The following is a 72,089-nucleotide window of genomic DNA, read 5'->3' as shown; positions in this document are numbered from 1 at the left end:
GAATCTTTCCTTGTATTGTTGCAGTTAGCTCCCCCAGCCTCCCCAAAACCCTTGGCAGCTTTCCCCCAGCTCCTGTACCTTTTTTAAAACCCTTGCTCAGGCTCCATTGGGCCCAATGCCTGCCCTCATCACCCCCATTATAATTGGCCACTCAGCATGAAATCGTGTTTACGACACAATCTCAACCAGCTGCAGATTCTACATCCACTTCTAAAGCCCGCCAACCTCGCCTACCAAGTGGGGCAAAATTCAAGCCATGGCATTTATCAAGCTGAGAGTTCCACACTTAGAGAATTCTAAGGGTGGTGCGGTGGCACAGTGGTTAGCACCGCTGCCTCAAAGTGCTAGGGTCTTGGGTTCAATTCCAGCCTTGAATAACTGTCTGTGTGGAGTTTGCACATTGGCCCCATGTCTGTGTGGGTTTCCTCCGAGCGCTCCTGTTTCCTCCCACAGTCCAAAGATGTGCAGGTTAGATTGATTGGCTATGCTGAATTCTCCCTTAGTGTCCCACAATGTCGATTAGTAAATATGTGAGGTTATGGGGTAAGCTTGGTTCTGAGACAGTGCAAACTGAATGGGCCAAATGGCCTCCTTCTGCCCTGAAAGGATTCTGTAATTCTCAGAATTCGATTAAATGATAGCTACCAGACTAAGAGCTTGGTTTCACCTTTCCAGAATGGATTATACTTGTACAGTGATTATTATAACTGCAAATGGAAGCATTTGTTTTCTGTGAGTTAATGGCTGTTGCATCCTGCTGCAGCACCTACTTACGGCGAGAAACCCATCGACATCACTCAGGTTTTAAGTAAGTCTTTTATTGACTTGCAAACGTAAACAGGATAAGTGATACTTCAGTTAAAACCCATCAGATTGTAAATTGATTTTACAGCAAAATGCAACTGAACAGCGCTTACATTTACACAACCACAATCTTGTCTCCTTCTTCATTAGTGAAGGGACCTTCTGTTATAATAGCCATGACGTGGTTAGAGCACTTCTACTTGATTTACATCAGCTGAATGCAAACCTCAACCAGTCAGCAACCAGGTTCAAATCCATTCATCTGGGTCTGATTGGGTTCTGAGTATTATCAAACTTTCATTTATCTACAGTCCCCTGCTTTACAACCAGTTTGTAACGCATCTGCAATGCCAGCAGATCAAAGACTTTGGAGTTTTTGACATTTTAAAGTTTTTATTTATTAGTGTCACAAGTAGCTTACATTAACACTAATGTAATCACTGTGAAAATCCCCCAGTTGCCACACTCCAATGTCTGTTTGAGTACACTGAGGAAGAATTTAGCATGGCCAATGCACCTAACCAGCACATCTTTTGGACTGTTGGAGGAAACCAGAGCACCCAGAGGAAGCACATGCAGACATGGGGAGAATGTGCAGACACCGCACAGGAAGTGACCCAAGCTGGGAATTGAACCCAGGGGTCCCTGGCGCTGTGAGGTAGCAATGCTAACCATGGTGCCATCATGCCATAACTACCTTCAGGCGACTAAAACCTAATTGTTTACAAATTGCCCTCATCTCCAGAGTAGCATTTGTAAGCCAAGCAGATGAATGATGAACCCAGGCCTCTCAGCTGAGTTCCTCGAAAAATTATACAATGATATTAGTATTTCTGTCAGAAATGTATTCCAGCTTAAAATTGACCAGCAGTGCCTAATCCGATGAAATAACTATTTTTGCTAAGTGTCTAATGTGCCCTTGCAGAATGTCCTATTGTAAATATTGCAAATTGGAATAATCCAATGAGCTATAAAATTACTAAATAGGATTTAACACAACTGGTAAAGGAACAATCCTCAGATTGTTAAAATATGGACACTGTGGTCTGAATGTTTAGTTGGCAGAGGCCTGATTGGGAAATACCTCCCCCACCACCCCGACCTCTGGCCTCTCTTATTTCCATAGTGTGGGGGTGGACGGAATGGTGGAAGGTTCCAAATTGTATATCCTTGTGGTTCGTGAAGGCAGCTGCCAGTATAAATCAGCATATGCCTTCACTCCTGTGCAGTTTTGGTGAGTTAAAAGTCTGAAATGAGATGTGCGCAGATTAGACCTGATAGGAATATGTCTGAACCTTGTATATTAGTTTGGATAACCAGGGTTCCCTTTGAATAGGTAAGGTACTCCTTTAGATGTGGTCCCAGGCCAACTTTGGGAGAAGCCAGATGCTGTCTGGGAGAGTTTGGGTGCTCTTTGCAATTTTTATCTTGGAAATGCGTAAAAAAGTCATTGGTGCTGTCAAAGACTTGTCAAGCTATCAAAGAACTGTGAAAGCTGCCAAAGAACGATGAAAATTCATTGGAACTGTCAAATCTGTCAAAATATTTAACTCGGCTGGACAATTTAAAGAATTCAAATTGTATAGAAATGTTCTCTGGAACTCACTGCTGGGGAGGTAGAGGAAGAGTATATAATAGTGAGTTTTAAAGAGGCATCTGGACCAATATATGATTAGGATGAGAATAGAGGGATATGGTCCCGGAAGGGTAGGGGGTTTTAGTTCAGTCAGGCAGCATGATCGGTGCAGGTTTGGAGGGGTTAAGGCCTGTTCCGGTGCTGTAATTTTCTTTGTAGAATTAAAAAAGATCAGAGTTGGCTGTGTTATACTTTACTGTTTTTTTTCCCCCCAGTCTTTCACAGTGCCAGTGCACAGGGGCAGCCTTCCAGCCAGTTCATCGTTGGCAGCTTCCACACTTGTTCGGAGAGAGGGGGGCAGTGGACCCAACATCCAATCTAGCCAGCACCCCTGCCCCTCCCCAGAACAGAAATTTCACCTTGCAGACCTCTCTGTCCTGGGGCTGGTTCATGGAAGCCAGGAAATATCCTGACTTTAACACTGCAATGGCTGGAAAATCCACACCTATATATTTGCCACAGGTCTAAAGTATCATTTTTTTAAAGGCTTTAAAAATCAGGTACATCCTATCAGACACAATTTTGTTCTCAATAGGTTGGAGTCAAGTTCAATTCAGCTTTCATATTTTAATTCTGTAATCTTTATCTGGACTTTGCAGATGTCCGAGATGGGATCAAGTCTTTCTTCTTGCTGAAATGGAGCCAGGATCATATGTAGGCCATAACGATGGAGGTACACATAATCAGAGACATGGTTGTTTTCAGTAGCATTTTAAACTGTAGCATCATCAAGTGTTTACAGTGCTGAAGGAGGTCATTCGGCCCATTGAGTTTGCACCAACAACAATCCCACCCAGGCCCTACTTGGTATTCACCCTGCTAATCCCCCGACACTAAGGGGCAATTTATTAGCTCATTTATTGGTCACAAGTAGACTTACATGAACACTGCAACGAAGTTACTGTGAAAATCCCCTAGTCGCCACACACTGGCGTCTGTTCAGGTACACTGAGGGACAATTTAGCATGGCCAGTGCATCTAACCAGCACATTTTGTGGACCATGGGAGGAAACTAGAGCAAGCCCACGCAGACACAGGGAGAACATGCAAACTCCACACAGACAGTGATCAAGCTGAGAATCGAACCTGGGTCCCCAGCACCGTGAGGCAGCAGTACTAACCCCTGTGCCACCGTATCATGGTCAATCCAACTGTGGATTGTGAGAGGAAGCCAGAACACCTGGAGAAAACCCACGAAGACACGGGGAAAATGTGCAGACTCCACACAGACTGTGACCTGAGACAGGAATTGAACCTGGGTCCCTGGAGCTATGAGGCAGCAATGCTAACCACTGTGCCACCCTTCCCTCTATATGGACATGCCAGTTTAAAGTTAGTACTAAACCAGCAACTCTGAACATACGTAGACTTCAAGGTGAAGTGCGTCACAATTATGTCTAACAAACCATATTAAATTAACTCCCTTCTCCTAATTTGAAAGGTATAAATGTAGTTGAGCTGCCAGCTCTTCCAGGCAAGATGGGAGAAATCAGCTTGTGCTGTCACTTTTCAATTAATTTTCTCACACTTTACTTTCCCTGAATTAAAGGGATGCTAATGTGGCTTCAGTTCCACCGAGTGAAATTAAATATTATGACATGGCTCAGTGGCCATGATTCACCATATGATGATTTGTCTTTTCTCTCAATTGTGCTGCCAGGGAGACATTCCAAGTGAAGAACAGATGCTGCTCCCCCCCATAAAAGCAGCCAAAATTGAAAGGAGACACCTTCACCTTGGTAGACTGAAGAGTTGTATTACCAGATAGAGGAGGAGCTAACTCACTTTTCCCCTCCATCAGTCAGCAAAAGAATGAAGGGTAAAAAGAAAAAGTTCTTAAAGATAGAATAAAATGAAATAGAAAAGCAATGTAATTAACTAGGATTCCTTGTTACAGTGTTAATATTACTTAAGTTTCAGCTTATTTATTACTGTCACAAGTAGACTTACATTTACCTGCAATGAAGGATCCTCTAGTCACCACATTCTGGCACCTGTTTGGGTACACTGAGGGAGAATTTAGCATGAAGAATGCACCTAATCAGCATGTCTTTCGGACTGTGGGAGGAAACTCATGGAGACATGGAGAGAATGTGCAGGCTGTACACAGACCCAGGGCCGAAATTGATACCAGGTCCCTGGCACTGTGAGGCAGCAGTGCTAACAACCGTGCTGCTCCTATTTAATGGTGATTTTAAAAAAACACAAACAGTTCAATGATGTTAGATCGCGTCAGATTTCTTTTAGTCTATAATAAAAACAAAAAATGTTGGATAATATCAGCATGTGTGAAGGGAGAAACAGAGTTAATGTTTTGAGTCTGACTGACTCTTTAGTGCTGAAAAGGGGCAGAAATGTGATTGATTCCATAGTTGGAAAGAGGGTGAAGGAAATGCGGCAAAATAGAACATTAGGGATAGGTCTGAGCTATGGAGAGATTGCAACAGATGTCATGGACACAAGACAAAGTGAGTGTTAATAGTAGCATTAAGAACTATAGAAGTGCTGATAGTAGCATAAAGGTAACATAGCTGAATATGTTAATAGGAGAACAAAGGTCATTGCTTAGTGGAAGCAAAACAGAAGAACAGATGACAGATAGCTCTATGGAGGAGGGAAGCTGTTTGCATTGGGACACAAAAACAGAAAAAAGGTGGTCAGGATAGAAGGGAAAGCTCACAGTCTAAGGTTGTTGAACTCAATGTGGAGTCCAGAAGGCTGTAATATGTCCAATCAGAAGACAAGTGTTCCTCCAGTTTACATTCAGCTTCACTGGAGCATTGCAGCAGGCCTTTAAATCGATCGTTTTAAAATTTATTTGGTCACGGGATGTGAGTGTTGTTAGTTAGGCTGGCATTTATTGCCTATCCCTAATGGCCCTTGAGAAGGTGGTGGTGAACTGCATTTTTGATCTGCTGCAGTCTGTCTGGTGTCGGTACACCCTCAGTGCTGTTAGGGAGCGAGTTTCAGGATTGTGGCCCAGTGATGGTGAAGCCATTTTTTTTTTAAACTGAATGACTCTTTGCTAACAACTGTGACCTTTGTCCATCTGACTCTCCCCCCTCCCTGCTGTGGTTCCCAGCTTCTGGTCCAGTCCTAGATCTTACAAAAATCTGAGATGAACTTAGTCCCATTTCAAGCTGGCATGGTGACCTCCAACAATGATTAAATGATAAGGGTGGCATGGTGGCACAATGGTTAGCGCTGCTGCCTCAAAGTGCCAGGGACCAGGGTTCAATTCCTGCCTTGGGGTGACTTTGTGGAATTTGCATGTTCTCCCCATGTCTGCACATGGATTTCCTCCAGGGTGCTCCAGTTTCCTCCCATACTCCAAAGATGTGCAGGTTAGGTTGATTAGCCATGCTAAATTGCCCCTTGGTTTCATGAGGGCTAGCAGGGTAAATATGTGGGGTGAAGGGAAAAGAGGCTGGGTGGGATGGTTTTGGTGCAGGTTTGATGGGCTGAATGGCCTTCTTCTGCCCTGCAGGGATTCTAATGATTCTGTTGCGTTCAAATAGCGAGGTTGAACGTGGATGACCAAGTGTTTCATGTTTCAAGCTCTCACTTTAACCCTAACAAAGCACATCTAGGATATGGTGGAAATAAAAGCAGGGGTTACAGTTTCACAGCTCGATAACTTTATTAATATTCCTTCATTTTAGAACCACAGATACAATTTGAAACATACTGCTCCCTTTAGGGACTATGAGCAGCCAGATAACTGTGATAACTATAATATACTATAACTTTTAAATGAAAAATGGTCAGGATTATATCATAAAAATCCAAATGGAGGCAATTAAATGACTTTGCAGGTTTCAAATGCAGCCAAGATAAAGGAAGCAGAGTTTAAAAATGCAAATTTTTGAAAAATGTACACTTTAAATTCAACTTTATAGGTCTATTTTCATAAATTGACTGTATTAATATGAATCTTAAACCACATTTTGCTCTTTTATTTATATTACATTTAAAATGTTATGCATTTTTAAAGGGCCTAATGCTTACTGAAAAGCAATTTACAATGAGTTTTGCATGGTAAAATTAAGTTATTTCTAAGCCCTTAGTTTTATGGGGTGAGAATCATATGCCCTTCTTTTAATAGCAAGATGCAGATCTGCAAATGTCTGAAAGACAGTTCAAGTATTTATATGTGTACAATGTAACATAAATTTTGCAGGGAGTGTAAGCAGAAGTAGTAGCTTAAAACTTAGTGGAAGTTTTCAGTGGAAAGAATTTAGATCTGCAAAAGTGTTATATTTTATCTTCTTGACAGTCCAGTAGAAGTTTAAGAACAAACTATCTTTTTCCACTTATGATCATGTTAAATACTTCTAAAAAAAGCTCATTGGTTATGGCAAACTGTAGTTTTCCAGAATAATTAGTCTTTTCCCCATTCAGTCTCCAATCTAAAATTAGCTACCACAGCAAATTTAAAGTGTATTTATTAGTGTCACAAGTATGTTTATTTTAACACTGCAATGAAGTTACTGTGTCAATTCCCTAGTCACCACACTCCAGCACCTGTTCAGGTACATTGAGGGAGCATTTAGCAAGGCCAATCCACCTTACCAGCACGTCTTTCAGACTGTGGGAGAAAACCTGCCCTTTGTTTGCAGTCATGAACTTCATCAAATTAAATCCTTTTAAGTCGCCATCCAGCTGAAATGATTCCTGAAAGAAGCCATGGCAAAGTCTAACCACTGGCAGCAGGGTGGCACAGTGGTTAGCACTGCTGCCTCAGTGCCAGGGACCCGGGTTTGATTCACTGTCTGTGCGGAGTTTGCATGTTCTCCCCAAGTCTGAGTGGGTTTCCGCCGGGTGCTCCGGTTTCCTCCCACAGTCGGAATGACGTGTTGGTTAGATGCATTGGCCAGGCTAACTTCTTTCTCAGTCTACCCGAACAGGTGGCGACTAGGGGATTTGCACAGTAACTTCATTGCAGTGTTAATGTAAGGCTACTTGTGACACTAATAAATAAACTTTAAAAGAACACAGTCACTTGTGGTTCACAAGACAGTTCTGCCCAGTTGAACACATCAAAACAGCACTGAAGACTGCATTGCTGTTCTTAAATACTCACTTTAGAAGAATGTTGCCACTTCAATCAATCTGATGAAAATAACTGAGTTTGTGGCCCAATGCAATGAATGAACAGTTGAAACGGTTTATCCCTCATGGTCATTGCCAGTGATGGTGATCAGAATCAAAGCTAGAGAACTTAAACTGACTTTCCAAAATTAAAAACATGCAGTTTAACCAAAATAACTTTTTAAAAAAATGACGCAGTTAAATGCGAGCCAGAACCTAAATGTGTGCACCACTTTCCCCTCAATCCCTAACTCAGTTCAATGCAATAAGCTTATTCGATTCTGCTGTCAGGTCACTGTGTGGAGTTTGCACCTTCTCCCTGTGTCTGTCTGGGTTTCCTCCGGGTGCTCCGGTTTCCTTCCATGCTCCAAAGATGTGTGGGTTAGATTGATTGGCTATCTAAATTGTCCCACAGTGGCAGGGGGATAGGCAGGGTAAACGTGGGGATGGGACCAGGGTGGGATTGTTGTTGGTATAGGCTCAATGGCCTCCTTCTGTGCAGTGGGGATTCTATGATATACGCAGCCTGTCATTCAGGGTTTTTTTTTATAATTGTGAAGTGAAAATAAAGTTTTCCTGATTGTTTTAACATTCCCCTCTATCACAGAAGTTATTTTTCAGTCTTTGATCGATTGCTTCATTGGTTTCTCTTGCACAGGAGAGGACAGGTGTGCATCTGAGGATGGGTAGGAGTGGCCATCTTGCATTGGCAAGAAACACAGTGGATGCAAACAGTGTGATAGGTTGTTTCAAAACACATATAGACAACAAGTACCTGTGCTCCAGGTTTTTGGGAAAATGCTGGTATGGATTTTGTTATCACTGTTTATAGCTCCTCTAGATCAAGTTTTTCTTTGTCCCATTTATCATGCACCATTCAACCCTTTTGTCATCTAAATCGCTAATTTAAAAACTGTTGGAAAGCTGAATAAAAAAGGCATTTGCTCTGAAAATTTAGGTGGGAATTTTCCAGCACTTCCCACTGGCAGAATTTTCCAGTCCCACATCACCCCCTCAGGCAAGCCACGCAAAACACCATAGACATCGGCAGGACTGGAAGGTACTGCTGTTAGCTAATAGTGAGCCGCCCCCGCTGCTGGAAAACATACCATGTGTTTATCCGGCAGTAAGGATACCTCAGTTGCAAGCAAAAAAAAACTAACTGCACAAAGTAAATCAAAGAAAAAAGGCTTAATAAAGAAACTTCATTACATCAACACTCAGATCAAGCCCTGGGCCACACAATCCCATCTGCTTTCTATTAGGTTAGCTATTCAACTGATCCTCACATTGAAATCTGTTACAATGTAACCAATGTTGTCACTGGTTACATTCTGGGGGTGCTAGAAAATCTCCACAGCTATTTCCTGGCCTGCTGACTATGGTAGCCATGATGTGGAGATGCCAGCGTTTGGACTGGGGTAAACACAATAAGAAGTCTCACAGCGCTAGATTAAAGTCCAGCAGATTTATTTGGTAGCACAAGCCAAACTACCCAGCCTTCAGGAGAACAGTGACCACGACACCACACATCCCTGCGACAGCAACTTCTGCAAGATGTGCCTGATCATCCACACAGATGTCATCATCTCACGAGAGAACACCATCCACCAGGTACATGGTACATACCCTTGCAACTTGGCCAATGTTGTCTATCTGACACGCTGCAGGAAAGGATGTCCCAAGGCATGGTACACTGGGGAGATCATACAGATGCTATGACAATGGATGAAAGAACATCGCTCGACAATCACCAAGCAGGAGGAGTGTTTTCTCCCTGTTGGGGAACACTTCAGCAGTCACGGGCATTCAGCCTCTGATTTTTGGTAAGCGTTCTCCAAGACAGCCTTCACGACAATGCAGAGTCACTGAGCACAGACTGATTGCCAAGTTCCGCACACACGAGGACAGTCTCAACCAGGAGCTTGAGTTCATGTCACACTATCTGTAACCCCCACAACTTGCCTGGATTTGCAAAATCTCACTAACTGTCCTGGCTGGAGACAATACACATCTCTTTAACCTGCGCTTAACCCTCTCCCCACTCACATTGTCTGTGCCTTTAAAGACTTGATTACCTGTAAAGACTTGTGTTCCAACAATCATCTTGTAAATTGAGTTTGTGTCTTTATATGCCCTGTTTGTGAACACAAGTCCTCACTCACCTGATGAAGAAGCTTGAGACTCCAAAAGCTAGTGCTGCCAAATAAACCTGTTGGAATTTAACCTGGTATTGAGAGACTTCTTATTGTGCTTACCCCAGTCCAACGCCAGCATGTCCACATCGTGTGCTTGATAGGCAGCGATAGGACTTATCCACCTATCTGTGCATAGCAATGATCAGTCCTTGCTTCAGGCAGAGGTCAGCACTACTGCCTTACAGTGCCAGGGTGCCAGGTTCAGTTCCTGGCTTGGGTCACTGCCTGTGTGGAGTCTGCACATTCTTCATGTCTGTATGGATTTCCTCTGGGTGCTCTGGTTTCCTCCCACAGTCCAAAAGATGTACTGGTTAGGTGCATTGGCCATGTTAAATTCTCCCTCCGTGTACTCGAACTGGCGTCTGTGTGTGGTGACTAAGGGATTTTCCTAGGGGACAGAAGTCTACAAGATTGAGGGGCATGGACAGAGTGGATAATCAGAAGCTTTTCCCCAGGGTGGTAGAATCAATTCTTCAGGGGGCATAGGTGTAAGGTGCGAGGGGCAATTTTTAAAGGAGATGTACGAGGCAAGGTGTTTTTTTTTACACAAAGGGTGGTGGGTGCCTGGAACTCGCTGCAGGGGGTGAGTATTAAGGGGCACCTGGATAAATACATAAATAGGATGGGAATAGAGGGATTCAGTCCACGGAAGGGTAGGGGGTTTTAGTTCAGTCAGGCAGCATGGTCACTGCAGGCTCGGAGAGTTGAAGGGCCTGTTCCTGTGCTGTAATTTTCTTTGTTCTTCACAGTAACTTCATTGTAGTGATAATGTAAGATAAGTTGTGACAATAATAAATAAATAAGTTACTGCTTTAAGTGACTTTATTGTGTAGTACATTAATCAATTTATAACACTGAATGTAGGGATCAGGTATGAATTGACTGTATGGCATTTTACTGAATTGCAATGTTTGAATAACAAAAGCAATCTAAAACAGTACTTTTAACATCCAACACTTTTGCTTATTGTCAATTCTCTTTCTTTTGCATCTTTCAACTCACTAAAAGAAGTCACTTACGGCAGGCATTTTTGTATTTGCGGGGTGAAGATTATTCTGCATACAGATCCTTCCGGAGTTTGCTTTCCGTGCTCGTGACATTTGATGGATATTTTAATTTTTCCTACTCCGAGCCAACCAGCTGAAAGTCAGGTGCTTCATTTCCAGGTAACAGCTGTGGAGTTTTGACTGAAGCAGCTCGTAGAGGGCTGACGCAGTCTCGCTACAGTACAGCAATATGAGCACTAGACTCAGCAAAATGACCATCAACAAGTTGCGAAGCATTGCTGGCAAATGGGCATCACATCCGTTAGCTGGTTAAAGACAAAAAAAAGATGGGTCACAAAATTATAATTCATGTATTATTACACCTTTGCAAATTGTACTAAAGTTCCGAATATACCTTATTTGATTAGACCATAAGATATAGGAGCCAAATTATGCCATTCAGCCCATCGAGTCTGCTCCACCATTCAATCATGGCTGATTCTCTCACTTTTTCCCCCATAACCTTTGATTCTCTTACCAATCAAGAGATATATGTCTTAAATATACTCAGTGAACTGGCCTCCAGCGTCTATCTCCAGTACTCATAATTTCTTGCAATATTCCAAATATGGTCTGACCAGAGCCTTATTAAGCCTCAGCAGCACATCCCTGCTTTTGTATTCTAGTCCTCCCAAAAGTCAATGCTAACATTGTATTTGTCTTCCTAACTACCAGGTCAAGTTAACCTCAACAGAATCCTGAAGTAGGATTCCCTTTGTGCTTCCGATTTCTGAATTCTCTCCCCATTTAGAAAATAGCCTACGCCTGTATTCTTCCTACCAAAGTGCATAACCTCACACTTTCCCATGTTGCATTCTATCATTAGTTGGATGAAGGATAAGCCAACAGTTTGATAGTGGGTAGTACAGACCAAAAGACTGATTACTGAACCAGACAGAATTCAGCCGCTGATTGCAAACCAGGACTCATGAGTTCAGAACAGTCAATTTAATGATACTATTTGTTTTTTCATCGTCTGGTTTTAAAGTTAACTGGAAACTTGACAGGCGTGCTTATTTCACTGTAGGTGCCTTCCTCCATTCTCCCTCAGGAGGTGTCAGGGCAAAATTATTGTCATTGTAAAAAGTTACATTGATAACATTTGTCAATTGTACTCAATTTCAACATTGTTATTTAATATGTTCACACGTCTCCATTAAAAACAACACTGCTTTGCTGAGCCATGAAGATGCAGGAGGGATATACAATGAATCACCTCTGAAGGAGTATGACTCTTTCATTACAGCTGGACAATGTAACAGTCTGAATTAGTTACTTAATGTATCTATTTTTATATGTGTTGCAACATCTTTATTCAGCAATTAAACAGCAGTTTATTCAGTGTCAGCTATGACCTAACCAGCACTACATTGCCAATCTCGTTATTTAAAGTCTATCATCAACTATCTCTGTAATTTTGGAATGTGTTTTTGCTGTCTTCTTGAAAAACTAAACAAAAAGTGTTGCATTTATACCTTTCATAAACTTAGGGTGTCCCAAAGCCAATTAAGCATTTCTGAAGTGTAGTCACTGTTGTAATGTAGGGAAAGTAGCAGTCAACTTGCATACAGCAAACTCCCACAAACAGCAATCCGATAATGACCAGATCATCTGTTCTTGTGATCTTGATTGTGAGATTAGTATTGGGCAGGATACCCGAAATAACTCCCAGACTCTTCTTTGGAATAGTATTAAACGCATTGAAAATCTCCAACCTCATCTGCGGCTGGAATTCTCCAGCACTGCCAGAGCTCTGGCTGAGCGCCAAAGTCTCCATTCTCGGTGGTAGTGGGGACGGTCACAGATGAGATCGGGGAATCCCACCCATGATCTTATGTCAACCCGAGAAGCCAGACAGGGCTTTGGTTTAATGTCATCCAAAACAGGACAACCATGATTGTGTCGCACTCCCTCAGTACAGCACTGAAGTGTCCGCTGGAGTGGGAGTTGAACCTATAACCTCTGACTCTAAGATACTAGGGTCGTACCGTATTGAGTAGTATTGAGACATGGCTGAAACTTATATATGTCATGATAATGCTTTTTGGGATCTTTTGCACCACTCAAACAGAAACTGGAGGGCATTTTCCCATCCTGCCTACCATGGGAATTGTAGCGAGTGGGACAGGAACATGTTAAGATCTATTGAGCTCAGGTGGGATTTTATGGTTTTGGTGTGAATACAACTGGAGAACCCCACCCTGGATTTTGTTTTGTCACATCTGAAAGACAAGAGGTAAAGCCAAGCTGAGAATAAAAGTACCTGAACCAAGAAGCTAATGATCTGTGCTGCATTACCCACTCTGAATTAGTTGCTACAGTTGACTGCTCTGAAGACTCACACACACTCAACACATTAACTCCGTTTCTCACTCAGCTGCCAAACCTGCTGAGTTTATCCAGCATTCTCTGCTCCTTATTGCAAAATTCAGGATCAAGAGTTGCTTGGGGGTAGAGCGAGCACTGGTGAACGACTGCTGCTGGGAAGTGTGCGTGCTAGGGCACAATTATGTACTGCTGTCACGCTTCTGAAATCCAGCCCACAATTTTCTTAGCCATTATAAAGATAGGAGGAAATCACATGAGCACCGCTGCATCACAGCACCAGGAATCCGTGTTCATTCCGGCCTGGGGTCTGCCGTGTGGAATTTGCACGCTCTCCCAGTATCTGTGTGCGTTTTCTCCACGTGCTCAGGTTTCCTCCCACAGTTCAAAGACATGCAGGTTAGGTGGATTGACTATGCTAAATTGCCTCTTAGTTTGTCCGTGTGGGTGTGAATATGGCTATGCCTGCTATTGTGGAATGCCCCTTGAGCTACAAGACCCTGGCAACAGACTTGTGACCCGTTCCAGAATAATTCGCTGCAGAAACAGTCTGACCGATGCACCATCAGGGTCAGGTTATATATCCGAGTACATACTGTTGATATATATCCCGATATATACAGGAATGGCTGCCTGGGCAAGGTAGCAGATGATGGTCAGAGCTAGTCCAACTGTTCCCCCGTAATGGGCTTGAAATCCCAGTCTAGGAGAAAAGAGGGCATAAGTAGACCAGGTACTCCAACAGGGGACCAAAAAAAGAAAGTCAACGGTCAAAAGTGATGGTGGTGGTGGGGTGTGGGCAGGCAGGAAAGCAAAACAAGGCCAAATCTCATTGAATGGCAGCATGCTGAGGGGCCAAATGGCCGATTCTTGGCCCTAATTCTTGTGTTCCAAAAAAATGGGGCAATCTTTGGTTCCCCTGGGATTTTGCCATTTTGCACGTTTAAAAGAAAACCCAATATAAAGGAACATAGATAAATCTTTCTCTCCCACCCCAAAATCTCACAGATTCTGTTTGGGGGAACTGAATGGCTGCCTCAGCAATTCCACCCATGAGGACCTCTATCAACTTCAAATGGAACAGTCATCAGGCCATCGCCCCCTGGAGGCCTCTCATATTCCCTACAAATATCCAATACCAGTAACTGATTCCTCTGAAAGCTGATATTCCACACTGGCAAATGTTGTTCAAGTATGAAGACTGAAATGAGTGTGTAAAGAAAATGCAGTGGTTAGCACTGGTGCGTCACAGCACCAGGGGCCTGGGTTCAATTCCTGGCTTGGGTCACTGTCTGTGCAGAGTTTGCGCACTCTCGTGTGTGTGTGTGTGTGTGTGTGTGTGTGTGTGTGTGTGTGTGTGTGTGTGTGTGTGTGTGTGTGTGTGTGTGTGTGTGTCCATCCGTCCTCCGGGTGCTTTGGTTTCCTCCCATGGTCAATTCTCCTTCAGTGTAGCTGAACAGGTGCTGGAGCGTGGCGACTAGGGGATTTTCACAGTAACTTCATTGCAGTGTTGATGTAAGACTACTTGTGACACTAATAAATAAACTAACTAGAGCATAAAACCAATTCCGGTTCTAAAATGTGTATAAACCAACGGGAACCAAGGAAGGAGATACTTTGCCCAGAAGTCAGACTATCGCAGACATGATAGCTGACTTACAGGAGAAATACGACAGTTTTGCACAGCAAGAGAAAATAAATTTTTTGCTCAGCAGTTTATTTTGCACATATAATGACACCAAATTTAATGCAGGTGCTGTGTGCTTATGTCTTGGATATTAGCTCCAGGCCATCTGGACTGGCTCCCATAATGAAAGCAAGTTGCCCGTTAAAATGGTATTGAGACATGAGCACAGTTACAGACAAAAATTCATAGTGGAAAGGTACTGCATTGACTGGGCACTAGAAAGGCAGATTCATGCATCTGGAGTGCCAGCATCAGAGCTCCTTTAAAAATGAAAAAAAAGCAAAAGGATATAAAACGACAAAGAGTAACGTTACCCTCGAGAGGACCAAATAGATTAGTTTGGAGAAATATGCCCCTGTGGTGTAGTGAATGCCAAATAAAAATCAATAGCAAGCAGAATGTTATATCTCTTTAAAAGTTATTTAAATTGCATGGTGGAAGATTACCTCATATTTAAACATAATTCTTACAAGCTCCTCTTTATGCCACTCTGTTTAGAAATGCTCCCATCGCTTGCTATACTATGCACTGTCAATTTTTTACAAAATCAATATTTTATCCCCATTATTCTCTGCATATTGCTGTCCAAGGGGAAGGAATTTTCTCATCCTTCCTGCCACGGGACTTGTAGTGGACAGGACAGGACCATGTAAAGGTCCATTGACTTTGGGTGGGATTTTCCAGTTTTCGGGAGAGCGCGGCCAGAAAATCCTGCCCCAGAAGTTAGAATTCCATCGGCACAGTGGCACAATGGTTAGTACTACTGCCCCACAGTAGCAAGGACCCAGGTTCGATTCCCGGCTTTGTGGAGTCTGCACATTCTCCCCATGTCCGCATGGGTTTCCCCTGGGTGCTCCAGTTTCCTCCCACAGTCTGAAAGATGTGCAGGTTTGGTGCATTGACCCGAACAGGTATCAGAGTGTGGCGATTAGAGGAATTTCACAGTAACGTCATTGAAGTGTTAGTATAAGGCTTACTTGTGACTAATAAACAAACATTTTTTTCTCCCCCAATTACACAGGAGAAAGGGCGAAGACTGATCAGATCCATCACCAAGGACTCTGTGAAGCATAAGATTCAACCAGTGTGGGTAATTGGTTACAATACGGTTAGTGTCTGTAATGTCTGATTGAGGAAGGGTGTGTAACTGAATCGGCATAACTGGGATGCTGAAAATGTGCACGAACATCTCAGTCGCACAAACAATTACTTCAAGTGAAAACTGCAAAACTCAAAGCTGAACTTGACCTTAGAGTTACGAGAACAGGTTTAAAAAAAAGTGTTTTTATCACCACTAAGAATTTACTGAAAATCTTTACATTTCTCGAATGCCCTAATAGGGTTGCCAATCCTCCAGGATTACTCTGGACTCTCCAGGAATTAAAGATTAATCCCCAGAACACAGCTCTGAGCAATCCTTGGAGGAAAATGGTGGCACGGTGATACAGTGGTTAGCACTGCTGCCTCAGTGTCAGGGACCGGGGTTCGATTCCAGCCTTGGGTGACTGTCTGTGTGGAGTTTGCTTACTCCAACCCCTGCTTCTGTTACTGGATTTAGTCTCTGTGGCAGAAAGGTCTGAGGTGGCACAGTGGTTAACATTGCTGCCTCACAGTGCCAGGGACCAGAGTTCAATTCTGGCCACAGTTGACCATCTGACTGGAGTTTGCACATTCTCCCCATGTCTGTGTGGGTTTCCTCCAGGTGCTCCGGTTTCCTCTCACTCCAAAGATGTGCAAGTTAGGTTGATTGGCCATGTTAAATTGTCCTTTCATGTCAAGGGAATTAGGTGGGTAAATATGTGGGATTATGGGGATAGGACAGGATCTGAGTGTGATTACAGTTGGTGTAGGATCGACGGGCCAAATGGCCTCCTTCTGCACTGTTGATTCTATGATTCTGTCAGGACATCAAAAACAATTAAGTGTGCGATCTACCTGCGGTTCACGCCACACTCCCAATGCATTGAAGGCGGAGAATTTGGCATCCAGCTAAACTTTCGTTCACTGCGGCGGGATGGGAAAATTCCAGTGATAAAGATTCTGGCCTGGGTTGGTTGTTCCTCTGGCAGTTGGTGCGAACAATATTTAATTCATTTGTATCTCAGGAATGTTCACCAAAACAGTTGCCTGCCGCTATCCTGTGAGGCCTTCCAATCTTGTAACACTTCCGTGGGAAATTACATCAACATCAAACCCAATTGCTAAAGAACTGTGCGCACAGATGGTCCTCAGTTGGAAGTGACTTCAGGATGAGTGCAACAAAGCTTTCTGCCATATTGCTGTGCTCCTCTTGATGTGCTGTTCACCACTCTGCCAAGTCAGACTGGTTCCTGCCCGCTATCTCCATGCCAAGCTGGTCTTCATGGAGAGCACCGTGCTGCTGGACCAATGAACCCTGTGTCAGTTCAGTACTGCGCCCGGACTTGAGGAGTACAGGGGTCTCCTTCCCCATCACCATACTTCAACCAGAATTCTCTGGCCATTCGTGTTGGCCAGATTCTCTAATCATGCAAGTGGGTCAGCCCGTGCTGGGGGATTCCTGGCACCATGGAGTGGCTTCAATGGGAATTCCCATTGATAGTGGCAAGACCAGAGGATCCTGCCAGCAGTAAACCAAACCCAAACTCTTCTTGCAATCCTTGTTCTGTGAGAAACGTAACCAATCTCCTTCCTTCCATGTTGGATCGCTTCCTCAGTCTCCAGCCACTGAGAAAAATGCTGAGGGGAAGCCAGAGGATCTTGCTCTTTGTCTCAAAATGGGAGAATTGCACCCAAAATTTTGGGAACCAGAGACCCAGTTGAGTACAACGGAATCCAGGCTGGTAATGGAGGAGGGAAAGCCTGAGTGATCATGTGGGGGAGGGGGGGGGATATGTGGTGAGGGGTGCCAACAGGCTATTGGGGGAAAAGGCTGTGAGGGAAGAAGATCCTGAGGTCACTGGGCCTTTAGGGAGGGTGAACCCAGACAGTAGAGGATTTCTGATGTAAGTGCCCATGACCACACCCCTCCACTTCCCACCTAAGATCTAACTCTTTATTTCTGGATTATCCCACGGAGGAACTTCAGTCCGCCAGCCAGCATAAAAATTGAGGCTGGGGAGGAAATGGCCCTTAAAGGGACTTCCATTTTTTACGAACTTCAGTTCGAACAAGGGCAGGCTTCCTACTTGAGGCCTGGCCAGACTCAGCAGAAAATCGTTGAGATCAAAAGATGGACAACCCAAAGGATCTCCCGCCATACCTGCTAATTTCATGGCAGTTCACGCTCCATCTCCCACCCCTGCCCAGCCTAAAATCCTGTCAGTGGGTGGGAAGAAAAAATTTCTCTGCATCTAATCGAGAGAGAGTGTGCACACACCATGTAAAATGACATTGACGATAACCACAAAACAATTTCTAATGGAGTTACCAAGACATTATCTTTACCACAATGACAGCACTGCACTGAGAGGAGGGAAAGAACTATCCAATGGTCACCTGGTGCTGTCTATGTGGAGGAAGTTAACCACTAGCATGGGATCTGAAAAGAATATAATGATTCTGCTGACAGAAATAGCAGAGCTAAAATCATTTAGAAAAAACTAATCAGAAGGATAATGAGATTAATGCAGCGCACCATACAGTTGACTGCTGGCTAGTGCCAGCCTAGAATCTTATCTTTTTTTGCTAGACCCTTAATAAATTCATTCTCTCTTGCACCAATAATGTGTGCTAATACCCATGCTTTTCCAATGCAGTAAATTAATCTAAAATATGGTTATAGAGTTTATGTATAAACAAATTAATACCAGTAAAGCTGTCAATATAACAAAACTGAGAATGCAGAATGTTTCAAATTCTGGAAAAGCGCAGATGGACAAATATTTGAAGTAAAAAGATAGCTTAATGCTTTGAGTGTCAGACCTGCTGTAAATATTCCCAGCAGTCGGTTGCTATTTTAGTCGATGGAATTTGCAATGTGTACATATGAACATGACAAGAAGGTAGAAAGGAACACACAGCAGCCAAATAAAAAAAAACATAATTAATGAGCTTCTAAGAGCAGAAACAGGGACAGAATCCTGCCATTCTTGTTGGATGGGCAGGCGCTGCTGGAGTCACCCAACACCACACTGCGGCCAGGATTCTCTGGCTGTTCACACAGGCCACATTGTCTGGTCAAATAAACGGATCAGCCCTTGCCGTGGCTTTCCTGGCAACATGGGGTGGTCTCAATGGGAAATCCCATTGATTGCGGTGAGATCAGAGGAGCCTGCCAGCAGTGAACTGCATGCCTCCTTTAGCTAGTGAGAAAAACACTGAGGGGAGACCAGAGAATCTTGCCCTTAGTCTCAAAATGGGAGAATTGCACCCAAAGTCTTGGGAACCAGAGACCCAGTTAAGTGCAAGGGAATCCAGATCGATAAACTTGTGGAAGAAAAGTTAAAATTTAGAAAACTGCTATAATACAATTTGCACTGTGAAAAATATTCCCAGTGGGTAATCCATTCTGTGAGTTAAGCTAATGGGTCAAACTCTTACGAAATAGTGAGAGTTATTAAGCCAGAATTAGCACAAGAAAATGGCAGGGATGAAAAAAGAAAAGACATTTAGTTCATCGAGGCTCATCCCTTTCCCCCCCGACTCAATATTGTGCACCTTATCCATTTGCTTCACTTTTCATACAATGCAAAATGGTCAAAATGAAATCAAAACATACTGTGAAAAACGATCTCATCCAATTCTCGAAACCGAACTCTCCTTGCAGTCCTCATTCTGTGAGAAACGTAACCGTCGGCCTTCCTTGTTGTCATGTTGGATCTCTTCCGCAGTATGGACGTTGGACATTTTCGTACAGTCACCTGCTGATTTAAAAAAAATTATTTATCAAGCTCCCTCTGTATCCACTGTCACAATTAAAACCTATACTTCTCTATTTGTGGTTGACGTGATTTAATCCAAAAAAAAGTACAGCGTTTAAGCAAACAGCTTTAGAATATTAACTCCAATACAAATATCGTTTTGTTTTAAGTCACAAGTTTACTTATTAGTCACAAGTAAGGCTTACATTAACACTGCAATGAAGTTACTGTGAAATTCCCCTAGTCGGCACATTCTGGCACCTGTTTGGGTCAATGCACATAACCAGCATGTCTTTCAGAACGTGGGAGGAAACTGGAGACCCGGAGAAACCCACGCAGATACGAGGAGAACATGCAATCTCCACCCAGACGGTGACCTAAGCCAGAGATTAAACCCGGGTCCCTGGTGCTGAGAGGCAGCAGTGCTAACTACTGTGCCACCATGCTGCCCATCGTTTCACTGAATCCCCAGTTTGTCGTCTTGAAATCCATGTAAACCTGAATCATGTCATTAAATTTTCGTGAAAGCGATAACCTGCCAGGGGAAACATGGGTCAATATTGACCCTTAACTGAACTCTTGAGTTGAAAGTACCTGATCCAGAAGCTAAACACTACTTGGCCTGATCTGATTTTTATTTAATGATGGGTATAAATATAAATGACAACTAATCCAGTCTGTAGCCCTAGTTCATTCTCTTTAATGGCAAGACCAGGAACAGATACAAATGACCCACAGAAGCCCACGCTGACATGTTAAATTACCTTGGGTGCACAACACATTTTTGAAAATAACACATTTGCTTTCAGTCTTCTAGCATCTGGTGTGTTTTCAAATCTCTGCGGCAAAAGCTTATTTGAGAGATCTCAGATCTTGAGAGAAGGTGCAGCAAGATGCCACAATGGTTAGCACTGCTGCCTCACAATGCCGAGGACCCGGATTGGGTCACTGTCTGTGTGGAGTTTGCACATTCTCCCCGTGACTGCTTGGGTTTCCTCCAGGTGCTCTGCTTTCCTCCCACTGTCCAAAGATGGGTGGGTTAGGTGGGTTGGCCATGCTAAATTATCTCTCAGTGTCCGGGGGATGAACCTGTGTGGGATTGTAGTTGGTGCAGACTCGATGGGCTGAATGGCCTCCTTCTGGGATCCTATAATCTAGCAGGAGATCAGCGGTGGAATCCTGGGAGATGACTAAATTGTAAGGTTTTAAAGAATCTAGAGAAGGTTGGTGGATATAATGCATAAAATTAGCAGTGATATTTCAAATAGACTACACTTGGTCAACAAAAATATTGGCTGCAAAAATTTGGCCCTGTGTGGCAATTATTACTGGTGTTGCAGAGGCTGCTTTCCAACTAAAATGGCAGCCAGGGCACTTCTGTTCATCTCCAACAGCTGGCAGCTGATGCCATCTTAGTGAAGGCATTAGTGTGTGCGCCTGCGCTGGTGTACTCAACATGGGTAAATGATGATGTCAGTCAGCTACTAACACCGATTTGACACCACTGCTAACATTCTGGAATTCAGTGCTCCAGTTAACACCTTCTCAAACATGCACAGTCGAACATGCATTTAATGGCAGGAAAAATCTCCCTTCACCGACGTTATTTAAAGTGATCATAGAATCCCTACAAAGCAGAAGGGGGCCATTCAGCCCATCAAGCCTGCACTGACAACAATCTCACACAGGCTCTACCCCCATAATCCCACATATTTATCCTGCTAACCTCCCTGACACTAAGGGACAATTTAGCATGGCCAATCTACCTAACCTGTATATCTTTGTAGTGTGGGAGGAAACTGGATCACCAGGAGGAAACCCATGTAGATACGGGGAGAATGCGCAAATCCCACACAGACAGCGACCCAAGCTGGGAATTGAACCTGAGACCTTGGCACTCTGAGGCAGCAGTGCTAACCACTGTGCCACTGTGTTGCCTGATCACCAGCAACTTGCAGGTTAGAGTTACTGATTGCTTTCTGCCTGCTCTGTGCAGTGCGTTTGGAGGTGAAATCTGCAGGGCATGGTGCAGCAAATACGGAAAAAATTGCTCCCCGTTATGGATGCTATAGTAGGATGAGATGGAGATGGTGAAGAGGTAGCAAACAAGCAGGTCAGTTGTCCACAGAGGGAAGAGGAAGAAGAAGAATGGGAGAAGGGCTTTCAACAGGAGAGCTTATCCACTGGGGGCCTTTGTGAGGAATTGATTTTCCCTCAACTAAGCCAGGAATTTTGTATGTGGCATCTTTGCTTCACAAAGGTGGTGTTCACAGAACTCTGCCATCTCTTACAGCTAGACATGCAGCTTTGGAGAGGGTGAGGTCAGAGCTGCCAGTGGCTGTGAAAGTAACTATGATCCTGAACTTCTTCACTTCAGGGTCAGGATCCTTCCAGGGGGAGAAGGTGACGTTTATTTTGCTCTATTAAAAATGGCAGGAGAGATTTTGTTGCGTACTGTCTAAACAGTGAGAGGCAAACAGGGCACACAGCTGGCTTTGCAAGGAAGGCAGTCTTTGCCATGGTACATTGACTGCATGTACATATTTAGCAGGTACTGCATCTCAGTGGTGAGATAAAATTCACTTGTTTTGTGTTGGCATGTGCCATACTCAGCACATCATTCTGGTGAATCATGCTACCCTGACAGCAGGCATGATGCATTCATTCTGTGCCAATCTGTTGTGCCATCAATCTTTTAACTTCTCAAAGCAGAGGGTGGCTGCTGGGTAACAAATCTGCCCAACACGTGTTTCATTATTTCTTCTCCACAACTGTATTTGATCGGAATGCACACAACACGAGCTGCCAGGAGAATCATCATCAAAGGTGTGATTGGGCTGCAGAAGAATATCACTGCATCAACTACTCAGCACAGTTTGTATCTCAAATTTATGGTGTTGTATTGCAGTCTCCACAATCTTGCAATCATGGTTGGACTACCCACTTGCCCACTGAGTCACCCTACCCATCTAACTCTACCACCCATCTACCCAGTTACCCACTCACCTGCCAACCCACTCTCCACCTACCCATTTTCGCATCTCACTCACTTATTCATTCACGCAAGTACGCACTTTCATTAAAATATTGACTTTCAAATACTCAGCAGAATACAGCTGCTAGTGCCTCATAAAAAGATATGTCCTCTCTTTCTCCCTCTCCCCAGTGTCACCGCAGTCCAATAAAGCTCCCTCGGAGACACTGCACTGCACATTGCTTGGAGGGCTGGGATCAGATGATCCTGGGTGAAGATGTGCAGCAACGTTGGGTCAAGGTAATTTTCCATTCAACATTGTTGCTGCTAGGAAGACTCAGGCCATAATAATTTAGCGATGCATAGTAAATAAATTTACAGCATACTGTGTTTTCATTCCTTTTCCTGATGGGAAAGGTCCTACAGTACCTAAACACTCGGGGCAGCATAGTGAGGCATCAGTGCTAACCACGGCACTAGGGTTGGGTCACTGTCTGTGTGGAATTTGCACATTTGCTGTGTCTGCATGGCTTCCTCTGAGTGCTCTGGGTTTCCTCCCACAGTCTGAAAGGTGTGCTGGTTAGGTGCATTAGCTATGCTAAATTCTCCTTCAGTGTACCTTAACAGGTGTCTGAGAGTGGCTACTAGGAGATTTTCACAGTAACTTCATTACAATGTTCACGTAAGCCTATTAATGACACTAATAAATAAATTTTAAACTAATGAGGAAAGCTGATTCACTTAATATTGCACTTTTCAGAAACACAATTACATTTTCTTTATTCACGTGATGTGGGCATTGCTGGCTCGGCCAGCATTTATTGGCCATCCCTAACTGCCCCGAGAAGGTGGCGGTGAGCTGAGAAACTATGGCATCGAAAATCATGAAGGATTTGGGGCAGAGAAGATCAGGAGAAACTGTTTCCATGGGGGAAGGATGAAGCACCAGCAGGAACTGATTTAAGATAATTGGCAAAAGAAGCCAATGGCGACAGGAGGTAAAACCTTCTCATGCAGCAGCTGGTTAAGGGTCTGGAAGACATTGTCTGTGAGAGTGATGGAGGTAAAGTCAATTGAAGCATTGAAGAGAGAATTAGATCATCATCTGCAAAAGAAGAATGTGCAAGGCTACAGAGAGAAGGTAGGAGTGTGGCACTAAGTGAATTGTTCCTTCAGAGAGCCAACACAGCTATGATTGGTTACAGCCATTCAACCTGTGATTATAAGGGTTATATTTCAGAATTCCAAAAATGTGAAAGATACAGCCTGGGTGGTTGGTGCAGACTTGATGAGCCAAATGGCCTCCTTGTGTAGTCTAGGGATTCTAAGATGAGAAGTTAGTAATGGGAAATAATGAACTCTGGCTGGGGTTTGTCAAAGCTCATCAACAAGAGTGACTCGGTAGCATTGCCAATCCAGATGGCAAAATCTGATGGAGATATCAGCCAGATCGGGCCTGCAGAAAGTGGTGACAAAAACATCTTGAGCCAAAAACCTACTTGATCGGACCCTCACCAAACTACTTGCCATAGATATACCTATCATTGTTAGATATGACCACTGCAATCCTTGTCAAGGCACTCATCTTCACACTGAGGCTACCTGTCATCATGTTGTGAGGCATGTTCCACACTACAGGTATAATGGCAATATCATTGGACAGGTAAACTAGAGGACTAGGCTCATGTTCTGGGGACTGGGGTTCAAATCCCACCATGGCAGCTGGTGAAATTTTCATTCAATAAAAATCTGGAACTGAAAAGCTAATCTTAGAAATGACGATCAGGAAACCATTGCTGATTATCATAAAAACCCACCACATTCACCAATGTCCTTTAAGGAAGGAAATCTGCCATCCTTGCTTGGTTTGGCCTACACATGACTCCAGAGCCATAGTAATGTGGTTGACTCTTAACTGCCCTCTGAAATGGTGGGGCAAGCCACTCAGTTTAAGGGCAACTAATTATGGTAAACAAATGCTGGCCTTGCCAATGATGCCAACAGCATCACCAAGAGTAAATAAATAAACAGCAACATGCTAAGTGGTCTTGCAGCTCAGAATTGAGCATCCATTCACTGCTCTAAGTCAGCAGCAGCAGTGTTCTATTCCACTACAAATCTGTCATCTTACAGCCCAACATATACTTCTCTCACCAACAAACCAGTTTGGCACTAACTTGGCCTCCACAGCCCTTATATGTTAGAGAATTTCACCAACCCCAGTGAAGGAGTTTCTCCTCATCTCAGTCCTAAACGGCCTGCCTCAAACCCTGAGACTGTGACGGGCGGCACAGTGGATAGCACTGCTGCCTCACAGCACCAGAGACCCAGGTTTAATTCCAGACTCGGGTCACTGTGTGGAGTCTGCACATTCTCCCCTGTCTGCATGGGTTTCCTCTGGGCGCTCCCATTTCCTCTCAGTCCAAAGTTGTGCGGGTTAGGTTGATTGGCCATGTTAAATTAATCCTAGTGTCAGGGGGATTTGCAGGGTAAATACGAGGGGTTACAGGGATAAGACCCGGGTGGGATTGTGGTTGGTGCAGACTTGATGGGTTGAATAGCCTCCTTCTGTACTGTAGGGACTCTATGATTCTATGAGCCCTTGTTTAAAGGATCCCCTCGCCAGAGGGAACATCATCCCTCAATCCAGTCAACATAGCCCTGTCAGAATGTTATATTTTTCAATGCGATCCCCTCTCAGGTAGCAGTATGACAAGCCAAGGGTAGTGGCAGAGAGATAAAGCTAGATAATACTGGCTTTCATGTGGGAGACAGACCCGTGCTAATGGACGCTGCCGATAAAGAATGAGATGCAAATGAGGGAGGACTGAATATTGAGTATAAATTATTGTACACAGCCAGAAAAATTAAGCAAATATTACCCAAGTGGGGAATAATTCCACTTTACTGATTACGAAAGCACTTAGAAATCATATAACCAAGTGCAGAAAATGTTAACTTCATATATTTCATCAACTAGAATTAAGCAAATTGCATTGCGTCTTTCATTATGATCCACAAATACATCACAAGAGAATGGCCTCCTGCTCAATCACATTGCCAAGCTATGGGCGTAATCTCACTAATAAAGAAACTAAGTTACCTGCTTTGTCAACCACTTTACATTCAAAAGTCAAGAATCCAAAGCTTTTGGTGGTAACTGGATTTTCACTGACAAACAAAAAACAAAGAAAAGTACAGCACAGGAAATGGCCCTTCAGCCCTCCAAGCCTATGCCGATTACGATGTCTGCCTGAACTAAAACTGTATGCACTTACGGAATCAATATCCTTCCATTCCCATCCTATTCATGTATTTGTTTAAATGCCGTTTTCACACCTGCTCCCACCACCTCCTTGGGCACTGTGCTCGAGACATTCATTGTATAAAAAAAAATTTGCCTTACACATCTCCTCCAAACTTTTTCCCATGCACCTTAAACATACATCCCTTAGTACTTGACTTTTCTATCCTAGGACAGAGCATCTGATTATCCACTCTGTCCCTACCACAATCTTGTGAAATCTGTCAGGTCACTCCTCAACCTCCAGCATTCCAGTGTTCATAAACTGAGTTTATCCAACCACTCAATACCCTCCAGACCAGGCAATATCCTGGTAAACCTCTTCTGTACCCTTTCCAAAGCATCCACATTCTTCTGGTAGTGTGGTGACTAGAATTGTACACAATATTCTAAATGAGGCCTAACCAAGGTTCTGTACAGCTGCAGCATGACCTGCCAATTTTTACACTCAATGCCCTGACCGATGAAGGCAAGCATGCTGTATGCCTCCTTGACAACCTTAACTACCTGCATTGCCACTTTCCGTAATATGTGGACATGTACATCCAGATCTCTGTCTGTCAATATTCCAAAGGGTTCCACCATTTACTCTTCTGTAAAACGTCCTGATACAGAGGAAAAAAATTGAGAATTGAGAACTGAATTTTATCCCGAGTCATTCACCTGCTACGGATCCCCAAAATGCCACTTTCTGGATGGTGCCAATCTAGTTAACTTCTGAGGCAAGGTTTCACAAAGTTGTTCCTTCTCCTTCTCTCCATAAAAGGAGAAGAAAAGCAAAGCCACGGTAAATCCATCTCCATGTTACATTATATGTTATTCACCTTTGACGAATTTTTCTTCCTTGATAAAGCAAATTACTGGAAACTTATATTTGCGTGTAATTTTTAAACACAATAAAACATCACATGATGATTAAACAGCAAAATTACTGGAAATGCTGGAATCTGAAGCCAAAAGAGAAAATGCTGGGAAATCTCAAGTGGTCTGGTAACATCTAAAAAGGAGAGAAAAGAGCTGACGTTTCAAATCCAGATGACCATTTGTCAAATCTTTTGATTGCAATAATGATTCCTGGTGGCAAAAATCAAACCAGTGCTATGGCAGTAGAAGTTATCAGTGAAATGGGTAGCTTTTAAAGGACATCTTTTGACAGAGGATAGTGAGTTAACGAGGTAGATAGCTTGCAGGGCAGTATTACAGATTAATATGAGGGTGGCATAGTGATAAGCACTGTTGCCTCTCATCTCAAGAGACTTGGGTTCAACTGTGGCTTTGGGTGGCTGTGTGTGCGGAGTTTGCACGTTCTCCCAGATTTGCGTAGGTTTCCTCTGGGAGCTCTGGTTTCCTCTGTCAGTCCAAAGATGTGCAGGTTAGGTGGATTGGCCATGCTAAGCTGTTGCTTAGTGTCCAAAGATACGTAGATTAAAGGGGATTAGTGGTGTAAATATGTGGGGTTACAGGGATAGGGCCCAGGTAACATATTCTCTCAAAGAATCGATGTAAACTCGATGGGCCAAATGACCTTCTCCTGCACTGCAAGGATTCTATTCTACACTTTCACTGAAAGTGGCAGTGAGAGGGGTAGTTGCAAAATGGCCAGAGCACAAAAATCAACTGGTGCAGAGACTTAGCCCAAGCTGAATTTCAAACCATGCAACTTTGGTGGAGACATTTGTAAATGGAGGTCACTAAATACAGATTGACGGCAGGTTTTACCATGGTTAAATGTGGTAATAGGGAGGATGGCACAGAAATGAGTGTTGTGGAAAACAGAAACCTCACCCTTGTAAAATTGTGAAGTTACGGCCATGGGGGAAGGAATTGTGACCCAAGATGAGGCTGTGTTCTCAGAATAAACAGGAAGACAAAAAAAGAGAAAAGATGAGAAATAATTAGTGAAATTTAGGTGAATGTTAAAAATCACCTTGGTAAAGATTTTCTGGCTGAATGCCAAGGCTACCAAAGAGAACCACATAGGTACTGCATGGTAGGTTGTTGCATAAAGGTTAACTGTCATGGGATCCAGGGTGGAGGTATCTAAATTGGCTTGATGACAGAAGCCAGAGGGTGGTTGCAGAGGGTTGTTTTTCAAACTGGGGGCCTGTGACTAGCGGTCAGTGCTGGATCCACTGTTATTTGTCATTTATATTAATAATTTGGATGAGAATATAGGAGACATTGTTAGTAAGTTTGCAGATGATACCGAGATTGGTGACATAGTGGACAGTGAACAAAGTTATCTCCGACTGCAACAGGATCTTGATCAATTGGGCCAGTGGGCTGACGAATGGCAGATAGAGTTTAGTTTAGGTAAATGTGTGGTGATGCATTTTGGTAGATTGAACCATTGCAGGACTTACCCAGTTAATGGTAGGGCACTGGGGAGAGTTACAGAACAAAGAGATTTAGGGGTACATGTTCATAGCTCCTTGAAAGTGGAGTCACAGGTGGGCAGAATGGTGAAGAAGGCATTCAGCATGCTTGGTTTCATCAGTCAGAAAATTGAATACAGGAGTTGGGATGTCTTGCACATCTCCTCCAAACATTGGTACAAGACATTGGTAAGGCCACACTTGGAATACTGTGTACAGTTCTGGTCACCCTATTATAGAAAGGATATTATTAAACTAGAAAGATTGCAGAAAAAATTTACTAGGATGCTACTGGGACTAGATGGTTTGAGTTTTGAGGAGAGGCTGGATAGACTGGGACCTTTTTCCTCAGGAGCTTCAGGAGGCTGAGGGGTGACTTTATATAGAGGTCTATAAAATAATGAGGGGGATAGATAAGGTAGATAGTCAATAAGGTTTCCCGAAGGTAGGGAAATCTAAAACTAGAGGGCATTGTTTTAAAGGTGAGAGGGGAGAGATATAAAAATGTCCAAAGGGGCAATTTTTTCACAGAGGGTGGTGTGTGTTTGGAACAAGCTGCCAGAGATAGTAGTAGGACAGGTACAATTTTATTTTTTAAAAAGCATTTAGATAGTTACATGGATAAGATGGGTGTAGAGGGATAGGGGCCAAATACAGGCAACTAGGATTAGCTTAGGTTTTAAAAAAAGGGCAGCATGGACAAGTTGGGCCAAAGGGCCTGTTTCCATGCTGTAAACATCTATTACTCTGAGAAGGGAGGAAACTTCAGAAAGAATTACTTGCATTTATATCATATCTTTCTTGACTCGCAAACGTCTGAAAGTGTATGACAGCTAATAAAGGACTTTAACATGTAGTCACTGTTTTACTGTTGAAAACCCTGAGCCAATTTGCACATAGCAAATGGCAATGTGATAATGGCCAGATAATCTGTAACTATTGAGGGATAAATATTGGCCTATATAGACAGACCATCTCTCTTAAAGCAAGGAAGTTGCTGAGGGGCTTTACATTTCAGCAGGTAAAGAATTTAAAGCGGATGTTGATGGGATGATAGAGAATGGACTGTATAAAGATGCCAGGTTTTTTGTAAAGGCAATATCTTTCCTATAATGGTAAGAAGTCATATTTGAAATCATGAGGTTTCAGAGTGCTGCTCCTTCTTCAGGTGATAAAGGAGCAGTGCTCCGAAAGGTCATGATTCAAAAAAAAAACCTGTTGGACTTTAACCTGGTGTTGAGTGACTTGTTACTGTACCCACCCCAGTCCAATGCCAGCATCTCTACATCTTTCCTGTAATGTGTAGGATCAGAGAATATGACAGAATATGTGGTTTGAGTGAGTTGTATTCCCCGAGTGGGTAGTTGTTAAATGGTAATAAACTAAATTTTAGTCAGGTCCAGCATGTCTTAGATTCATCCAAGATGAATTTCTGAATCTTGAGGGGTTTCTAGATGTTGAGACTCTTATTCAGAGGAGAACAGACATTGTGATATGTAACATGGAACAGACAGGTGGTTAGGAAACCTACAGATTCTATCATAGATATTTTTATTCTTAAATCTTGCTTTCCATTCTTCATAGGGCAATTACTTAGCCCTTTTTTTAAGAAAAAGGAAGAGTGTATTGTGACTGCATTCACTTTGACGTGAACACACATTTATATGACAAATTTGACACTGGAGAAGCAAAAGTTACTGCTTAACTCTTTGCTCATTTTATTAATTTTATACTCACGCCCTTGCAGTGCACATAATGGTCCAAACATAACTTGCCTCTTTAACAAACTTCTCTTCCCCAACCAAAAAAAGTTAATCTCAGAGCCTTTCTTCATAGCTTTGAATCACAATCTTGTTAACAGTCTCATCATCCCCTGAACATGTTCCAATCTCCTCGTTCTGTTGAGGGCAAGGTGTTCAGAAAATGAACAAAAATTCCAAATGAGGTATCAATAATGCCCTGAAGTAATGTTAAATATTGCGAGGCTGTACTTCAAAATGTATCCTTACAGTGAAACACTGTTAGGAATTATCCCCTGTACTTTGTGACCTTGTAGGTGCAGTTCACATCGACTTGTTACTTTCATGAATATTCACAAACTCCCAACTCTAAATTTGCTGCAGGCAGAACAAGCATAATTCTTTTGTTTAGTTTACTTGGCAGATCTGTCAGATGTTTTAAAATGATGGAAAACATACCTCCCCATTGCATTCCAAAGCAAGATGTGACCTGGAAAACAAACAGAATTTAAAAATAGGAAGTAAGACCATTAGCTGTATCACAAATATTCATTGAATTATAGAATTCCTTCAGTACAGAAGGCCATTCAGCCCATCGAGTCTCCAATAGAGCATCTCAACCAGGTCAATCCCTCACCCTATCGCCATAACAGCCCCCCCCCCCCGCCCCCGCCAAATCTACACATCTTTGGGCACTGAAGGGCAATTTAGCATAGCCAATCCACCTAACCCATATATCTTCGGGCTGTAGAAGGAAACTGGAGCACCTGGAGGAAACCCACACAGACACAGTGAGAACGTCTGTGCAGAGTTTGCACAGTCACCCAAGCCTGGAATCAAACCCAGGTCCCTAGTGCTGTAAGGCAGCAGCGCTAAACCACTGCGCTAGTGTGCTGCCCACTTTATTCAAAAATAAAACACTGATGGATAAAAGCAGATAACATGCTTGATAGTTAGAATTAATCCACTGGGGTGCGTATTTGTCCAAGGATACTCTTTCATCTTTAAATTAGTTGGAAATAATGCCTGTTTAATTACAAAAACCAAATTTGTTCATACTTCTAATTCATATGTTCATAGGTGTGTGATATTTAACACCACTGAATGTTAATACCTCAGCGTGTGATAACCTGCTGATTCCTCATAATATTTCAGCTCGTACATCGAGTTGCTGAAACTCCTCTCTTTTTAGAACCATAATAATATTGCCCAGATGTCAAAATAGCTTTATTACTATCAGCATATGCTGTTTTAAATACTTCATTGCAATATTTGAGGTAAATTTTGTTTCAGAGAAGACTGAAGTTCAGCTGTGATAATTGGCTTAACTGCAGCTAAAGCAGCTTGAAGACTATTACACTAAAAATAGAACCAAGTAGACCGAGATGATTAACAGCTAGGAAGACAGAGAGCAGGTTGGCTTACCAACCTGGACAACTGGAGAAACTGGCTGGGATTTTACTACCTCGTTCGGGTGAGGCTTGTAAAATCACGCCCGAGGCCAAACAGAGAATTCCGTTCTGTGAGCCTCGGCCACACCGATTCTGGGATGGGCGAGGTGGTAAAACTCCAGTCACTGTTTGAAAAATGCAGCCAGAGAGTAGTTTGGCTTTGAGACTTACTGAATGCTTTTAAATTAATTGTAACAGCAAATCCTGGAAGACTACATTGTCATGGAGATAGGTGGAGCTCATGCAAGTTGTATGATGATGATTAGTCAGTGTGTTTGTTGGGGGAGTGGATGCTCTACGGCAGGGCAAAAGGCCATACAGAAAAGGTGCTGTTATTAGCAGGTTCCAGCAACTATTGTTGTTAGCTAACCTGTGTAATTGACACACCTAAAGTACTTCCACTGTCCTGCTGGGAATCTCCTGCTGCAATTGAGTTCCGAGGACAGCAGTTGCTTCAGGAATCTAATGTCAGGCGTAAGAAAGACAGCAGAGCTAGTATTGTGCGATTCGTACCTCAATGCTGGGCATATCGGCTGGGGAGTGGATACTGCTGTTGGATGCCTTTCCTGCTGCAAGGTTTGGAGGATCCTGCAAATATGCCACCATAATGTGCCAGACCCACACTAGGCAGACTGAGGAGGCTCCTCAATATTGGTCTTGGCACCTGAATTTCACCTCCATGAAACTAAACAGCCTGCTCATTCTTTAAAAAAAAATCCATTTGTGGGACATGGACATCTCTGGCAGGCCAGCATTTATTGCCCATCTCTAGCTGCCTTGAGGACAGTTGAGAGTCAACCACGCTGTGATTCTGGAATCACATGTAGGCCAGATCAGGTAAAGAAGGCACATTTCCTTCTCTAAAAGGACATTAGTGAACCAAATGGGTTTTTATGATAATCAACAATGGTTTCATGATCAGTAGATTCTTAAATCCAGATGTTTGTTATTAAATTCAAATTCCACCATCTGCTGTAGTGGGATTCAAACTTGGGTCCTCAGAACATTAGCTGAGTTCCTGGATTAACAGTCTAGCAATGATACCACTGGGCCATCACGTCCCCTCTATTTCTTGCTTGGCTGGAGCCATGGCAGGAATTGCACTTCTGCTCCGCTGCAGTACAAGGATTTCTCACAGCTGAGAAGAGCAACGGGTACCCAAAAACCCATCCCTGAAGGTGCACGGAGGTAGAAACAGCTAGCACTGTGTTAGTATGTCAGCAATGTTGCTATTTTCCAAGAACCATGTGTACACTTGCAGAATCCACTTTTGGTGGTTGCCAGCTAGTTGCACATTGAGAGAATGGAAGTCCTTCCTGCTGTTGAAGGCCACTGGCTGGTCTGTAGGATCCATGACATCGCGATGCATGCAACTGAGGATGCCCTGCACCAGGGCATTTCACCTATGGTCCTTGAGACAAAAGGATTCTTCTCCTGCTTGACTGGGTCAGTTGGGTAGCACACAGTCACCAGCCCTCAACTCTTTAATGCAATGATTGGCCATAGCCTTGGAGATACCAAACGTATTCTGAATGGATCACCGAGAAGATTGGAGGTATGGAAGTTGGGAGCCACCATCACAGACTATAATTTTCAGTCAATTTGATTCACTCTGCATGATATCAAGTAGTAACTGTAAGCACCAGGTACACCAATGACGGTGGGTCTTGGACAACAACCAGCCAGAGTGTTGAACACTCATTCTTCACAGTTAACATACCTCTTGCACATCTACAACACTGGTATTCAGCTGATAATGTCAAAAATTGACCATGGATGTTGAATATACAAAAGCAGGATCAAATCCAAAGCAATTACTACCCCATCATTCTACTCTCAATGATCAGCAAAGTGATGGAAGGGATCTTTGCAGTATGGTCAAGGAGTATTTACTCAGTAATAACCTGTTCATTGACACTCTCTAGGGGTTTCTAGATCACCCCACTCCAGAACACACAGTCAAGGTCCAAACATGGACAAAAGAGCTGAATTGCCCAGATGATTTGAGAATGACAGCTCTCGAGATTAGGGCAGCATTTGAATGAATGTAGTAGTAAGGAGCCCCAGTGAAATTGTAATCTATGGGAGCCAGGGGAAACCTTCCCACTAGCTGGAGCACAAAGCAAGGCGGTTATGGTTATTGATGGCAAATCATCTCAGTCCCAGGACATTGCTGCAGGAAATCCACAAGGAGGTACCCTAGGCCCAACCATCTTTAGCTGTTCCACCATTGACTTCCTGTCACTGGCCATTAGGTCAGAAGTAAGGATACCCACTGATGATTGCAACTCCTCAGATAATGAAACATAGAAAATAGGTGTAGTAGGCCATTTGGCCCTGCGAGCCTACACCACCATTCAATATGATCGTGGTTAATCTTGCACTCTCAGTATCCCAGTCCTGCTTAATCTCCATATCCCTTGATCTTTTTAAGCCACGAGGACCACATCCAGCTCCCTTGTGAACATAGTTAATGAACTGGCCTCAACAGCTTTCTGTGATAGAGAATTCCACAGGTTCACAACTGAGTGAAGAAGTTTTTCCTCATCTCAGTCCTGAATAGCTTACACTTTATTCTTAGGCCAAGACTGCTAATTCTGGACTTCCCTAGTATGGGGGCATTTTTCCTGCATCCAACCTGTCTAGTCCCATCAGGATTTTATACATGTTTCTATTAGTTCTTCTCTCAATCTTCTAAATTCCAGTGAGTACAAGCCCAGTTGATTCAGTTGCTCTTCATATATCAGTCCTGCCATTCCAGGACTCAGTTTGGTGAACCTTCGCTGGACTCACTTAATAAGAAGAATGTCCTTCTTTAGACTAGAAGACCAAAACTACACACAATACTCAAGATGTGTCCTCATCAGGGCCCTGTATAACTGCAGCAAGACATCTTTACTCCTATACTTAAATCCTCTTGCTTTGAAGGCTAGCATGCCATTAGCTTTCCTCAGCCTGCTGTATCTGCATACCAACCTTCAGCAACTGTTCCACCATGACACCCAGATCATGTTGCACTTTCCTCTAATGGCCTTCATTCAAATAATAATTTTCCTTCCTGTTTTTGCCACCAAACTGCATAACCTCACATTTAATCCACATTATATTGCATTTACCAAATATTTGCCCACTTAGCAAGCCTGTCCAAGTCATCCTGCAACCTCTTAGCATCCTCCTCACAGCACATACCACCAGCAGCTTAGCATTGTCTGCAAATTTGGAGATACTGCACTCAAATCATTCATCCACATCATTAATGGAGTCTCAGCACTGAACTCTGTGGTACCCCACTAGTCACTGCCTGCCACTCTGAAAGGACTCATTTATTCCCACTCTCTGCTTCCTGTCTGCCAAACATCTGTGTCAATACATTACCCCCAGTGCCATGAGTTTTAATTTTGCTCACTAATCTCTTGTATGGGACCTTGTCAAAAGCCTTTAAGGCCCAGATATACAATGTCCACAGGTTCACCCTTGTCCACTCTACTGGTCACATCCTCAAAGATTCCAGGTTTGTCAAGCATGATTTCCCTTTAGTGAATCCATGCTGACTTGGACTGTTTCTGCCACCACTTTCCAAATGCTCGGTTATTGCAATTAATAATTGACTCCAGCATTTTCCCCACCACCAATGTCAGGCTAACCAGTCTATAATTCCTGGTTTTCTCTCCCACTCCTTTTTTAAAAAGGTTGGGGGGGGGGTGGTGTCACATTAGCTCCCCTCCAATCCACTGGAACTCATCCAAACATAGAACAGTACAGCACAGTACAGGCCCTTTGGTCCTCAATGTTGTGCCAAACTATGTCCAAACTCAAGATCAGGCTATACCACTCCCTATCATTCTGGCGTGCTCCATGTGCCTATCCAATAATCACTTGAAAGTTCCTAAAGTGTCCGACTCCACTATCACAGCAGGGACTGTATTCCACACTCCAACCACTCAGAGTAAAGAATCTACCTTGGACATCTTTCCTATATCTCCCACCATGAACCTTATAGTTTTGCCCCCTAGTAACATCCACCTGAGGATATAGTCTCTGCATGTCCATTCTTATCTATCCCCATCATCATCTTATAAACCTCTATCAAATCGCCTCTCATCCTCCTCTGCTCTAAAGAGAAAAAAGCCCCAGCTCCCTCAACCTTTCCTCATAAGACCTACCATCCGTGTGAAAAAATTACCCCCAATACCATGAGTTTTAATGAGTTTCCCAGAGTCTATAGAATTTTGGAAAATGATCACCAATACATCCATTATTTCTAGGGCCACTTCCTTGAGTACACTGGGATGCAGAACATCAGGCCCTGGGAACTTAACAGATTTTAATCCCAGTAATTTCCCCAGGTACAATTTCTTGACTAAAGGTTTCTACTAGTTCCTCCTTTATGCTAGACACTTTGCCCTTAGTATTTCTGGGAGGTTTTTTGTGTCTTCCTTGGTGACAACAGATCCAAAAGTATTTGTTCAGCTGGGCTCATTGTTGCCCATTACAAATTCACCTGATTCTAACTATAAGGGACCTACATTTGTCTTCACCAATCTTTTTCTCTTTATGTATCTAATAGAAGCTTTTGCAGTCAGTTTTTATGTTTTCTGCAAGCCTACTCTTATACTCTATTTTCCCCTTCTGAATTAAATCCTTTGTCCTCCCTTGCTGGATTTTTAATTTCTCCCAATCCTCAGGCTTGCTGCTTTTTCTGGCCATTTTCTATGCCTCCTCTTTGACTTTAACACTATCCTTGATTTCCCTTGTTGGCCATTTCCTCGTCTGTTGCGCACTTAGTTTATTTTGGAATAATCCTGGCCCACATATTTTGTGAAACCGTTGCATAATTTGTTACTGGGCACATTAGGGGGAATGTAAAGATAATTTGTGTTCCCACAGGCTAGGGAGTGGCCATGACAATAGAAAGGTCAGGCAGAGAATTGTGGCTGCGATGCTGTCACCCATTCCCTAATTCAGGATGGCTTCCTTGCTGGGAATGCAGGATTATTCCTTACACTGGCAAGTTTAAGAATGTCAGTAATGGTTATGTACATGCTGGTAACTTCATGCTGCTTGGCGTTGAGAATTATTTTGATGAAGGAATGTGTAAGTGGCACAAAGGCCTTACAATGATCCCTGTTTTGCTGGAATTATTCTCATCAAATAAACAAATTAAATTTTCCCCACATGTGAATGAGATGGTGCTGATATTACCATCACTGAAAATTGGCTATATTTCATTTGAAAAAAAGTTTCACATCCAATTGGTACAGGCTAACCAACAAAAACATTATCAATAAATAAATACTAAGCCTAATGTTTCCTGTTCAACAGAGGAAGAATATCTGATCTCTCCATGATAACGGTTGGTTTATCTTTACAGAACATGTGTTAAATTATTTAAATCACAAGAACAGCATGTTCAGCCCTAATAACTTTCTATCTGTGGAATAAGTTTATTCCTGAGAAGCAGTTTCAAAATGGTCAGCAAAAGCAAACACATTTCATAACTAAAACTGATCTGTAATTGTGTGGCATGGTGGCATTGTGGTTAGCACTGTTGCCTCACAGCACCAGGGACCTGGGCTCGATTCCCTGTTTGGGTCACTGTCTATGTGGAATTTGCAGGTTCTCCCCGTGTCTGCGTGGGTTTCCTCCTCATGCTCAAGTTTCCTCCCACCGTCCAATGATGTGTGAATTAAGTTGATTGGCCACTGTTGATTGCCCCATAGTGTCAGGGGAAAAGCAGAGTAAATATGTGGGGTTACGAGAATAAGGCCTGGGTGGGATTATGGTCAGTGCAGACTCGATGGGCTGAATGGCCTCCTTCTGCACTGTAGAGATTCTATGATTGTATATAGGTTATTCTCTTTCACAAAATTTAAAGAATGACTTTGACCCATAAGACCATTAGACATGGGAGCAGAATTAGGCCACTCGGCCCATTGAGTCTGCTCTGCCATTCAATCATGGCTGATATTTGTATCATCCCCATTCTCCTGCTTTTTCCCCATAACCCCTGACCCTCTTAGTAATCAAGAGCCTATCTATCTCTGTCTTAGACACTCAATGACCTGACCTCCACAGCCCTCTGCGGCAAAGGGTTCCACAGATTCACCACTCTCTGGCTGAAGAACTTCCTCCTCATTTCTCTTTTAAAGGATCATGCCTTTAGTCTGAGGTTGTGCCCTCTTGTTCTAGTTTTCCCTACTAGTGGAAACATCCTCCCCATGTCCACTCTATTCAGGCCTCGCATGTCCTCTAAGTTTCAATAAGATCCCCCTCATCCGTCTAAACTCCAACGAGTACAGACCCAGAGTCCTCAACTGTTGCTCGTCTGATAAGCTCTTCATTCCAAGGATCATTCTTGTGAACCTCCTCTGGATCCTTTCCAAGGCCAGCATATCCTTCCTTAGATATGGGGCTCAAAACTACTCAATACTTCAAATGGAGTCTGACCAGAGCCTCATACAGCCTCAAGTACATCCCTGCTCTTGTATTCTAGCCCTTTTGACATGAATGCTAACATTGCATTTGCCTTCCAACTGCCGACTGAACCTGACCCATACCTCTTTTGTATTGGTTGAAGGTGCGCTCAGTTTCAGAATCTCCTCACATAGGCTACATGCACAAACAACAATGCTTCCTGTAGAATTGTTTAACATGCTTGTATATCTTTAGTGATTGCTTTTTAAAAAAGTGTAGCTATTTAAAGAAAGAAGTGAATATCTGTATTAAAAAGATGCTGAGAAAGTTCACCTTTATCAGTGAACAGCAGCAGCCAGAACTTACTCAAGAACAAGGCAAACATGCATTATGATGTGAAGCTATTTCCAGATACTCTTCTAACAAAGGTCATGACCCCTATAAAAATAGCATCCAGCAACTCAAAAAGCTTGAGTACCCGAACAGAAATCAAATAAATTGGTGTAGGGACACATGGATCTGCTTTCAAAATTTTGTTGATGTTCTTCTGGAGATTTTTTATCTTTCTTGCTATAGAAAGCAAGATTATGACTGGTTTACTGAGCGATAGGTGCAAATTATTTCATATTGTTTCATATATTGTTTAGCAAAATTTGGCAAAGTAGTCGAGTGATGTTGATAAGTGTCGACTTAAGGAGGGTGAAAAAGTCAGAGACAGGACAGATGAAGTTCAATGCTGAGAAATTGGAAGTAATAGCTTTTGGGAGACTAATAAGAAGTGATGGTACATTATTCATATTGTGATTTTGACAAATGTATACGAACATAGAATCCAAAGAGTGCAGAAGGAGGCCATTCAGTCCATCAAGCCTGCACTGACAATAATGCTATTGGCCCTATCCCTGTAATCCCACGTATTAACTCTGCTGATCCCCCTGACACCAACGGATAATTTAGCATGACCAATCCACCTAATCTGTGGGAGGAAACCGGAGCGTCCAGGGGAAATCCACACAGATACAAGGAGAATGTGCAAACGCCACACTCACACGGTCACCCAAGACTGGAATCAAACCTGGAGCTGTGAGGCAGCAGTGCTAAGCACTGTGCCAACAGGGGGATCTTGAGGTAATATATTGAAATCTTAAAAGATGGCAGGGCAAATTGATAAGGTAGTTAAAATCAAAATCCTGTGGACGTTAGCAATCGGAAATAAAAACAGAAAATGCGGAAAATACTCAGTAGGTCAGGCAGCATCGGAGGAGAGAGAACCAGAGTTAACATTTCAGGTTGATGCCCTTATATTAGAACTAGAATAAAACACGTGGGTTATTTGAGTTTATAAATATAGAAAACAAAGGGCTCATGCTATAATTTTATAAATTACTGGCTAAGTCTTAGCTGGGGGTTGTGAACAATTCTGGGTCAATTACTGTGGGAAATATGTCCAGGTGTCAGAAATGGTACAAACCAGGTTTAGCGGGATGTTAGCAGAGAAGAAGAAATTCAAGTCTCAGGAAAAGGTGGAAATGTTCAGACTGCCTTTCAATAAGGAGAAGCTCTAGAGGTGATCTAACTGAGGCCTTTGGAGGATGAGAGGCTTGGTTGGAACTGATGTTCTCATTAATGGGTCAATAACCGGGCGAATGGGATCAAAGGTTATGGGAAAAAAGCAGGATTAGGCTATTGAATTGGATGATCAGCCATGATGATAATGAATTGTGGAGCAGGCTCGAAGGGCCAAATGGCCTCCTCCTGCTCCTATCTTCTACGTTAACAAGAGGTCATAGTTCCAAAATCGCTTGCAAAGGATCCAGAAAGGAAATGATTGTCAGAATGCCGTAGCTGAAAAGGTGGCGCAACAAATGGCCTCCTCTTGGGCTGTAAGCATTCTCGGAATCTAAATCATTAGCACACATCATTTCAAACGCAGGTTCAGAGATACTTTAGGATGAAAAATTTACAAGGGTTATGGACAAAGAGCGAGGGTGTGGGGTTTAAACCTGACTGCTCTTTCAAACAGCTAACGAGACTCTCTGGCCTCCCCTCAGTGTTTATCTTGGCAGCGGGAGGTGGTACATGTTTGCTGGTGGCAGGATCTGCCAGACCAGAGATTTCACCAGCATGAATGGCCAGAGAATTTCAGACCATTGATTGAGAGTGTCCTTCCTGATTTACGATTCTAATACCTTGTCTTCGTCGTCAGGGTACGTTGATGTTTAGTGTCAGTGCAGTATATTGATCAGTGTAACAATGCCCAATATACAACACTGTGCTCAGATTCCACTTCACACTCAGCACTGGCAGCAGGACACAAAAATGACCCTCAACCTCAGTGCTATGCAATGGTCAGATGAAAGTTCTTTCAAAAATCTGATGTGGTCCATCACACTGGCCTTCAATTTATATTGACTATAGAACTGATTTTTTTTGGCATTTTTATGAACATAAGTGGGATTATTTTTGCTAGAGCACAGAAGAGTGAGGGCCGGAATTCTCTGACCACGCCTGTAGTTGGGATTTTGCGGTCTCATTGGCAGACCAGAGATTTCTGGCCACAATGGCTTATCAGAGACTTTTTCAAATAACAATGATGATTTTGAGTCAGTTGATGAAATAACTAGTTTCTCAAATTTTAATGTTTCTTAAATATTATAGGGGTTTGGTAGCCTGTGGAAGTTGAGAAGTAGCGTTGGGATGCTATCGGAATAAGAGTTAATAAAAGCAAAATACAGCCGATGCTGAAAATCTGAAACAAAAACAGAAAATGCTGGAAAACCTCAGCGGGTCTGGAAGCATCTGTGCAGAGAGAATGTTTCCAGTCCATATGGCCCTTCTTCAGAACTCTGAAGAAAAGTAAAAGGGAAGTTCTACGATAGGGTAGAGGGTAGGAGAGATTAAATAACAAAATAATTCATGCTTGAAGGAGTCAAGGGGAACATTAATGGAGTAAAGAGACAAACATTGTGTCCAGATGTAGGCCATAGTTACCATCTGAATGCAACATGAAGAGACTAAACAACCAAAACAAATAAACACATAGAACAAGTAGAATGCAGAAGTTATGATCTAAAGTTTTTCAATTCAATGTTGAGTCCAGAAGACCATACAGAATCAAGTTGACCCAAGTAAAATTGCGACCTGGAAGAAGGGCAGCAGGGAGACCACCCAGATAATTTTATGGGCCTCCGTCTCCCTCTGGCCAGCACGAATCTGGTAAAGTTGGCCTGGAGTTTCCATGTTAATGATGTTTAGCTCTTGAATACACTGCTGGAAAGATTGATGGAAGCGGTTTCAATAGTAACTTTCAATGGGTGTTGGATGCCCACTTCATAATGACATATTTGCTACTCTATAAACAATGACCAGGTGAGAGGGACTGAAGAATGGTGGGGGAGTCCAGGACAAGGGGTCATAGTTTGAGGATAAAGGGCAAACCTTTTAGAACAGGTGAGGGGAAGTTTCGTCACCCAGAGAGGGTGAATCTGTGGAATTCACTCCCACTAAGTGTAGCTGAGGCCAAAGTGTTGTCAAATTTCAAGAAGAAATTAGATAGAGATTTTGGGGCTAAAGAGATCATCGGAGGAAAGGGGAGGCATCAGGGTATCGAATTTGGTGATCAGCCATGATTAAGATGATGAATGGTGGAGCAGGTTCGAAGAGCTGAGTGGCCTACTCTTGCTTCTGGTTTCTATGCAGACAATCAGTTCTGATGAAAGGTCAAAACCTGTTTTCTTCTTCACAGATGCTGCCAGATAGTTAGCACAGGCACAATGAGCTGCTGAATTTCCTCCTTACGTATTGCATGATTCAATGTTTAACTCAACAATTAAAAGGTACTGGTTAGCACTGCTGTTTCATAGCTCCAGGGACCTGGGTTCAATTCCTGGCTTGAGTCTTGAGAACGTGTGGAGTTTGCACATTCTCCTCGTGTCTGCGTGGGTTTCCTCCAGGGGAATCTACTTTTCTTCTACAGTCCAAAAATGTGTGGGTTAGGTTGATTGGCTATGCTAAGATTGCCCCATAGTGTTCTGAGATGCGTACATTTGAGGGATTAGGGGGTAAATATGTAGGGATATGTGGGTAGGGCCTGGGTGGGATTGTGGTCAGTGCAGACTCAATGGGCCAAATGGCCTCTTTCTGCACTGTAGGGTTTCTATGATTCTATGTACATGTATTGATTTGTTTGTCTGCTATATTTTTTCCCCTTCTGAAGGTAATAATTTTTGCCTGAGTATAGTTCCAAGCCTCAATCTGTCCCTTCTACTGGGTTCCCAAGCCATGAAAAGAAATCCAGAACTTTATTCCATTGCTATTTAAAGAAAAAAATAATTTTTTTGCTGAAAACAAAAGCTGCTACAGGTCACCTGACCACAGGGCTGGGCCCTTGTTCTAAGAGGCACCAAGAGGGATTACAGGAACAAAGTAATTATTTTTTGCAGCCTGTAGAATCTCACACCTCATTGGACAGACCCCTTTCAATCACATAACCAAGAGATTCAGAAATTGAACCTCATTATGCTTGCAGAGCTGCCAATAGACACATTGGACTATCCAGGTCCAATTCAAAAGGGAACCAAGGGAAGTCATTTGTATCTAATAAGCTAACGCTTTTAATGGATTCAGAAGATAAGTCTAGACAATGGCTTTCCAACAACAGACCCTCAATGTGGATGGTTAGGCTTTCAACAGCTAAAGATTGGATCATTATCAGTCCAGAAATCAAAACCAGTTTCAGACACTGGATAAATATCCCTATTGAAGTCACCGTAGGAGAAATAAAAGATCGCATGATTCGAGTGACTATTTTGAAATCTCTATATGCCTTTGAGAGTGGAGAAATCCTCAAACTGTTGTTTTAATGTCAATCGGAAAGGATTCCAGTTGCCTAGCCGAACAATTTTAATGATTTTATGTAGTCTACTCTAACCAAAATTTTTTGGAACTGAAGTTAGCCATAAAGGAAACACCCTCACATGAATTAACATTCATTTCTGTGAACCTTGTATTGTTATTATCCATCGTTTGAAAGCTCTATGTCTGTGTACGCGTCTGCATGTATGTGTGCCTTTGTGAATCTGTCGGTCTGTGAGTCCATGCATGTTTGTAGAATGGTCCCAGTTCTTGAATGTGAAATAAGTAACCTTCTGAGTTAATCTTACTGTGAGTTTGCTGTGGATTATTAGTAAATTGGATCTCACAAACTGAGGGTTTGTGTGAAAACAAGCCACTCATACATAGAAAAGAATTTAAAATATCTGCTTTTGGGCAGGGAGTGAGAGGAATTAAATCCAGTCTGACTGTCTCTCTCCTATCTGTAACCATTGTCAATGTGATTATTATTCATGCAGGCTGCCAAAAGGCTATTCAACTGCAGGGTGAACACAGCAAGGCTATCATTTTCTACCCACCTTTGATGTTGTTTAGGGATGACTATTCGTTAAGACTTCCTAAGTCCCTGCCTTTCTTCAAATAATGCCATAGGATCTTTTTGTTCAGCTGAACTGACAAATCATAGAATCTCTACAGTGCAGAAGGAGGCCATTCAGCCCATCAAGTCTGTACCAATTCTGAATATGTTACCCAGGCCCTTTCCTCCACCTTATCCCCATAACTCCACACATTCACCATGACTAATCCACTTAACCTACACATCTTGATACATTAAGGGTCAACTTAGCATGGCCAATCCACCTAAACCCTTACATCCTTTGACTGGGAGAAAGCTGGAGCACCCATAGGAAATCCACACTGACACAGGGAAAACGTGCAAACTCCACACAGTCAGTCGGAATTGAGCACAGGTCCCTGGCGCTGTGAGGCAGCAGTGCTAACCACTGTGCCACCATGGCCTCAGTTTAACATCTGTACAGAACAGCATCCTTGACAACATAACACTTTTTCAGTCCTGCTGAAGTAGCAACCTAGATTGTGTGCTCGAACCTTGGAGTGAGACTTCTTGGAATTGGCAATAAGAACTTCTACTTTATGTAAATGTCAAATAATATCCAATCCTGTAGCTCTCATTTAAGCAGTGTGTTACATGCACTACAAAAGAATACTTCACTCATATTCCCTTGTCAATATTTTGCACACAATCCCTTTCAACATCCAGTTATTCTTTTACTCTTCCATTGAAATATACCTCCTGATTTCCTCTAACATTTCCACATGTTAAAGCCAGGAGGATTTAATCTGACACTGCTGTATAAATTATTTAGAAACTGAGCACATTCTTTCCTACACTTGACATTTGTTGGCTTTCGCTGGCCAATTATGCCTGCATTCTATAAGATGCAGTACATTACAAAACTGTATAAGAACATCCTTTTAGTATACTACTGGCAATACTGAATGTACCAAATACAACAACAAAATAGATAAATTTAACCTGGGGTTACTTTCTGCACCTTTCTTCATTTAGTTGGTATCTTTTCCTGTCTTCCCTGTGATGTACATCTATACATTGAGTGTGTTGGGGCTTGGAGTGTGGAGTGCCCCTTTAAGAGCATGGGTCAGATGACTCCTGGGCAATTAGCTCCTCCCAGTGTGGGACCTGGTTGGTCAGTCTTAAATCTGACTGTGAATTAGTGCAGACTTCTGCTAAAGAGCTCCCAGTCCTCAAGTTATTAAGCCTGCCTCGTGATTCCTGATGCATCCTTAGTCCATAGAGGCATATTCAACACTCCTCTTCCAGTTTCCCCCTCCTATCTTGAAAGTAGCAGGACAGTAGCGGGTACATTGCTACATGCTGCAGCTAGCCTACACTGATGTGGATCACATCCGAATTCTTTGTGGATAGTGAATATTATTATTAGCAAGCTTGTTAACTTCACAGTCAGTTCAAATCTGTTCAAAACACATGCACATTCTCAACAGGGTTCAGCACATCGGTTCTCTGTCCTGATCACTTCGGCAATTCTCCCCTCCCCAGGTACTTTGGGACATCTTTTATTGTCCAACCAAATAAACCAACTCAAACTAACTCAAGGACAATTGAAAAGGGGCAGCTCCCAAAAGGAGGACAGCCACCCAAAACAAAAGGAAACTTAAAACATCAAATTAAAATGTGATTGAAGGGGGTCAATAATGCACCCCAGTTCCTGCGGTGCCCAGTGGGCACAGAACCCCCAGTGCTTTGAGATGTTATAACACCCTGAATACCTGCCTGATTTGAGACTGACTAATTCAGCACTAAACAACTACAGCTGGGAAACTTTTTACTCTCTTGGCTCATTGTTCAATCACATTTGCAATTTACCAAGACATTCTTCAACTTTATATGGTTTTATCCTCTGACATTTCTACCTTGGCAATACAACATTTGTGATCATCAAATCAGCTTCATAATTATGCTCTGGATAATGTAGAACAATTCAAAAGTATCTTTGTTTCAAGTAAGTGGAACAGGGGGATAAGAGAACACATATACGGCCTAATGATACAAATAGCTTTCATCGCTGGAGAACAGTATAAGTCACTCAGTATTCAATACACTGAAATCGTTTAGACATGAAGGAATCTTGTTTTACTTGATTGACTATAGCTGTGATAAATATATTTAGTAAGCTCTGGCCAATTTAACTTTCAGCTAGGCTCATCATATCATGTGGAAGTCAAACAATTTCAATCAATGACCCTATTTATTCTGAAAGTTGTCCAACTTAATTTCGTTAGTCAGTCTTTAGTGTTTGCGTATTTAAATAAAACCAAAAAATGCTAGACGTCATTGATAAACTGATTATTGTTAATCAAGTTTAAAGTTTTAAAGTTTTGAAGTTTATTTATTAGTGTCATAAGTCGGCTTACATTAACTCTGCAATGAAGTTACTGTGAAAATCCCCTAGTGGCCACATTCCAGCGCATGTTCGAGTGCAGTGAGGGAGAATTTAACATAGCCAATGCATCGAACCAGCACATCTTTCAGGCTGTGGGAGGGAACCTGGAGGAAATCCATGCAGACATGGGGAGAATATGCAGACTCCACACTGACAGATATTCAAGCTAGGAATCAAATCTGGGTCTTTGATACTGTGAGGCAGCACTGCTAACCACTGTGCTGCCCACGCAAGTTCCTCAACAAGTTCAAGAAACAAACAAATTATATCTCAATAGCAATGCTCAAAGAATGGAGACTAAGCAGACAAGTCCCAGAGGACAGAGGAGAGTAGCTGATAGGGCAGATTTCCCTGGTGAGGTGAGTAAGGAGCAATCTTGTATCAAAACTGAAATATGAAGCAGGCTAGGCAGAGTCTGTGGTGGGAGAAGTAGAGTTAATGGGTAGGATTTTCCAGCTGAGTTTGCTCCAAGACTGGAAAATCCTGCCCGAGATCAACAGACCTTTGCATCGTCCATGCCCCGCCCACTATGATTTCCATAGCGGGCAGGACAGGAAAATTCCTCCCAATGCTTCAGGTTTGATGAATTCTGATGTATCAAACCAGCCTCCCATTCACTAACTCTGTGTCCATCACACAAACCAGCCTCCCATCCACTGACTCTGTGTCCATCACACAAACCAGCCTCCCATCCACTGACTCTGTGTCCATCACACAAACCAGCCTCCCATCCACTGACTCTGTGTCCATCACACAAACCAGCCTCCCATCCACTGACTCTGTGTCCATCACACAAACCAGCCTCCCATCCACTGACTCTGTGTCCATCACACAAACCAGCCTCCCATCCACTGACTCTGTGTCCATCACACAAACCAGTCTCCCATCCACTGACTCTGTGTCCATCACACAAACCAGCCTCCCATCCACTGACTCTGTGTCCATCACACAAACCAGCCTCCCATCCACTGACTCTGTGTCCATCACACAAACCAGCCTCCCATCCACTGACTCTGTGTCCATCACACAAACCAGCCTCCCATCCACTGACTCTGTGTCCATCACACAAACCAGCCTCCCATCCACTGACTCTGTGTCCATCACACAAACCAGCCTCCCATCCACTGACTCTGTGTCCATCACACAAACCAGCCTCCCATCCATTGACTCTGTGTCCATCACACAAACCAGCCTCCCACCCACTGACTCTGTGTCCATCACACAAACCAGCCTCCCATCCACTGACTCTGTGTCCATCACACAAACCAGCCTCCCATCCACTGACTCTGTGTCCATCACACAAACCAGCCTCCCATCCACTGACTCTGTGTCCATCACATAAACCAGCCTCCCATCCACTGACTCTGTGTCCATCACACAAACCAGCCTCCCATCCACTGACTCTGTGTCCATCACATAAACCAGTCTCCCATCCATTGACTCTGTGTCCATCACACAAACCAGCCTCCCATCCATTGACTCTGTGTCCATCACACAAACCAGACTCCCATCCATTGACTCTGTGTCCATCACACAAACCAGCCTCCCATCCACTGACTCTGTGTCCATCACACAAACCAGACTCCCATCCATTGACTCTGTGTCCATCACACAAACCAGCCTCCCATCCACTGACTCTGTGTTCATCACACAAACCAGCCTCCCATCCACTGACTCTGTGTCCATCACACAAACCAGCCTCCCATCCATTGACTCTGTCCATCACACAAACCAGCCTCCCATCCATTGACTCTGTGTCCATCACACAAACCAGCCTCCCATCCATTGACTCTGTGTCCATCACATAAACCAGTCTCCCATCCATTGACTCTGTGTCCATCACACAAACCAGCCTCCCATCCATTGACTTTGTCTATACTTTAAGTCTTGATTACCTGTAAAGACTCACATTCCAACCATTATCTTCTAAATTGAGTTTGTGTCTTTATATGTCCTGTTTGTGAACACAACTCCCACTCACCTTATGAAGGAGCAGCATTCCAAAAGCTTGTGGCTTGTGCTACCAAATAAACCTGTTGGACTTTAACCTGGTGTTGTGAGACATCTTATTGTGCTTACCCCAGTCCAACACCAGCATCTCCACGTCATGTCCATCACACAAACCAGCCTCCCATCCAGTGACTCTGATTACACTTCCCACTGCCTCGGCAAAGCAGCCAGCATAATTAAGAACCCCACGCATCCCGCACATTCTCTCTTCCACCTTCTTCTGTCGGGAAGCGATACAAAAGTCTGAGGTCACGTATCAAACGACTCAAGAATAACTTCTTCCTTACTGCCATCAGATTTTTGAATGGACCTATCTTGCATTAAGTTGATCTTTCTCTACATCCTAGCTATGACAGCAACATTACATTTCTTTCTCTATGAATGGTATGCATGTCTGTAAAGCGCATAAGAAACAATGCTTTTCACTGTATACTAATACATGTGACAATAAATCAAATCAAAATATACAGTCATCGACCTGAAAAGTCTGTGAAATAACTCTGCTTCTCTCTCCACAGATGCTGCCTGACCTGCCAGCATTTTCTGTTTTTATTTCAAACTTACAGCATCCACGGTATTTCATTATAGTGCTGGTAATCTAGTACGAATGGAATGGATGCTGTATGTCGGTATGTCTGGCTGGAGAAGCTGAGAAGATCGGGAAGTCCGAGGGAATAAAGTGAGTGAAGCTGAAGATTTTAAAGCCAATTCTCAAGCATGAAAAACCAACGGAAATTGATGTCAGTTAAGGGCACTGTATGGGTGAGGGCTTGAGCTGTATTTTATACATAAACTGGTGTTTGTGGAGGATAGAGAGAGGAGGCCAGGAAAGAGAACATAGGAAAACTAACATTCTTGAAATAAATAAATGGTGCCATTATATTGCAGCTAGCAGTTTGACACTGTGCTAGCCAGCAATTACACTGCTGGCTCCACACTGCTCTATATGCATGCAAAGCAGAACTGTGAACATTAAATGCCCAAATAAAGCTCTACTCATTAATTCCAGTTAATATTAGTCAAAAAGCAATGATCTTCACCAACATTAAACTGAGATCCTTATATAGTTGTTGACAAGGATTAACAACTTACTACTTGAAGCTCAACTACAAGAATCCCAAACAGAACAAGATCTCTGAGACATTTTTTTTCTGCTGGATATGTACTTGGTGCAAACTCAAACTTGAGTTAGGCTGGGTTCTTTGCATAAGCTCAAACACAGTCATATCAAAGCAGAAACTGCAATTTAACCAAACCAAATTGTATTGTTACAACTGAATCAGATTGGCCTGATGGAATCTTAATGAACGATATCTCCACCTTTCCGGTAGCAATCAAATAATAAACTCCACTAGTTTAAAACATGAAGGCTCATGCTGTTCTTTCAGCCTTACCTGTTGCTCATGATGCAGAGTTTGGTCAGTTTCTGATAACCTTTGGCAACGTTGGGCCTGTGTGAAAGACTTTTCACCGCAGTTCCAACTTTCTCCTTCATCTGTAGCTGTTACAAACCACCATCAAACAAAGACGTCACCAAGTCCTGTTCTCAGCTGGTAGGAAAAAAAGATGCCAAAGATTGGCATGTTGCCACTTTAGATAAACAGTAAGGGTTCAAGTAAAAATGGTAGGAAAGGGCACTGTGCTTAATAAATAATGATGCAGTGTTTGCTGCTTGGAATTCAGTTTGATCGTACAATATCTGAAACAGCTGGAGGAAACTGAGCAGATATCCCGTCGCCTAAATGCCACACAAAACAGTCTGCATTAAACAAATGCTCAACTTTTTGATTAGGTGGATTGGCCATGCTAAATTGCCCCTTAGTGTCAGGGTGCTAGGTGGGATAAATGCATAGGGGTACAGGGATATGTCCTGGATGGGATAATGGTTGGTGCAGACTTGATGGGCCGAATGGCCTCCTTCTACACTGTTGGGATTCTATGATTGAAGCAGTTGATGAAATGCAGTCCTGTTTTATGCTTCATCAAGAACCCAGTAGAAAGAACTACCTGGCAAACAGGCAGGTAAATGTTTGGGTGCATTCACTGAGGCCAGATAACATCAGTCCCCAGCAGTTAACTAACTCTTTGGAGGAGAGGTGTCACTTGTCAGGGCAGGGGAAGGGAATCTTGGGGCAAGAAAGCTGCGAGTTTTCCTTTGGGGAAATTGGAGGAGCAGCGCTCCTGTTCCCTCCCACTCAGCCACTGCTGGCCAAGGATCAGCTTTCTGCCTGCCAAGTTGGCCTGGTGGGGAAGCCGTTGTGGTTTACCAGCACAGGTCTCCAGCTGAAATTACAGACTTGCTTCATGATCTAATCGGAGCCAAAATTCCATATTTGAAGAAGGATTATTTGGTGCCTATTGCTTGTTTCCCACTTGCCTACTAAAACAAAATTAGAATTGCACCCCCCAGGTTTCTGTGGCTATTATAACTACTTAAGATTGTTAAGGAGTTTAAAATTGGGCATTACATTTCAGTAAAGGCCCATCTGAAAATGTAGTTTCCATTACAGAGCATGCAGGAAGCAAGAGAACACTGGAATCAATCCAAAAGTCATGTAACTAGTAGAAAGCCTTCTCTAAGCATTATTGTTGTAATAAATCCTTCCTCCCCACTGTTCCTGAGCAACGCAGAGAAAATCTACTGATAAGGCGTCTGAAGTTGCTAGGATTTTCTGGCCAGTCATATTCCACCAAATATGGATGAGAATTTGCTAAACTTCTACTGAAATAAAATTTATATGGAGTGTTTCCTTCCAAAAAAAAATAGAGACTGAATACATGTGAGTGAGACACAAAATAGAAACTCATGACACATTTTTGTGTTGACAGGCAGAATACGAAAGAGAGAGAGAAATGGGGACAGAGACAAGAGAAAGATTTTCCTGCTCTAATGCTGCCTCTGGCTAATATCTACAACCGATCACTTCTCATTTGTTCATACTGCGTAGTTCCCTGCCTATACCCACTGGGTCTGCTCTCTCAGGCTTTGTTCTGTTTGATCTACATTTTACAAAAACCTTGTCATTGCTTAAGTCAGCTTAAAGTTTTGCTGATTCTGTTCTTTAACTATATTTTATGGGGCTATACTTTGGTTTGATTTTCTGAACACTTTTCCAAACTTGATTCTTCATTTTGCTTATCAGCCTCCCCTCTTCCTAGTTTTTCACTGGCCGTTTCTCACCCATTCCCTCCCTTTCCCTTTCAGTCTACTACCTCAGCTGTCTCTCCTTCCCTACTGATTTCAGTCATTTAGTCACTTCATTGGAGCTCTAGCTCCATTTCAATGACCAATCAGCCTTTGATTCTGTCCTACTTCTTCTCCTTGTCATCTTCTCCCACCTCGAACTCTCTTCTAACCACTTACAGTGCTGTATCTTCCTCTTCAGCCACACCCAACTCTGTTTAATCTTCTCTTCCTGGCCTCTAACTTTGTTCCACATTTTTGCCCAGGTTTCTAACCCAACCCTTTTTATCCCTTCTCTACCATTTCAGCTTTACCCGGCAGCTTCTTTTATCCTCTATCATTACTGTCCTTGGTCAGCTCTGGTCCAGTTGCTCTCTAACCCTTCTTACCCTGTGAGCCCAGTGTCTGGGCTCCCTTGTGGAATGCCATAATGCCATGAGAGATGAACTGATAAATTAAACATTTCCTTACTCTGTGCGTTGTACCTGCACATTTATTGTATATCCTTTGTCAGACTAGTATAATGGAAAGAGGAGGTGATGGCCTACTGGTATTCTTGCTAGACTATTAATCGAGATAATGAGCTAATGTTCTGGGAACTCAGTTTTGAATCCCGCCACGGCAGATGATGGAATTTGAATTCAGTTTAAAAAATCTGGAATTAAGAATTTACTGTTGACCATGAAACCATTGTCGATTGTCAGAAAAACCCATTTGGTTCACTAATGTCCTATAGGAAAAGAAATCTACTATCCTCACCTGGTCTGGCCTACATGTGATTCCAGAGCCACAGCAATGTGGTTGACTCTCAACTGCCCTCTGAAATCGCCGAGCAAGCCACTCAGTTGTATCAATTACTCAAGAAGGCAGCTCATCACCACCTTCTCAAGGGCAACTGGGGATGGGTGATGAATACTGGCCAGCCAGTGGTGCCCCATGCCCAATGAATCATTAAAAATTTAAATTAAATTCAGGATGGGAAACTTCTGATTTGAAAGCAGTTAATCCAAGTAAAGTTTCTGAGGTTACCAGGAGTGAATTAGGCACACAAAAAAAACTAACTATAAATGGTTAGTAAATTTTAAATGAAGTATAATTAACTTCAGCATCAGAAGTATTAAATGTCTTCTTTAAGTCACTGTTTGGACTCTAGGTCAAATGGTTATAAAAAATATGATAAAATATAAAAGTGCACCTGGTACAAATTATGAAATTCTCAACCCGGTTCCTATCCAACGAGTGTATTGAAACTGAATGACACTAGAATTTAAAAAAATACTAAAGTGTAAAATGTAGCAATGAAAAGCAAGAGCATTTCTTCCAGAATATAAATAATAAATTCAGAGCGTCCTGCACTAGATGAATTCAAAATAAGAAACTTACCGAATTCCTCCTTCCTTGCAGTCAGGTTGATCAAAGCTGCTCTGGAGTAGGTTTTTTTTAGTGTGAACAAACTGCAGAGATCAGTTAGCTGTTTATTTAAGTGTCAAGTTCTTTAACCCTGGTGTGACTTCTTACAAACTTAAAAATAAACTCGACTTATTAACTGGCAATCTACTAGTACTTTTCTCTGCACACACACACATTGGTGCTTTTCACTGTTTACGTAAATGTATAATGTTGTTTCCTTAAATTAATTAACTTTGTAAAACTATACATAATTCCAAGAAACGTGGCTCATTTTTAGACAGGCCACGACACTGTTTCCTACATGATCTTTAGCCTCATGGAGGAGGCTTGGGCAGCAGGGAAGAGCAAGGGAGAGGAAAGTAGAACACAAGAAAAGAGAGATTGGGAGAGGAAGAGAAAATGATTTTTTAAGGGCTACAGGGCAGCATGGTGGCACAGTGTTTAGCATTGCTGCCTCACAGTGCCACTAGTTACAGTGCCAGGGACCCTGGCTGAATTCCTGCCTTGGGTGACTCCCAACCCTTGCCAATTCCCCTGGATCTCACCTCCTGACCCGTCCATGAGACCTCCACATTTACCTGGTCCTGAACTCCTGGTACTTTGACTCTGGACAGTACTTCTGTCCTAGTCCTGCCAATGTGATTCTGGCACTGCTGGTCCTATACAGCTGCCAGCCACAGTCCTGTGAGGCAGGACTTCCTCCTGACTGAGGGGTGGAAGTTTCATCTCCAGTCTACTGATGCTCATTGGAGGCTTAAATGGCTGAAGGGTGCTAGTATTGGTGGGGATATGTTGGCTGCCAACCTTTTGGATGGTGGGAAAAGAAACCTCACTATCCCAAAAATTTTGACCCTGGTGTATTTAGGACAAAGCCAAGCTCACTGCAAAAAAGGCAAGTTTTCTGTTTGATAGTAAAAAGAAAAATAGAATGCCTGAAGCTCTTGGGGAAGTAGTGTGTGACCAAGCTAACAGTAACTGAATCTGAAATATTGTACTGCTATACAATATTTCCTTGTTTTCCCTAATTTAAATACAATAATAATCTCTTATTTTTGATCTGTGCATTGAACATGGTCTGAGTAATCAATGTATTATTATTAATAAACTCTGAAAGATGCTCGAATATATTGATCAGCATGGAAATGGATAATAGTCAAACTGTTTCACGATGACATTAGGTTTTATTGAAGAATCAAAGTCAAGTTCAATAATGGTCCAAATGAACAGAACTTCTAGCAGTTTTTCTCCTCCACACCACTCCCCAGCCCCCCTCTGAGCTTTCAATTTTTATACTTCAGTCTCATTGTTCCTGAATTGCATCCATTCGCACCGTCCTTTCATTATATTGGGGTTGACTTCTTAAAGTTAATTCAGGCTTTCAGATCAGCCCTTGGAAGGCTTTGCCCAGACAAATGTACCTCCAATGTAATTTTGCTAGGATAATGTATCAAACAGAGTTAGAGAGTTGGGGGAGATGTAAGGGGGGGAGGAGTTTTCCCAACCTGTCTGCCACGGGAATTGTAGCTAGCGGGGGTTAACAGGGAGAGGGGTCGGACCATGCAAAGGTCTGTTGACCTCAGGCAGGATTTTCTGGTTTTGAAGCAAGCGCGGCCAGAGAATTCCACCCATAGTGTAAAGTAAAAGTACTAAAGTTTGTTTATTAGCCACATATAGGCTTACATTAACACTGCAATGAAGTTACTGTGAAAATCCCCTAGTTGCCACACTCCGGTGCCTGTTTGGGTACACTGAGGGAGAATTTAGCATGGCCAATGTGCCTAACTAGCATGTCTTTTGGACTGTGGGAGGAAACTAGAACACCTGGAAGAAACCCATGCAGACAAAGGGTGAAAATGCAAATTCCACACAGTGGACCCAAGTCAGGAATCGAACCAGTGCCCCTGGCACTGTGAGGCAGCAGTGCTAACCATTGTGTCACTGTGGGTTAATGTTAAAACTTTGAACAGATCATCAATGTCATCATTGATGTAAGATCACATGTAGACAGAATTGATTGAGGGTTGGTTCTATCTGAACCTCTTGCCAAGCCTTATCTGGTAAATAGTTACAAGGGTGTTTAATAAAGGGTAGAATTTGCCTATAGCCTTGCCTCCCAAAGTCTCTGTCAATCCAAACTATAAGTTAAATTAAGTTAACCCAAGTTAAGACCCATAATGACGATAACAGAATTTCCATAGATGTATAATGGTCACTGTATTATTTTTGTTCCTTTGTTATTTAGCAGCTTCTATCAACTCTGCATTTTGACCATCCAGGGTCATTCCTCTTTACAAGTTTGCATAGTTGTCTGCATGTGTTTAAAAAGAAAAGGAGCAGAGACAAGAGAATGGAAAATGTTTACTTACACCTCTCATCTGAACCTCAATTAACTGCACATGTCCAGGATTATGCTGATTGAAATAAAATGAAATATGACTCACTAATGCTTTTAGTTAAGAAGCAACTAATTAAAAAAAACAAAATATTCAATGATACAAGGTTAATGCCTTCTGGAGAGGAACAGCAAAGGGAATGTATAAAAAAGTCTCATTTATAGAATCCATCGCATATTGCCAACGGGAATATCTACTGCTGAATGCCCTGTTTATGCTATATATAGCCACTTAGTACCATGTCCAATGAATGTAATGCTCTGCAGAGACAATATGAACTAGCAATTGTTTAAACAGCAGAGTAAAAGTCAATTTGTCTCCTTCGCCTTTGATTAATGTCCTGATTGCTCATGTTTCCCAACTGTGCTGCCCTGATTGGTGTAATTTGTACGTCTGAGCTGCGAGTACAACTCCAAAGCCTTGAATTCTTTGACTTGACGTGGTTAATCAGTCTTAAATGTTCAAGAATAATGAGACATAATAATCATCTTCCATGAACTGTTTCAATTACTATACAAATTTAAAGTCATTTTCGACATAGATCAGACATTATAACTGCAAGAGGATATCAATTAAAATTAACATATTCCTGATGTACCAACTAGCACACTTAAAACAGTTAATAAAAACTTTATTATTAGTCATTTTGGATGGCAAATCTGAAATGCACGCGTTCATCACTTGTAGAAAAGATAAATTATGAGTCAACAAAGCCTCAGAACAAATGTCTCAGGTGGAAGATAAATGGCAGGTCCTTTATAAAATTCTATGTATATAACGCATTAGATTTTCCATCAACCAATTGTGGATGAGAAAAAAGCCTGAGCTTTATATTTGATAGTCCAAATCAAATGCCTAATTCATGATGTGTTCTTACCTTGTGGTCTAGTAATTAATGTAATTATTCTTAACTTCAAATCTCAACTTATGCTGAATTGCACATGGTCATAAATTATTTTCTGGACATTTTGAATTTCTCTTGTAGATTCCAGTGCAGCTTCCCTTGCATTATTTATAGACAGTTAGGTGCTGGATTGAATTAGTGGGGTGGGAAATCCATTAGTCAGAAGGTGGAATGGACAATGTAGTTGGGCAGTGACGAAGATGTATGGACCAGAGTGCCAATCATGTATCCAGGCCATTATTAACACCACCTATTTCTACCTCCATTAAGCCTGCCTCAGCTCATCTACTGCTGAAACCCTTATGCTCCTTGTTACCTCTAGACTTGACTACTACAATATACTGTTGGCTGGTATCTTACATTTTATCTTCTGTAAACCTGAGGGAATCTGAAACCAAATCCTGTTTACCCATCTCTGACCAATGCTGGCTCCTGGTCAAGGGTGAAATCTACCTATAATTTTACCAGCTAACCAAAAACAAATGGAACTGTTTCAAGTGGACCTGTTTTTATTTTTAAAAAATGGCATTGACCAAAGATGGCTGTTACCAGTCACCTGATGCCTGGTTGTAAATTGACTACCTTTCTGAAAAGTTCCTACATGGATTGCACTGCAGACCTGCCCTGACATGTTGCATGGACTTACGCAACTTGGGAGCATTGTGAGCCCACTTAAAACAGGGATTCTTGAAAGGAATGCAAATGCAAAATGTAAAGTTGGCATTAATCAACTGGAATTTTGTCAAGACAATGGGAGCTGCTAACCAACCAGATACCCAATAGACATTCAAAACCCCATGTGGATGATGAAATGACTCCATTTCCTGTCTGTTTTCTATTATCTTGAAATGTGTCAAAAGTTTCTGAGATGGAAGATCAGAAATGTGATTACGTGCTCTACAATACTGACTGCAAGATATGGGCCAGAATTTCCTAGCTATTCGTGCTCACGGTATCTTTTGGTCCTGCCGATGGTGCAAGCCCAATGTTAGTTTCCAGTAGTGTATAGTGCAGTTATTGGGAAATCCCATTGACAGTGGCGAGACCAGAAAATCCCAGTGCCGGCAAATAGTGCATCACCTCCCACCATGACAAACATGCCGTGGGGAGGCCAGAAAATCTTCTCCCTCCTCTCCCCAACCCAGTAATCAAATTCCCTCTTGGAATATATGGACAGGAGGTTTAAGAACTTGTTTTTCCAAGCTAGAAACAGATAGAATACATCTGAAAAAGTGGCTGAAATACCTTCTTGGAATATATAGACAGGAGGTTTAAGAACTTGTTTTGCCAAGCTAGAAACAGATAGAATACATCTGAAAAAGCAGCTGAAAGAAACAGTAACAAATCTCTCTCTCCCTCCCTCTCTGTCTGAATCTGAAATTGACTCCAGAAAAATGCAGATACTTAACTTCAATTCAACTCCAGGATTTTAAAGTAAACCAACTACCTTCAATTGGCTGCTGTGTTTAACAAGCTAAACCTCAAGGACAAGTCAAGGGCTTATTTGTATATTCTTTTAACTTTTGATTGGATTCCAACTTTTCTTACTTCTGAGATTTACGTGTATCTGTCAACATGCCTTTATTATTTTTTCTCTCCAGTTTACTTCATCTGAGTTTGGTGCAATAAAACATGATTAATGATTAAAAAGTAATACATTTGGATTGGAAAAGTCAACTGCAGGGAAATAAAATGTTAAAAGGTCTTTGTTGCAACTGACTGACTAAAGGGGAGCCAGTTCATCTCTCCTCATCTCGTCATAGCAATAGCATGAGAAGAAGTTTAGAGAAGAGTCACCTGACTCATTCCAGTGATGAAGGGGTTACCCCAGGAGGAAAGGTTGGAAAGGCTGGGCCTGTATGCATTGGAGTTTAGAAGAATGAGAGGGGACATCATTGAAACAGACAAGATCCTGAGATGACAGGGCAGATTTGGCACTGAGGGGATGTTTCCCCTCATAAGAAATAGAAGAAGGAGTGATCTGAAAATAAGGGGCCTTACATTTAAGACAGAGACAAAGAGAATTTATTTGTCTTAGAGGGTTGTATATTATGGAATTCTTTATCCTCGGGAGCAGTGGAGGCAGAATCACTGAATATCTTAGAGACTGAATTAAATAGATTCTCCATTGACCTGGGTAGACAGGAAAGTGGTGTTAAGGCCATGGTCTTATCAGTTGGCAGATTAGGCTTGAGGGGCCAAATGGCCTACGCCTGCTCTTAATTCATATGTTTGTTTCCATTCCAGTGGCTAGCACTGCTGCCTCACAGCTCCAGGGGCCTGGGTTCAATTCCAGCCTTGGGTGACTGCCTGTGTGGAGTTTGCACATTCTCTCTGTGTCTACGTGGGTTTCCTTTGGGTGCTCCACTTTCCTCCCGCAGTCCAAAGATGTGCAGGTTGGATGGATTGGCCGTGCTAAATTGCCCTTTAGTGTCCCAGGATGTGTGGGTTAGGGGGATTAGTCGGGTAAGTATGTGGGGTTACAGGGATAGGGCATGGGTGAGATTCTCTTTCAGAGAGTCAGTATGGACTTGATGGGCTGAACAAGCTCTTTCTGCACTGTATGGATTCTATGATTCAACTGTACAGGCCCTTAGTTCTGGAATTCCCTCCCCAAACCTCTCTGACTGTCTCCCTCTCTTACTTGCTCTAAGATGCTCTTTGAAACTTAACTTTTTGACTAAGCTTTTGGCCATCTGCCCTAATATTGCCTTATGTGGTCTGATGTCTTACATTGCTTGATAATACTTCCGTGACATGCCTTGGAAAGCTTAAATTAGTTATAAATAACCAAGAAACTGCAGTGCACTGACCACACTACTTTCCAAAATACCATAAATGTTGCTATTGGATTATAAATATTAATATTACATCAAAGTATTGTATAAAAATGTGGACAGAATGTATGACTTATACACCGCAGTAAAATTATCCCACAATTCTGTGTCACCTGAAGATTGCATTTTGTCCAGACTCTCTCTAAATAACATGACAAGAGATCAACCACTAATATATTAAAATCAGTCTGTGGTTAGCACAGCCCATTTTAGAGAATTACAGTCAAGTATTCAAACATCATCTTTGGGCTTTTGCTATGATTGAATATAAACAGTTACTATTCCCTGATTGCACTCCCCAGAGGTGGCCCCTCAGTAGAATTTCCCTTTACAAAGTAAGTTACACCTTTTGGTTCCAATCATTCCAGCAAGCCCCATTCCAGCACCAGATGACGTTTCAGAGCTTACATATTCCAAACTGCAGCTGGCGTTACAGCCCCTCTTCCGCGATACAGAGGCTTTCTTCCAGTTTCTTTCAGCGGCTCATCATCAGATCCCAACTTGATCTTCAGCAGCCCTCCGAGTGTCAGAGACCTCAGCTGTCTCTGCCTGTTGTGGACAAGTGTCTGTGAAATGATCACCAGATCGTGACCCCGAGCATATTGTAGAATGAGCATCACCGAGGTGCATGTATCTGCGCTGCAGGAGGGTGCGGGTGAACCCATTAAGGAGTCTTCATCCGATGGTTCCTCTGCCTCCACATCAGAGGTGATCTGGGGGATGAGATTGAAGTGCTTACTGGAGTTCTTCCTTTGCTTTTTCTTGCCGGCAACTGGAATAGAGAGAAGAAATAATCAGTGATTGGGAAGACAGGCTATGACATGATAGCTTACCCACTATCATTGTCTGGGTATTGTTGATGTATACTGGTTGGGCCCTCACTGGCTTGTTGGGGGAGGCTGGTCTGTTCTGGACAGGAACAGCTAGCTCTGTAGCATTTGCTCAACTTTATTATTCCCCAGTCCAGTCATCGCCCTCTCCAATCTGTTGTGGGAGCTCTTGTCCTGCAATAAGACAGGTGGATTGACTGTGAGCATTATGGATGAAAGTACAGAATGCATGCATGCCTATTATGTCTGCTGAACACTCCACTGCACCCCTCCCACTGCCCAGTAAGGGCTTAAAGTGGCGACCTTTGCCCCGGGCCAGCGTGGAAAGGTAGGAGGACCTCCTGCTCCCATCCTGAGGAAAGAGAACTGCTGTCTTTAAACAAAGACCAAAAAAAACAAAGAAAATTACAGCACAGGAACAGGCCCTTCGGCTCTCCAAGCCTGTACCGACCATGCTGCCCAATTGAACTAAAACCCCCTATCCTTCCAGGGACCATATCCCTCTATTCCCATCCTATTCATGTATTTGTCAAGACTCCCCTTAAAAATCACTCCATATCTACTTCCGCTATCTCCCCCGGCAACAAGTTCCAGGCACCCACTACTCTCTGTTTAAAAAATCTCGCCTCATACATCTCTTTTAAACCTTGCCCCTCACACCCAAACCTGTGCCCCCTAGTAATTGACTCTTCCACCCTGGGAAAAAGCTTCTGACTCTTCACTCTGTCCATGCCCCTCATAATCTTGTAGATTTCTATCAGGTCGCCCCTCAACCGCTGTCATTCCAGTGAGAACAAACTAAGTTTCTCTAGTCTCTCCTCATAGCTAGTGCCCTCCATACCAGGCAAATCCCGGTAAATCTTTTCTGTACCCTCTCCAAAGTCTCCACATCCTTCTGGTAATGTGGCAACCAGAATTGAACACAATATACCAAGTGCGGCCTAACTAAGGTCATATAAAGCTGCAACATGCCAATTTTTAAACTCAGTGGAAGCATGCCCTAAGCCCTCCTGACTACCCTCTCCACCTGCATTGCCACTTTCAGTGACTTGTGAACTTGTACACGCAGGTCCCTCTGCCCTATCAATACTCTTAAGGGTTCTGCCATTTACCGTATATTTTCTATCTGTATTGGACCTTCCAAAATGCATTACCTCACACTAATGAACAGCCTGGAGAGGAATCCTCAAGAAGGTCTCACTGAACTGTAGAGGGTTCTGTCCTTTTGCGAGCCAGGGTGAAGCAGCATTTTACTACCCATCTGACCTGCAGTGAGTGAATGTTTACATGGGTGCCACATAACCATGGTGCCAGGACTTTCAACCCCATGAGGTCATGGTGAAACAGATGAATTCCTGCGAGCCCCGAACAGGAAATTCAACGAGCTCCTAGCTGATGCACAATTAATGAGTGGAAAGTGGGAAATTGGGTGGATTAATCCGTCTCGCTGCCCCACAGGAAGCACACCAGCTTTCCTGCCCACCTCTGTACTTTGTCTCCGGAATGGGAAATTCCACCAAATGTTTCCCTTTTCCCAGTTAACCTCACTCTCCCTACTGAACTGATCAGGAGTGATGCTTCCAAAACAAATTAGACGTGTCAAATTTACATTAGAATCAGAGTAAATCACACTGTTTTTATCACAGGAAGTTTCAAAATGAATCTCCGACACTCTGTGCAATGCAGAGTGTTTTAGCATGAATCAGTCTAAAAATCACCGGACCAGGCTATTCCCATTCCCGAGGCCAACAGAATAGCGCTAAGTGGTCCACTGCGTGTGCGCTGACCTGTCAACACTGCGACTGGAGCAGCTCCATCACTGGCCAGTTCCTCAAACCCTGTCATAGCCCAATTGCTGGCCCCCCCAAAGATGCCCAGGCCCAGCCTCGACCCCCAGCCTGCCTCGATGTTCCCTCCCCATGCCTGCTGCCCTGATCTCCCAATATACCCACCTGCAGCCTGACTGCCCCCCCACCCCAAACAGGCTGACACCTCCCCAGCTTGATAACCAGCTCCAATTGCTGGCTTCCTCCATCTGTCACTCAGCCCAAATGCAGAGTGACAGTGGGACCTCCCCACTCACAATGATTTCCCCCCAGCAGGCCCTGCCCCATTAGGCCCTGAACCCTTGGCACTGCCCAATGCCTGGCGGGCAGTGCCAAGATGCCTCCTGGACTTAACTGTTCCTTGGGCAGAGCTGGGGGTCCAGGCTGGCCCTGCCAAGGTGGCAATGCCCAGATGGCACCCCCAGCGCCTGACCTTCAGGGGGGCCTCGATTGCCCTTCCTTCACTTCAGCAGGGTCAGGCAGCCAGCACCTTGCAAGTGGGGAGCGATACTAAACCCCACCGGAGTGAGATATTGCTACTGTTCTTGGGGGGAGAGGCTAGCGGACTCAGAGACCTCAGTCCTGGGCCTGTTAATGATATTAAAGTAGTATGGAGATGCTAATTTAAATAAATTTCTGGTGCAGAACTGATGTCATTGAAAATCCGGCAATGGGCAGAGGCCATGGTGCCCAGCAGGAAGCCGGTGAAATGGCTTCCACTCGCGTTTCCTGGCCCGCTGCACTACAGAGGCAGACACAACAGGATGGGAGAATCACCCCCATTGTAATGATCAGCTTGGATCAGTTAGCAGAGGATGTCTTCCTCAGTTTCCCTTTCTGTGTACAAATGGAAATTTTCCTGACAGTATTATTCATGGATAACTGCTAAATCTAAAATAAGGATATCAGATTGCTTGTCGTGGAAAATATTTCACCCCCCGTCAGTACAACTCAAACAGATTAACTGGTTATTTCTGCATTGTTGTTTGTGGGACCACGTGGTGCACATATAGGCTGCCATGTTGCTGCGCATTACAACAGTGAATACAGATTAGAGAACCTACTGTAAAATACTTTCTGATAATCTGAATGCTCCTGCATAAATTCAAGTCTTTGTTTTATTTCTTAGAAAGATTTCTCTAAAGTGCAAGATTGTGTGGCATGGTAGCAAAGTGGTTAGCACTGCTGCTTCACAGCCCCAGGGATCTGGCTTCGATTCCCGGCTCGGGTCACTGTCTGTGTGGAGTTTGCACATTCTCCTCGTGTGTGCGTGGGTTTCCTCCGGGTGCTCTGATTTCCTCCCACAGTCCAGAGATGTGCGGGTTAGGTTGATTGGCCATGCTAAAATTTCCCCTTAGCGTCCTGAGATGTGTAGATTAGAGGGATTAGTGGGTAAAATATGTAGGGTTAAGGGGGTAGGGCCTGGGCGGAATTGTGGTCAGTGCAGACTCAATGGGCCGAAGGGCCTCTTTCTGCACTGTAGGGTTCTATGATTCTATCTTACCGGCTGTTCATGCTATGAACTAGCTGCAATGAGGTTGGAAAATGTGGCGCCCAACCAAATCTCCGTTCACTGCAGCAGAATGGTAAAAATCCTGCTGGGTGAATGGTGGTAACATTCTGGTCAAGGTTTTTTTTTAACATGAAACTAATTCTAGTTTGCTGAAAAATCACCCAGTGAAAGTCGAAATTGCAGAGGCAAACCCGAAAGAATCTGTTGTCTTTTCTTTGTCGAAACAGAGAATAAATCATGATGTGGTATAAAATGTTCTAGTTAAGTTCCGATTAATATAGGTCAGAAAGTGAATAACTAGCTGCCGCACATTTGGCATTTCAGCCTCAGCTGGAAGAGTTTATATCGACGGGGTGTTGAGCCAATGGGCAGGATTGTGAACGTAGCAAATTGTGCACATCTGACACAATTGGAACACCTTATTTAACTGGCATAATCAGCAGTTGTCACAGCAGGAACTAATGGCAGCTAACCCTCATTCAATGAACATGGGCAAAAATGCAGAAAAATTACTTGCCTAAAAGCTACGGGGCCACTTTCTAGATCATTAAACCGATTAGAATGCATTACTAACTAAACGGCACTGATAGTGAACACTGTTTCATTGTTACGTTTTTGTTAGATTTATGTTTTTACAATCATTGTATTATGAATTCATGTCAAACTAACGTGCAGCTAATGATTCCCAAATTAATTGTCAAAAAATGCTGCTAAAGAATGACTTTTGATTGGTGGAATGACAATATGATACACTAAACATATATTAAAGTTTATTTAAACTTTATTTATTAGTGTCACGAGTAGGCTTGTATTAACACTGCAATGAAGTTACAGTGAAAATCCCCCAGTTGCCACACTCAGGCACATGTTCGGGTACACTGAGGGAGAATTTAGCGTGGTCAATGCACCTAACCAGCATGTCTTTTGAACTGGGGAAGAAACCAAACCTCTCGGAGGAAACCCACACAGACACATACAGACTCCGCACAGACAGTCACCCAAGCCTGGAATTGAACCTGAGGCCCTGGCGCTAAGAGGCAGCAGTGCCAATTACACTACTCAAAGCATATTACATCAAAAACAGATGAATATTGCTGAAAAGAGAGACATGTTGCCAGTGCAAGAATGCCAAATTTCCAGCAATGACAGCATGGCTCATTTATGCTTGCTAGGAGCAGCATACATTTATGCCCATGGACCATTTCTCCTCAAACTAAAGGAATATATTCAAGTCTTGTGTATTTTTTAAATTACTAGGGAGCTTGACAAGCCCCTAGTTCTCTGTTGTTTTCTCCATGGCAACTCCTTCACCAGACTTGACTTGCCGACAAATGCCAGGATGGGATGGTGGCACAGTGGTTAGCACTGCTGCCCCACAGCTCCAGGGACCAAGGTTCAATTCCGTCTCAGGTCAATGTCTGTGTGGAGTTCTCACATTCTTCCTGTGTCTGTGTGCCTCTGGGTGCTCTGGTTTCCTCCCACAATCCAAAGATGTGCGGGTCAGGTGGATTGGCCATGCTAAATTGCTGTTAGTGTCAGGGGGACTAGCTAGGTTAAGTAAATGGGTTTATGGGGATAGGGTCAGGATGGGATCGTGGTCAGCGCTGTCTCAATGGGCCAAGTGGACTCCTTCTTCACTATATGATTCTATAATTTGATAAAATCAACACCCTTTTCACTAGGGTTATAAATTATTGATTGTTTGAAATTTGGCAGTCTTCTGTTTGTCCTGATGAGTGTTGTTCCACCGTTGACCTGTGCCTGAGTATCATCCTACAGTGTTCCAAACTGGCTGTTAGGAGGGACACAAAATTTCCCTTCTCATAGCGGTGTAACTGAGAGCAGATACATGGCTCCAAATGGAAGTTCAAGTCAGTATTGTAGTCACGTATTGGTGCTCCAACATACTGGTGATGATTCCCCAGCCCTGCATGCTCAAGGAACAGATAGTTCTGGGACTGTGCTGAGTCTAAGAATTATGGGGGAGGGGGGGTCATAGCATAATTAGCACTGGGGAGAACCCCCTCAGGGATTTTCACCATCCCCACGTCCTGACGGAATATGGTTCACACCCAACGAGGGCATGAACCAGGTTAGCATTTTTAATTATCATGTAAAAAGGTTTGTTCAGGAACAGATGCAGGCAGCACTGGCAAGTTCAATATTCATCTCTCATCCCCACTGAGAAGGGAATGATGAACTGTGGCCTTAAACTGCTGCAGCTCATTTGGTTAAAGTATTCCCACTGTACTGTTAGGAAGGATGTCCCTGGATTTTAGACCAGCAATACAGCATATTTTCATTAAATTCCCTTAGTTTGCTATTCTTGTGAATTGTCCTGATATGTGCAAGATGAAAAGCTTTGATGATTACTTCCTTTTTCAGCAATAACCAAGCTCTGCTACCAAATGGGTAGAAGGAGTGCTCCAGTGTATGGACCTTACATGCCTCTCTGTTGGAACATTTTTGTAACAGGCATTTCTCTTCTTGTACCAAAAGCATATATGTTTACACTATATTAAAATTAATAATTTGCACATTACTATCTTTTCTCAAACATAATACACATTGTTCCTTGCTTCTTTTCCTTTTTGCTTCTAAAATCATGTTGAACAACACTCAAATCATTGGCATCCTAAGCTTTTTTCATCCGTTGGACAATGAGTAAAAAAAAAGGTTTGGCCAGAATTCTCTAGCCATTCACACCCTGTCAGCGAGGATGGAGAATTTGGCACTCAGCCAAATCTTCATTCACTGCAGTGGGACCAGAGAATCCCGCTACCGTGAATGGCCAAAGAATCCCACCTCTGGTTTCATTAGGTTGCCTTGTGGTGTTCCAGAGCAGAGACACTTGTTATGTTTTGGGAACACCTCTAGGAACTGGCCAATTATGTCCTCAGGAATGATGACAAGATCTGTGCTGTTATCATCTAATATATCCTTGATGCATGATAGTGAATGACACCTAAAAGTGCGGAGAGACAGCTATTATAAAGGGAAGGTTGATCCTCTCTCTGAGAGCTAACACCTAACCACTCAAAGAGGATTACTTTGTTTTATAATCTTATAAAAGTTGTGAGAAGGAATAATATCGACACTCCAGCAACTTTTAGTGGTTAAATCAAAATAACTACCGAGATTCTCTCTGTAAAATCAACAAGTAAAACTTTATTTATCTAACTAACAGTGAACAGATTAATTAAACTATTAACAACTGAATAAAACACTCTTCAAATGGAATGTTGTTTAGATAAATACAATTCCCACTTATTAACAAAAAAAAAGAATTTTTTAGTCACTCTCAAGATTTCAATGAGGTTTGTCTTCTTCCGAATCTTCTATCTTCTTTCTTCTTTGCTGTCTTCACTATTGAGATTAGACTTTCTTTTAAGACATAAATGTGCTGTGTCAGAGAGCAGTTGCTAACTGTCAGTCTGTCTGTCTGTTCTTTCTCTCTCTAACGCTGTGAATGTGGCAGAGACAGTGGCTGACTGCCTGGCTCAAGCTGAGAGCTATCTCTTATACCAACATTCCCATAATAGGATTTGTTCTCAGGTTACCAAAACATCAAATTCAAATCTGATAGGCTGCTGTTATTCAAATGCCTACTTTAAACTGATTGGGCAAAATTCAAAAACAGTCTATTGTCTTGGCAACACTGCTGCTTGGCCTCGCACTACAATGTTTCAGTCTGTGTACCGTATGCACCTGCACCTCTTTTTAACTCCACAAATGGAAAAAAAAACTAGCTTTAAAGCAGACAATTTTACAAAAACCTATTTCACAGCACAGCATAAAAGGACTTTTTGCTTCACACACTACACAAGTCTACACTCAAACTTCATCCATTGAATTCCTTCCTGTACAGTATTGGTCACTCCTAGTGGCCTTATGATTTTTTTTGGAGAGAGTTGTTTTGTTTGAAGGTGATATAAGGTGGCATTTTTGTTCCATCACAATGTGCCCTGAGAATTACAGTGAAACGATGTTTTATATTGCCAACTGACTTTAATGTGAGCAACTTTCTCCTTTGATAGCCCTGCACAACCTGATTGGGCTGAACAGAATGTCAAAAATGAGGAGTGTTTAATCCACATTAGCAACTTGGCGTGCCCGTACAAACATTGTACTGGTGTTGCTTTTGGAGCCTATATCATGAATGGGAGGCACATAGCTTGTTGTTATGTTAGGAGGAGTGAAATGACTGCCCTATTTTCCCACTTCATATCTGACTGTAACAGCTTGTGAATTTAAAGAGGATGTGTGTTACCAATACTTCAGCAGATCCACTGTTTATACTTTCAGTTTGTAAAGAATTAGTCAGATAAGATAAATTTATCAAACTATTTCCCAAACTTAAAAAAAAATCATTCACAGATCACACACGTTGTCCTGAGCCCACACACATACAGCAGTATCGCCATATGAGAAGTTAAGCTTAAGGATCTTTTACAGTCCATGATGAAGATTAAACACAGGAGTGTACAGTTAACTGTTCCTTGGCTGGGCTCAATGCACTGATAGAATGTTGCGGTCATTTTGTCTGCCTGGGTGTAGTTGTACACCCGGGGTCTTGGGTCCATGTCACACTTTCTGTAAGCCCCACGACTTGCAAAATCTCATTAATGGTTCTGGCTGGAGACAGTACACATCTCTTTAATCTGTGCGTAACCCTCTCTCCACTCACATTGTCTGTACCTTTAAGACTTGATTACCTGCAAAGACTCACATTCCAATCATTATCTTGTAAATTGATTTTGTGTCTTTATTCGCCCTGTTTGTGAACAGAACTCCTCACTCACCTGAAGAAGGAGCAACGCTCCAAAAGCTTAATCTACCAAATAAACCTGTTGGACTTTAACCTGGTGTTGTGAGACTTCTTACTATAGTTGTACAGAGCAGATGTCCATGTTTTATTACCAAGAGATTTTAGTTTGCTATACATTTCTCTTTTCAGTGTGGTTACTTTACAAATCCAGGCACAATACTTTTAAGAGACAGAGACTCAGCGAGGGACAACTGCTTCAACAATCTGCTTCAGCACAAACAGTCTCTTAAAGTACTCTTCTGGAATAATTCTGTAAATCATAGTATAAATTATGTAAATTCATGGTTACTGCATTTAATTGACCTATTTTGCCATTGCGCTTTGAAAAAGTGGTAAAGTCAGGGATGAAGCCATTAACATGATCCGCGCCTGCGCCTGTGCTAAGGTCTGGGAATGGCCACAATCCGACTTGCACCCGAAATGGTACAACGGTGATTTAAATGCGTTTGCATACATTTCAATTGAGTTAATGAACTGCCCGTCCAACTTTATCAGCATTTCCTCCTTTACCACTGTGTTCGCTAATACAGAATCGCGCCTAAATGAACATGCTGAATAAAAGTCTGAATCGGACACTCCAGCTGCTGAAGAGGTGAGTTCAGAGCTTCCAATGGCTCTCTGACTCAGATCAGTGGTGGGATGGGGGAAGGGAAGCGAGTCAGATCATTCTCTGGTTGGGGAGGGGAGGGGAGTGAAGCCAGATCATTCCCTGGGCGGGGGAGAGGGAGTGAGGCCAGATCGTACTCGGGGAGGGGGGGGCGGGAAGGGAGTGAGGCCAGATCATTCTCTTGGCCGGGGAGGGGGGGGAGGAGGGGAAGATGGATCCCATTGTAACCTTAGAAAATGCTAGAAGTATTCAGCTGGTTGATCCAACTGCACACACAATTCCCCTTCAACAAACTATGCCACCTGTGGGCCCTTTCTATATCAGTGACTTCTATTGAATAATTGACAACAAATTAGGACTTAATTAGAAGGTCAGTTAACCCATTTCTAACACCCCATACCCTTCTCCACCTCAGAGCTCCTCCTCTGCTTCCACCTGTCATAGACCTACCCCCTCAGGCCCTTCCCCATTTGGCCCCATTCCTTTGGCACTGCCTGGTGTCTGGTAGGCAGTGTCAAGGTGCCAGGCTGGCACTTCCAGGTTGGCACTGCCCAAGGGGTACTTCTCAGCCCTGCCCTCAACCAGCTGGGACGCTCCAATGTCCTTCTTTCCCACCGCAAGGTCATACATGATCCTCGTTGGTGTGGACCTTGACCAGCGAGGAGATAAGGGCAAGTGAGCCCCGACAACAGTGTCCGGAAGTCACAAAATCTGGAAGCTGATTTTGTTGGCAAAACATTGTTAGTAACATTTTGAGAGGTGAATCACAAGCCTGATTTTTCACCTCTTGCCTGAACTTATTGGCTTGCCTCGCCAATCGACTGGCGGGATGAGCTGGTAAGGTCACTCCTAAGGCCACAGTTTTGCATCCACATTTGCCGTAGGTGCAAAATCTTGGGAGAATTGAAAAACAAGAATATCACTGGCAAGATACCCAATGAGATGTTGGTGACATAATAGGGTTCCTGCCCAGAAAGGTTAGTAACCTAATTTAAATAAATCAGAATCTGATAAACAGGCTTCTCTGCCATATCTTCCCTCCACATTGGTATCTCCATCCTCACTGATATGATGTCATGTTGGTGAGATTTACAACAGGTTTTCCAAAATGGGAACCAGACACAGGAACCCACTGGGAGCATACAGGTTAGTATAGCACCCGCGGGTATGGGGCATGCCTGGGCAGTATCCTCACACTGCTATCTGGCACTGACCCAGTTTCCCTTTAAACCGGGGGGAAAAACTGGCCTAAGCGCTTAGTGAGCATTAAAACAACACACTGTCTGATGGACTACTTTGCCTGACAGGCCATCTAGTGTATGCTAGGTAAAAAATATGACTATCTGCTCCATAGTTCCAATAAAGATGGTTGGCTGAGTTTCAAATGCTATAAAAGCACTTACCTCAGGAGGTGGTGACTGGGTTAACTTTTTATCGACAGTTTAAACAAGCTATTAGAGAATTAGCTGTCTTTTATGAGGCTACTGAACAGAAATGTTTTTGCTTTTATAACAGATTAACTACTTGAGGGGATTTAAAAGCTATGAATAGGTTTCAATAATTATTTTTTCTTGATCAATTGTGTATTCATGAGATCTGTATTAGACTTGTAGAAGTTTATTTTTTGCATCTCCACATGGGTTCTGCGATTAGTCCATGGTGGATATTGAATGTGTAGCTGAGGTGGTGGTATGAGGAATGAGGGGGATTAGAGTTGGGTGGGAGGTGTGAGGGCTTGAGGGTCTAACAGCTCTGAAAACAACATGGTCAGAGTCCTAGAGAGATGAGGTAGTCCTTCTAACCAGCTTACCTTGTCAGTTATCAGCCCTCATGACTGTCTCTTATCTGCTTCTCGGGTCAACAGACTTGACCCCACTTCCCTGAAGCAAAAATTGGGCTTCAGAGGGCCCTTTAAACAGAAGAGGGTTTACCAGGTCCGAAATTGTTTCCAGCTCTAGTCACCCACCTCGGAAGCAAAATTCCGGCCATATATTTTGGCACGCCATTCAAAACCTTTTAGTGTCATAATGAATATATCACATCTTCAAAGGTAATTGCCACAGCAAGCAAAATTGCCGCTATGGGTATCGAGCATTATTGCTCCCATTAAATTTCCTGTTTAACTGTTCTTGGCAGCTTGCAGATAGCATTCTAATCATTGTAATGCAGTGATTAGTAGGTGCTGAGATGAGGATGAGAGTACAAGAATTCGATTAGAACAATTTCTTTCATTTTTGTCTTTAGGCGTTGTAATCATTAAAATGATTTAAAATCTTTTACTTTCATTGGCAGCCATTCCACTCTTGTTTACAGCTTAGTTCACCGCAAAGCATCTATTAAGAACATTACTAACGGCACCACATACAGCTGGGATGTGCATTTTGACAAAATAAGTCCATCCATAGACTCGCATTAATGGCAATTATTACATTCTATAATTCTTACATTAGCTGAAGTGCATTTTATTTTTGTCTGACAGAAATTCCAGGTGAAGACTTAAAAAGTTTAAATGATTTTCGAACTGTTGTTGTAAATGTTTCAGCAGGTCTAACAGCATCTGTAAGGAGAGAAAAGAGCTGATGCTTCAAGTCCAGATGATTTTTTGACAAAGCTTTGACAAAGGATCATCTGGGCTCGAAACATCAGCTCTTTTCCCTCCTTACAGATGCTGCCAGATCTGCTGAGATTTTCCAGAATTTTCTTTCTTGGTTTTAGATTCCAGCGTCCGCAATATTTTGTTTCTATGCTGTAAATGTTTAATTTGTATTTTCTCTCCCTCAGTCTATGACGAGTTTTTATTAAATGCTGATGATTGGTCTTCCACCCAGATCGCTGATCTGTTTTTCCTCTATAGATTTAGTTCTACAGATTTTCTGTTTTTATTTCAGATTCTCAGAACTGTAGGTTTCTTTATTTTTTTTGTGCAGCATGGGCATTGCTGGCTGGCCAGTATTTATTGCCCATCCATGGTTGCCCTTGAGGAGGTGGTGGTGAGCTGCCTTCTTGAATCACTGCAGTCCCCGTGCTGTGGGTTGACCCACAATGCTGTTAGGGAGGGAATTCTGGGATCCAGTGATTGCGAAGGAACAGCGATATATTTCCAAGTAGGGATGGTGAGTGGCTTGGAGGGGAACTTGCAGGTGATGGTGTTCAGTTGCATCCGCTACCCTTGTCCTTTTAGATGGAAGTGGGCTTGGAATGTGCTGTCTAAATATTTTTGGTGAATTTCTGCAGTGCATCATACAGATATTACACACTGCTGCTAATGAGCGTCATGGTAGAGGGAGTGAACGTTTGTGGATGTGGTGCCAATCCACTTTGTCCTGGATAGTGTCAAGCTTCTTGAGTATTGTTGGACTGCACCCATCCAGGCAAGTGGGGACTACTCTATCACACTCCTGACTTTTAAATGATGGACAGGCTTTGGGTAGACAGGGGGTGAGTTACTCTCTGCAGTATGCCTAGCCTCTGACCTGCGTTTGCAGCCGCTGTATTGTGTGTGTTTAGTTACCAAGGTGTTATGTGCAATCATCTATCACTTTTCAGTCCTCCCAGTGTTATGAATCACATATTCTCAGTGAATATGGTGCTTGAACTCTCCTCATCCACTTTGTCGCAGTCTCTGACAATTTCAAGAACACCGTCCTCCTTCAAAACATTGCTTCCATTTTCTGGTTCAAACAGTTGTGTCCATTTGATTGTACTCTCAACAGCCTGGATAGCCAGAGCATTGCCAGGCATGGGTTCCTCTTGTCACCAGTAACTTCGGCGATCCCCCTCTTCCTTTACTGTATGTTGCATCTTTGAGATGAATTTTCAGATTGCAGTCTCAGATCAGCCACAATCTCTTTCAGTTCAATCTGGATTAAGTCAGTTATCTTCAGCACTCACGAACTCTGCACTCTGGCCACTGGTTTGAAGTCAGGGCGACCAGACTGCAATATCGGCTTCCTGATCAATCCTGCGTTGAGCTTCTGAGCCTGCATCCTCTTCATCACGAAGACCGTGGGCGGGATTCTCCCGT

General features: G+C 42.9%; 1 long non-coding RNA gene across 1 annotated transcript; it reads right to left on the bottom strand.

Annotated features, from left to right (window-relative positions):
• Positions 1-19,493: 19,493 nt before the first annotated feature.
• On the bottom strand, positions 19,494-49,209 carry LOC145352241 (uncharacterized). The gene is made up of 3 exons (XR_013888518.1): positions 49,128-49,209; positions 30,480-30,510; positions 19,494-19,628 (listed from the first exon to the last, which is right to left on the bottom strand). It is a non-coding gene; the product is annotated as an uncharacterized LOC145352241 (long non-coding RNA).
• Between the last annotated feature and the right edge of the window lie 22,880 nt (positions 49,210-72,089).

Source organism: Carcharhinus amblyrhynchos, chromosome 14 (genome assembly GCF_965287045.1).
Source record: "Carcharhinus amblyrhynchos chromosome 14, sCarAmb.v2.hapA, whole genome shotgun sequence".
In the NCBI taxonomy this organism is placed as follows: domain Eukaryota; kingdom Metazoa; phylum Chordata; class Chondrichthyes; order Carcharhiniformes; family Carcharhinidae; genus Carcharhinus; species Carcharhinus amblyrhynchos.
This window is presented reverse-complemented; position numbering and strand designations above follow the sequence as displayed.